This window comes from Pristiophorus japonicus, chromosome 23 (assembly GCF_044704955.1).
Source record: "Pristiophorus japonicus isolate sPriJap1 chromosome 23, sPriJap1.hap1, whole genome shotgun sequence".
NCBI classification, from domain to species: Eukaryota; Metazoa; Chordata; class Chondrichthyes; family Pristiophoridae; genus Pristiophorus; species Pristiophorus japonicus.
In genome coordinates, this window is record NC_091999.1 from 29,158,790 (window position 1) to 29,230,878 (window position 72,089).

The window sequence follows — 72,089 nt, forward strand, 5'->3', positions numbered from 1 at the left end:
GAGTGTCCGTAAATGGAGAAATGGGGACCGGTCAGGGAGCGTGTGCAAATGGAGGGAAAATGGGGATTGGTCAGGGAGCGTCTGTAAATTAATTAGACATTACTATTTTTAGTGAACAAATGTATCATTTCCCGTGTCCCAGCTCCTGTAAATACTGGCCGTAAAGGGATCGAATCCTCAGGAGGCTCCACACTGCTGGCTGTTCATGAGTCAGTGATCTCGCATCACATTCATGGGCTTCTGCTGTGTGTGTTTAATAAAGTGTCAGGAGCATTTCACAAACAGTGAGGAACCAGTGAGTGTAGAACTGACCCCAGCCAGAGTCAGTACCTTCAGGGGAGGGGAACCAGTGAGTGTAGAACTGAACCCAGCCAGATCCAGCACCTTCAGGGGAGGGGAACCAGTGAGTGTAGAACTGAACCCAGCCAGAGTCAGCACCATCAGGGGAAGGGAACTAGTGAGAGTAGAACTGAACCCAGCCAGAGTCAGTACCTTCAGGGGAAGGGAACCAGTGAGTGTAGAATTGAACCCAGCCAGAGTCAGTACATTCAGGGGAGGGGAGCCAGTGAGTGTAAAACTGAACCCAGCCAGAGTCAGCACCTTCAGGGGAAGGGAATTAGTGAGAGTAGAACTGAACCCAGCCAGAGTCAGTACCTTCAGGGGAGGGAAGCCAGTGAGTGTAGAACTGAACCCAGCCAGAGCCAGTACCTTCAGGGGAGGGGAACCAGTGAGTGTAGAACTGAACCCAGAAAGAGTCAGTACCTTCAGGTGGGAGGGGGCGAGCCCGAGTTGGGGGAGGGGGAGAGACGGGGTTGGGGGAGCCGGAGTTGGGGGAGAGGGGGAGGGAGAAAGAACGAGTTGGGGGAGAGGGGTGGAGAGGGAGAGCCTGAGTTGGGGAGGGGGGATGGGGAGAGCACAAGTTGGGGGAGAGGGGGAGGGGAAGAGCCCGAGTTGGGGTAGATGGTTAGAGCCCGATTGAGGGGGAGGGGGGGAGCCCGAACTGCGGGGGAGGGGGAGGAGGAAAGCCCGTGTTGGGGGAGAGAGGGACGGGGAGCCCGAGTTTGGGGAGAGGGGGAGGGGGAGCCCGAGTTGAGGGAGAGGTGGAGGGGGAGAGCCCGAGTTGGGGAAGAGGGGGAGAGCCAGAGTTGGGGGAGAGAGGGAGGGGGAGAGCCCGTGTTGGGGGAGAGGGTGAGGGAGGGGGAGAGCCCGAGTTGGGGGAGTGGGGGAGGGGGGAGCCCAAGTTATTTGGGGAGAGGGGGAAGGGGAGGAGCCTGAGTTGTGGGGAGGAGAGGAGCCCGAGTTGGGGGCTGGGGAGGAACCCCAATTGGGGGAGGTGAGAAGCGCCAGTTGTGGGGGAGAGGAGTAGCCTGAGTTGCGGGGGGGGTGTGGTGATAGCTCGAGTCGGGGGGGAGGGGAGGATGTAGGAGCCCGAGTCGGTAGGAGAGGGGAGGGTGAAGGAGCCCAAGTCGGGAGGGGAGGGAGCCCGAGCCAGAGTGTGGTGGGTGGGAGGGGAGGGAGCCCGAGTTGTGGGGGGAGGGTAGGGAGCCCGAGTTGAGCTGGGAGAGAGCCCGAGTTGGGGAGAGGAGGGGTGGGAGCCCGAGTTGGGGGAGGGGTGTGTTGTGCATCTGTAAAGCATGCACTCCCATGTTCTGCCAACAGGGAGCACATCCCCTGAAGTCCCAAGGGATCCCAGCATCCCTTGGGAGCACTGTACATAAGCCGGCCCCTAAGGCCTGTTCCTCATTCTGGAATGCCTTAATAAAGACTGAGGTCACTGTTACTTTAACCTCCCTGTGTGCAGTCTCATCTCTGTTAGGAACACAATAACTGGCGACGAGTATGCAAATCCAATGGAAAGATGCAGCAAACTGTTGGCGTCCTGGAGAAGGTCTTGGAGGATGGGAACTAGGAAGCCTATGTCGAACGGCTAAACCATTACTTTGTAGCCAATGAGCTGGACGGAGAAGGAGGCGCTGCGAAAAGGAGAGCAGACCTCCTCACGGTTTGCGGGGCACCGACCTACAGCCTCATGAAGAATCTTCTGGCTTCAGTCAAACTCACAGATAAGTCGTATGAGGAGCTGTGTACACTGGTTCGGGAGCATCTTAACCCGAGGGAGAGCGTGCTGATGGCGTGATATCGGTTCTACATGTGCCAGCGATCTGAAGGTCAGGAAGTGGCGAGCTACATCGCCGAGCTAAGGCGACTTGCAGGACAATGTGAATATGATGGCTACCTGGAGCAGCTGCTCGGAGACTTTTTTGTACTGGGCATTGGCCACGAGACCATCTGACGAAAACTTTTGACTTTAGAGACACCGACCCTCAGTAAGGCCATTGAAATAACACAGGCGTTTATGTCCGTCAGTGATAACACCAAACAAATCTCTCAGCACACAAGTGCTATCAATGTTCACAAATTAATTGGAACTGTGTTTGTGAGCAGAAATGTACAGGGCAGAAACCACGTGTTTGCAATTGCCAGAAGGCCTCAGGTGACCCAGATGACTCAGAGTCCGCAACAAAGGATCAATGCAAGGTAATTCACACCTTGTTGGCGTTGTGGAGGCTTCCATTCAGCCTATTCATGCCGCTCCAAAGGGTATGTTTGCAACAGCTGTGGAACAATGGGGCTGCTCCAACGAGCTTGCAGACGAGCTGCAAGCTCTGCAAAACCTGCTGACCACCACGTGGCAGAGGAAGATCGGTCCATGGTGGATAAAAGCAATTTCGAGCCTCAGAGAGAGGAGGCAGATGCTGAAGTACACGGGCTGTACATATTTTCGACAAAATGTCCACCTATAATGCTAAATGTAAAATTGAATGGGTTACCCGTAGCCATGGAACTGGACACTGGCGCTTGCCAATCCATCATGGGTAAAAAGATGTTTGAGAGACTGTGGTTCAACAAGGCACTCATACCAGCCCTGAGAACCATGCACACGAAACTGAGAACGTACACCAAAGAGCTCATCACTGTCCTGCGCAGCGCCATGGTCAAGGTCACCTATGAGGGCACGGTGCATGAACTGCCACTCTGGATTGTCCCGGGCGATGGCCCCACACTGCTTGGAAGGAGTTGGCTGGGCAAAATCCGCTGGAACTGGGATGACATCCGAGCGCTATCACATGTCGATGAGGCCTCATGTAGCCAGGTTCTTAAAAATATCCTTCCCTTTTTGAGCCAGGCATTAGACATTTTTACCGGGGCGAAGGTGCTCATCCACTTGGTCCCAGAGGTACGGCCCATTCACTACAAGCTGCGAGCGGTACCTCACATGATGAGGGAGAGAGTGGAAATCGAGTTGGACAGGCTGCAACGCGAGGACATCATCTCCCCAGTGGAATTCAGTGAGTGGGCCAGCCCGATTGTTCCAAAGTGATGGCACGGTCACGATTTGTGGCGATTATAAAGTAACTATTAATTATTTCTCGCTACAGGACCAATACCCACTATCTAAGGCAGACTACCTATTTGCGACGCTGACAGGAGGCAAGACGTACACCAAGCTCGACGTGACTTCGGCCTACATGACGCAGGAGTTGGAGGAGTCTTCGAAGGGCCTCACCTGCATCAACACGCACAAGGGACTGTTCATCTCCAACCGATGCCCGTTTGGAATTCGGTTGGCTGCAGCGATCTTCCAGAGAAACATGGAGAGCCTACTCAAGTCAGTACCATGCACAGTGGTCTTTCAGGACGACATATTGGTCATGGATCGGGACACTGTGGAGCACCTACAAACCTAGAGTGGGTCCTCCAGCGAATGGATCGCGTAGGGCTGCGGCTGAAGAGGTCGAAATGCGTTTTCATGGCAACAGAAGTGGAGTTTCTGGGGAGAAAGATCGCGGCGGACGGCATTCGGCCCACAGACGTCAAGACTGAGGCGATCAGGAACGCGCCCAGGCCACAGAACATCATGGAGCTGAGGTCGTTCCTGGGACTTCTCAACTATTTTGGCAACTTCCTACCGGGTTAAGCACCCTCTTAGAGCCCCTACATGTGTTATTGCGTAAAGGTGAGAACTGGGTATGGGGGAAAAAAACAAGTAATTGTTTTTGAGAAAGCCAGAAACATTTTATGCTCCAACAAGCTGCTTGTATTCTATAACCTGTGTAAAAGACTTGTGCGAGCATGTGTTTTGGATCGATAATAATAGATCCAGATTCGGGATCTGGATGAATGTTAAATAAGAGACAAGACAAATGAAGTAAAGATAAAACACCATTTACTGAGAGAAAGGAAACATCATAGAGTTTACGAAGAAAAGGGAAGTATGATAAGATGCAACAAAGGTCACGGCCTTCGGCCCGTCGGGAACTCCGCAACGACGGCTGGTCTGGAGCCTTAGGGGTCCCGGCACCACTCGCGAATCATGGTCTAAGGTGAAATTCAAAGAGCTACTGGTCAGTTCCGTTCCTTTATACTATTGAATAAACATGGGTGCATGTGGCTTATGGACAACTCCTAATCTGTAAGTCCCCAGCTTTTCTTCCACAAAGCATGAGGCCTCGAGGCGCTGATCGTCCCATAAACAAGATGGTGTGCGCATCAAGGTCTCTCTCTCTCTCTGGATCAACAACATTCCACGAGGCATGAAGCAGAATACACACTGTAAGTGTCGGAATATCATAATTAACCCTATGTGATTAACCCTATACAATACAATCCAAACTTGATATTTAGACATTCTAAGTAATATAATCGAGTTGAAAGCGTAGTGCATCAGTTACATATTGTGTATGCGCGAACAACGCCCACAATCTACATCAAAGAATACATACATATCAGAAATAACGCGATGAGTAAAACAACGATAGGATGTAGTAACAGCTTCAAAGCGGCAGATGTCTTTGGGGACCATCCGTAAAAGATATCCCACCAATGGTGTACCGTAAGGTCAATGACAGTTGTCGCAACTCTGACCAAGGCGCTTTCACTGTAACTCATAGCAACTTGCAGAGTATGAAGAGTACGCCCTCGTTTGTTCAATTCGTCAGTGACCTTTTGATTATCTTTTAGAAATTGAGCTTAACGAGTTAGGTCTACAGTGGGAGGAAGGTTAGTAATTGTCTTGCGTACGATCAGTGTTAGCTATCCGCCACCCCATGCTGTGTTTGAGGATGGAAGTAGCACAGTCACAGATAAGGAGACACAGAGGCTGGCCAGCACGAGTTGGTAAGTCGCCATTTTGTGCAGAATTCCTGTGGGAGGAATCATAATTATATTAATTCAGCCCCGTTTAGTCAATTTACCCTTGTCAACAGAGAGAGGAAAATCTTGACCCGTCAGGAGCACACAATAAGTGTTTCGTTCTCCTTTCACTAAGATTTCCCCTGCTTGTAAGCGTTTCTGGGGGTACTGCACCCACACTTTTCCTCCTTCACAAACTGTGTCCTGAGTCTGATTTTCTTTTTCAATAGTAGGGACACTAACTTTGCCTAACATGTGGCTTATGGGAGTTCCCCCCAACAATGGTCGGTGATTCAGATTGCGCACTGCTTGTGGTAAGATCTTTAACCACCCTTGCAATGTGTTAGTGGGAGTTAATATTTTAATCTGTTGTTTAAGTAATCCATTCCTGCGTTCCATTAAACCTGCAGCTTGCGGATAGTAAGGTTTGTGAAACATCCAATAGATCTCGTTGTCTACCGCCCACCGTTGCACTGTTTGACCTGTGAAGTGCGACCCATTATCGGACTGTACTTCTGCCGGCTCACTGTAGTATGTGATTAAATTCTCCAGTCCTTTAATTGTACTTGGTTGATTCGCTTTAGTCACTGGATAAGCGAACAAAAGTATAGAATAGGTATCAACAACAATGAGCAAATATTGGAACCGTTGTTGCAATGGTAAAGGTCCTACATCATCAACTTGCCATGTTTCTGCTGGTTGAGTCCCTCTCTTAATATGGCACCGTGTTGTCGTTGTTGGGGAAAATGCTTCACCTTTTGACAAATTTCACAGGTGTTTATGATCTGATTAACACCGTCCGTCGTCAAATGTAACCCCTTATCTCGTGCCCACTGTATCGTACCCTGAATGCCCAAATATCTAGATTTGTGGTGGACCCACTTGCCTATGCCATATTCTTCCTCTTCCGCCTCTTTGACAGCCCGTACCCGGGCTATATTATCAACGGTGTTATTATATTCAGAGGTCTTTGAAGTATTTTTCATGTGAGTGTCCACATGATATACAGTTATTTTCATCTTCTGGGCTTTGGACCATATTTGTTCCCATAGGTATTTTCCCCACAAGTCTTTCCCAGTTATTTGCCAGTTATGTTCATGCCAGTTTCGCATTCAGCCCGCCATGCCATTGGCTACTGCCCATGCGTCAGTATATATGTTTACTTGTTGCTGTTCCTCTTCTAACGCAAGGACTACAGCTGCTAGTTCTGCTTGCTGGCTGGAGCCTCCCACGCCCTCATCATGCACAATTGTCTGGGTTTTTGTATTGAAGGCAGCGGCTCGCCATCGCCGAAAGCCATTTCGCCAGACCGCTGAGCCACCTGTGAACCAGGCATGGCTACGTTCTTCGGGTGTTAACTGTTCAAAAGACACGCCCCAGGGGATCGGTGACTCTTTGGTTAAACTGACAGACGACTGCGTAAGTTCACTCTCAACTGTTTGTGGGTATTCAGCCACATGCTCATGTAGCCGGGTGATTCCTTCTTTCCCTTTACTTGCTCTGTCTGCGATATACCATTTCGAGCGCACTATGGAGCTTTGCTGCACTCGCCCGACCTTATGTGTCTCATTTTCTGACAGAACCCAGGATAATATGGGTAGGTCTGGTCTTAAACTGACTTTGGCGTCCCCTGTCTGTCCTTCTGATTCTGTAAGGGCCCAATAACATGCTAATAATTGTTTCTCAAATGGAGTGTAACGAGCAGCAGCATCTGTCAATGTTCTAGACCATAACCCTAACGATATACGAGTGCCATGTTGAACCTGCCACAAACTTCATACTGCAGTATCATTGGTAACGGATACCTGGAGCTCAAAAGGCTGTCCAGGCACTCGTGGGGCTAGGGGTAAAGCTTGAGCTACGGCTTCTTTGGCTGCATGTTGTTCCTTTCCCCACTCGAAGTGGGCCTTTTTTCGTGTTACGGCATACAACGGTTTTAAAAGCATCGTGAGGTGAGGGTTGTGTCTCCTCCAGTAACTCAATAGTCCCACGAACCGTTGTGTCTCAGTTTTATTCGTGGAGGTGGCCATTTCTTGAATGTTATTCTTCACAGGCTCGGGTATGACGCGCTCACCCCGAGACCATTGGATCCCCAGAAACTGGACAATCTGGCTCGGGCCCTGCATCTTCTTCGGATTTATCTCCCAGCCCCTGTCTCTCATGTGTTGGACTAAAGTAGCTAGGGCTTCTGACACCACAGCCTCGGTGGGATCCCTTATTAGTACATCATCGATGTAGTGTGCCAGTGAGGCATTAGGAGCCAACGTGCACATGTCCAGGTCCCGGGCCACCAATCCTTGGCATAGGGTAGCGCTATGTCGGTAACCTTGAGGTAGGCCTTTAAACGTGTATTGTCTCCCTTCCCAAGTGAATGCAAACTGGTCCTGGGATTCTTTCGCTATTGGAATGGAGAAGAAGGCATTGGCCAGGTCGGTTACCGCATACCACTCCGCACCTTCTTGAGACAGCCGCTCTGTTATAGTTACTACATCTGGGACAGCAGTTGCCAGGAGAGGGGCACATTTGTTCAGTTGTCGGTAATCCGCAGTCATCCTCCAACTTTTGTCGGATTTCTGCACACGCCAAACAGGGCTATTGTAGGGGGACACCACATGTCTAATGATTCCTGCCTCCAAGAGCCCTTGTATGGTTTCCCCTATTTCTTTGTGTCCCCCAGGTATGCGGTACTGTTTCATAGTCACTATACGCGATGGCCATGGTATTACCACTGGTTCCTACTTTGCTTCCCTGCAATCTCAGTGATCGCCCATATCCCGAATGAGAATCGCCCAAACGAGTTGTTGTGTGTGATTCCCTTTAAAAGGTCCATCCCAATAATATGTTCCTTTACTGCCGATATTAAGACCGTTATCCAGCGCGGAGGCCCATTTCCCAACGCCATTTTGATAGTTGTTCGGACAGCGGGCGTTTCTGCCCCTCCGAACCCATTAATCATCACACGGGTCCCTGTGTGTTTCCTAGGGTTTCCATGGATAATAGTAACTTCTGCCCCTGTGTCTAGTAAAGCAACATCTCTTTGTATGTTCGCCCCTGCTCCGCCACTGTATCGTAATCGGAATGTGTGGCCTCAGATCCCCGGGAACTTGGGTTGATGTGGTTCTAACGGGGAGTACTCCCGGATCCTGGCCACACCCCATTCGAGGGGATTACTAGCCTTCCACAGCTCTTCTACGCTGGGGTATAGGCTAGTGGGAGGTGGTTTCTCCGCATCCGCAGACTTGTCGCTATCCGACTTAGTCTCCCTTACCTCCCTCCTTTTTCCCTTCCCTGTTCCCGGGACGCAGCGTTGCTTCCACATAGAATACATTGCTCCTGTTGGGATTCCATCAATTTTTTCCTTGGGGACCCCTGCTTTCAGTAAAGCCGTGAACATGTCCCTCCGCAAAATTATTTTTTTTTCTTTCCTGACCCTATATCTTTCCCAGAGGTCGAACCTTGTCGCTGGTCCTGATCCCCCTCTACATTAGCCGTTCTCGACTCTCCCACACTATCTTCTACATCCTCTAACTGTCCTAACAACAGGAAAGCGTCCCCTACCCGCTGCCCTTGGGCTGGTCCCAATAATGCGAGTAGTGCACCCCTCATCATAGGAGGGTCACTCTTCATCAGCCTGCTCTGCATTCCTGCCGTAAAGAGCTCCTGGTCTGGCCCCCCATATTGTTGGTGATATATTCCTCCCTGTGTTGCCATGTTGCGCAATTGTATTGCACCCTCTCCCACAGTACTCCAAGGTTTTACCTCCACTTCCAAATCAACGGAGAGGGATATTTTTGCTGGACCCCTATAATAACCATGTCCCATAGCGACTTGTTCCCTGGACATTCCGTAGCACTGCTGTGATATAGTGGTCCGTAATCATAGTCCTCAGTTTTGTTAACTCTTCAGGGTTAAATATTACGCCTGATGCTCCCTGATCCCAAATCCGGGTTAGCCATTCTGACAATGGTTCCTCGGGTTTTTTGCGAAATCGAGACCCTATTTCTTGTAACTCACTAGTGGTCAAGTCACGCACCCCTCTAGTGGTTACCAGCTGTTCCCCATCTTGCTGTTTCGCCTTATTTGTCATAAGGGGTCTAGCTTTCGTGCTCGGAGCGTATGGGGGAGGATTTTTAGTTTCCTCCCGTTCCCCCCCTCTCCATCTGTCCACTCATATTCTGAGTCAGAGGAGTACCAGATGTCTCCTTCCCAATGAGCCGGATCCCAAGTGGGTCCAGCTACCAATGCACGTACCTTTGACCGATCTATCTGCAATTTCCATCGTCTGGCTTTTTAATAATTTTGTACTTTCACCAGATGGCATATTAAAGTTTCTGATTGTTCATTGAGCTTGTCCACCCGTTATTGTGCAGTGCGGACCGCTTCAGTGAGAGTCGAGTTTTGACTTTCAAAAACTTTAACAGCTGTTTTTAACTCTAGGTTTTCTGCCTCACTTTCCTTAAGTTGTTTACACATCGTCCTTAATGCTGTCAACAAAATCCATTCCATTTGTGAGGGGCTACTTTTCTCCTGTGGGCTACGGTTCTATCTTTGCTCTGTTCCAATAACTGCATATCCCAATGTTGCGGGGGTGCAAACTGGGCTAGCACATTGGCAAGAGAGCCAAAACCCTCATCACACGTGCTCCACCCTGGTATTCTATACTTCTCTCCCGCAGGAGGAGACTGCTCCTTGTCTTTTCTCTTAAACATTTTACCAGATCATGTTCGTGACGTCAACATTTTTTGGATCGATAATAATAGACCCAGGTTCGGGATCTGGATGAATGTTTAATAAGAGACAAGACAATTGAAGTAAAGATAAAACACCGTTTACTGAGGGAAAATAAACATAATACAGTTTAAGAAGAAAAGAGAAGTATTATAAGATGCAACAAAGCTCATAGCCTTCGGACCATCGGGAACTCCGCAACGACGGCTGGTCTGGAGCCTTAGGGGTCCCGGCACCACACGCGAATCACGGTCCAAGGTGAAGTTCAAAGAGCTACTGGACAGTTCCATTCCTTTATACTATTGAACAAACATGGGTGCATGTGGTTTATGGCCAACTCCAAATCAGTAAGGCCCCAGCTGTTCTTCCACAAAACATGAGACCTCGAGGCGCCGACCGTCCCATAAACAAGTTGGTGTGTGCATCAAGGTCTCTCTCTCTCTCTCTCTCTCTCTGCATCAACAACATTCCACGAGGCATGAAGCAGAAACAAACTGTAAATGTCGAAATATCATAATTAACCCTATGTGATTAACCCTACACAATACAGGGGCCACAAGCCGCACCCCTTGCACACGCTGATTGGTTGGAAGACTAACCGCCCACCCAGACCTCCAGCTCCACAACTGCTCTCCCTATTGGTCGGGAGCTGCCGTCAATCAGCCAGGCAGTGTGAGCTGAGCATGCGCGGTGCGTGAGACAGGGGGTCAGAGATGGGTGGAGGGAGGGAGCGATTTAATAAAGGACGTGCATATTTGTACTGCAAAAATGGCCGCCATGCTCCAACCTTTTTCCATGATTGGTTCCTTTGGAAGATAAGCCACAGCCTGAGGTGTCACTCGAATGTGTAACTGAAACCGCCCATCCCAACGTCTCATTTACTTTGCAAATTGTAACTTGATCCACTTTGACTTCCTGAAACAACAGAGGCAGAGCTCCCAGAAGACAGCGACTGCCAGCCAAAGTGTCTTGCCCCAGTCCCAGTGCATCCTTCCCCAGTCGAAGTGCCTTACTCCAGTACTAGTATATGCCTCCCCAAGCCAAAGTGCCTTATCCAGTCCCAGTGCATTCCTCCCCCAGCCAAAGTGCCTTACCCCAGTCCCAGTATATGCCTCCCCAGGCGAAGAACCTTACCCGAATATATGCCTCACCCAACCAAAGTGCCTTACCCCAGTCCCAGTATATGCCTCCCACAGGCGAAGAGCCTTACCCCAATATATGCCTCCCCCAATCAAAGTGCCTTACCCTAGTCGCAGTGCATGCTTCCCCCAGCCAACGTGCCTTACTCCAGTCGCAGTGGAAGTTTCCTCCAAACGAAGTGCCTTACCCCAGTCCCGGTGCATGCCTCCCCCAGCCGAAGTGCCTTACCCCAGTCCCAGTGCATGCATCTCCCAGCCGAAATGCCTTACCTCAGTCTCAGTGCATGCCCCCACCCCAGCTAAAGTGCCTTACCCCAGTCCCAGTGTACGCCTCCCCCAGCCAAAGTGCCTTACCCCTGTCCCAGTGTACGCCTCCCCAAGCCGAAGTGCCTTACCCCTGTCCCAGTGTACGCCTCCCCAAGCCGAAGTGCCTTACCCAAGTTTTATTTCTCTGCACCACATGCACAGAATGATTCGGGCCCAGATGGGGCGGGGCTTGTCTCCGGTCAGTCACAAAGTGCAGAACCAATAGTTCCCTGCGTTAATAAACCCCGGGCGGGACACGCAGCCCAAGCGCGGGCCCAGGCCCGAGAGACAACACTCGGCACCATCCGCTTCACATACACCCGGGCTCGTCCCCAATAACCGAATCACAGCCCGGTTCCAGGCCCAGTCAGTGAGCGTCCGGGGCAGCGGGCTCAGCGGCCGTCATCTTGGTCAGGTTTGGGGAGCGGGCTCAGTGGCCGCCATCTTGGTCAGAGCGGATCTCGCGGCGCATGCGCGGCCCTTTGGGCAGCGATAATGGATGGGCGGGGCTTCAGTCAGTTTGATTGGACACATGTTTGTGACCAGGTCAGTGGGCCCTGACAGGGAGCCTTGTTGTGCTGACTGTTGTCTGGTGACCCTGTGCCAGCCCGGCTCATCCTATTGGGCCAGCCCAAGCTCGGCCTATGGGTCCAGCCCGGCTCATCCTATTGGGCCAGCCCGGCTCACCCTATTGGGCCAGCCCGGGCTCACACTATTGGACAGACCCGTCTCACCCTATTGGGCCAGCGCGGGTTCACACTATTGGGCCAGCATGGCCTCAACCTATGGGGCCAGCATGGGCTAATCCTATAGGGCCAGCACAGACTCATCCTATTGGGCCAGCCTGGGCTCACCCGATTGAGCAAGCCTGGGCTCGCCATATTGAGCCAGCCCGGGCTCGCCCTATTGGACCAACCCGGCTCACCCTATTGGGCCAGCATGGGTTCACCCTATTGGGCCAGCATGTGCTCACCCTATTGGACCAGCCCGGGCTCACCCGATTCGGCCAGCTCGGGCTCACCATATTGGATCAGCATGGGCTCTCCCTATTGGGCCAGCCCGGCTCATCCTATTGGGCCAGCACAGGCTCACCCTTTTGCGCCAGCACAGGCTCACCCTATTGGGGGCCATTCTCCGGGGTTGTGCTAATTTGGGCGTTTGTGTCAGGTTTCTAACCCGTGCTGTACCTGCCCTGGGAGAGTGAAAGTACTCTGCCGTGTACTGAAGTGTGACAATCTGTGACGGAATGGAGTCCTGTTTTTTAATAGAACCTGCCATGTGACTGTGACAGACCATAATATTAGAGGAGACTGCATGGTGCACCTGGTCGTTGTGCCGTAATTCCGCCTCTGGGACCGATACAACAAGGCAGTGGTCGAGGTGTCTTTACTCCGATGGGACATTGGGTGGCGCCGTGGGTCATTCACCAATGGGACTTGGGTTCAATCACATCCCAGACAGAACGGGTGAAACATACCTGTCAGGCAAATAAAACACAGTGTGACAGGAAAAATGAAGCGGTGTACAGGAGCCATGGAGAAAATCCAAGTTACTTCAATTTGTCATTCCAGATTTATTAACAATTTCACAGAAAACAATTTACAGGGAAGTGTAAAAAAGTGAACACAAAGTGAATATAACTGAGCAATACATTGAGAACCGAATACAGGCGGATTGGGTCTGTACTCTCTGGAGTTTAGAATAATGAGAGGTGATCTGATTGAAACATAAGATTCTGAGGGCGCTTGACAAGTTAAATGCTGAAGGTTTGTTTCCCGCGGCTGGACACTCCAGGACCAGGGAGCACTCTCTCAGGATAAAGGATCGGCAATTTAAGACGGAGATGAGAAGGAATTTCTTCACTCAGAGGGTTTTGAATGTTTGGAATTCCCTACCCCAGACGGCTGTGGATGCTGAGTCTCTAAATATATTCAAGGCTCAAATAGTTAGATTTTTGGACCCTAGGAGAAGCAAGGGATATGCTATTGGGCGGGAAAGTGGAGTTGAGGTCGATGTTCAGCCGTGATCTTATTGAATGATGGAGCAGACTCGAGGAGCCATAGGGCCTACTCCTGCTCCTATTTCTTATGTTCTTATGTCGGAGCTGCCAGCTATCTGTACAGTTGTGACAAACATCAGAGCGAGTGAACAGGGGCTCAGCATAAAGGGAAGGGAACACTTGTGAATAAGAATGAGAAAAGTTATTTATTTACACATGAAATGTACAAAGCACAGTGAAACTCTCAGATACAGTTACATTACAGCCACAATTATCGCACACATTTCAAACAGAGAGACGGAAATCCCAGTTATATATTTCTCAGCGACTGATTCGGATCTAGTAACTGAGACATTTTACTCTGAGAATCACCAAGAGGACATATTTTATTTTTAGTGACAGAGAGATGATAAACAGATGAGGAACATCCACGGCGGCCGAAATTCAGACCATCACTTGAGCTGTAAAAGAGGGATAAAAGAATGAAGCGGAATTTTAGTGGTCCGGGTCATTTATCTCAGGGTTTTTATTAATGAAACATCCAGAGATTTGTCAAACGGCTTCAGTCAGATGGAAGTGTGAGCGGATTGAATCTTCCCACCTTCACCAGAGTGACGGCAGCGCTGTAGGAAATGCTCAGGAAGAACAGGATGATGAATGTGGAAGCTGTTGTCCAGATGTTGCCGCTCTCGTACTCATAGTCTTCATTCCAGATGTGGTCTGAGGAATCTACGGGGATGTAGGGGAGGAAATATATTCAGATCATTTATTAATCCCGGGTATCATACTATTATTTTATATTCTCTTTTCTTTCCCTTAAGGTATTAGTTTTTTCTTTAATTGGACTTTCAATGTATATTTTGTGTTAAGTTAATTACTCTCAGCAATCTCTCACTGTTCCTCACTCCACTGCCGCTCTTCCTTTATGATCCCCCTGTAGTCCGTTTTGGAAAATATGATAGTTGTTCTTCCATGTCAGAGGCTAATTGATTTTGGATGACTTTGCTACGATCTATCCTTCGGGAATAATACGATGAAACATCGAGGAAGGTTTACAGCAGGATATCGATTATTTTTCCGCTAGGTTAAGGTAGTTACTTAGTTGGAGGCTGCCAAGGAGTCTATGTAAGAGATCAGTTGTGAGTTGTACCTTGTTTTTTTATTTGTTACGGCAATGCTCTGAACATAAATAACGTGTCAGTTTGCAACAACTACATTGATCCAGTGTATGTGTAAGGCCAGAATAGTAAAATGTGATATATTATGGTATCAGGAATTATTTATTCAGGCCAAGCGTTGGATACTTTATCCGTCCAAAAACTGTATCTTAGTTCTACATTCTTCTATAGCCTGACGTTTTTGTTTGTGCTCTTTAGTGTCTCTATCACTGTATGACTATCTCTTGTTTTGGATTAGTCGGTGTTTGTGTTTCCCTGTGAGGGTGTTGATCTGTGGGGTTGTGCGTATGTATAGTTGTAAGATTGTGTATGTGTGTGGAAATATTTGTTTATGTTTTGTTTAAGAACGCTTGTGTTTATATGTAAGTGTGTGTGTTTATATTTAATTGTGAGTGTGCGATTTGGTGTAGGTGAGTGTGTGTACTTTTATGTGTAAACATGTTCATATCTAAGGGTTTGTGTGTGTGTGTGTATGTGTGTGTGTGTGCGTGTGCAAATGTGTTCATGTGTGTGCTTATGTGTAAGTGTATGTGTATCCTTGTGTATATGTATGTTTATGTGTATGTTTCCCTGTAAGTGTATGTGTAAGGTTATGTCTAAGCGTTTGTTTATGTTAAGGTGTAAATGTGTGTGTGTGAGTTTTCGTGTAACATTGTGTTTACCTGTAAGTTTGTGTGTGTGTGTTTTGTGTTAGTTTGTGTTTGGATTTATATGCGTGTTCATGCTTGTGTAAATGTGTTCAGGTGTGTGTTTCCCTGTAAGTGTATGGCTATGTCGCAGTGTTGTTCATGTTTAGGTGTAAGCGTGTGTGTGTTTATGTGTAACAATGGGTTTGCAGGTAAGTTTATGTGTTTGTGTGTGTGTGTTTTGTGTCAGTGTGTGTTTTGATTAATGTGTGTGTCTAAGTGCAATTGTGTATGTGCATGTAAGCGATTGTGTGTTTTGTGTAAATGTGTGTTTGGATTGATGCGTTTGTTTACGAGTGTGTGTGTGTTTTGTGTACGTGTGTGTGTGGATTGATGTGTGTATTTATGTATGTGTAAGTCTGTTTGTGTGTTTTGTGTAAGTGTGTGTGTTGATTGATGTGTATTTATGTGTGTGTAAATGTGTTTTGTGTAAATGTGTGTGTGGATTGATGTATGTGTTTATGTGTGTAAAAGTGTGTGTAAGTTTGTTTTGCAAGTGTGTGTGTATGGATTGATGCGTGTGTCTATGTGTGTGTAAGTGTGTTTTGCGTAAGTTTGTGTGTGGATTGATGTATGTGTTTATGTGTGTAGGTGTGTTTTGCGTAAGTATGTGTGTGGATTGAAGTGTGTGTCTATGTGTGTGTAAGTGTGTGTAAGTATCCGTTGTGTAAGTGTGCGTTTAGATTGCCGTGTATTATTGCTATTGTTCAAAGTTTTAGAGAGTACCAATAACTTGATTTGACAATGATGGTTTTCATGATATTCTAGTTATGTATAATATTATGTGCCAGAGTGTTAATGTATGTCTTTATATGTAAGTCTATGTGTGTTTGTGTGTAATTGTGCACTTACACAAAAACACACACACTTAGACAAAATCATCAGCACACTTACATATGAACACAGACAAACTCACCTCCACATGTATTCTCCCTGCTCTGTGTAAGTGTGTCCTGTGTGAGGCACAATGTGACGTCAGCCGAAGGAATGCAACAATTCAATCGATGGGCCTCAGAAACATCAGGGACACAACTGTGAGAAACCCGCAGAGGATACAATCACCAGTTTAGATATGGCCCATTGAATTCAGCATGTTAGGTTACAATTAACAGGGACTGTTGCACCCCCAACCCTATTTAAAAATATTACGTGGAATAAATAGTTATATCAGAATATAATACTCATGTGACAAGTTTAAAATCTTTAGACCATGAGTTAGAATGTGACATTGTACTGATGGCAACTTAGTGCATTTAAAAGAGAGTGGTTCACTGCCCATCTCCCTGCGGGAGGGGCAGTGGGGGTTACGTGAATTACGTATTTCCCGTTCCCCTCTCGCTGGTGGGTGTGAGAGGTACAGTGAGTTAAAATTACCCTTTACTCTCTCTCTGCTGAAGTTACTTTCAGGAATCCTGTAATGAGAGAACTTCACCCAGTCTCCAACGCATGGTGTATCTGAGCTGGGAGCGCTGGCTGTACAAGCCTTGGGAGCGAGACGCGCAAACACCCGACTTCAGATAAACAGCCCTGACATTGGCAAAAATAGGAAACATAGTTAATTGAGCGGCTGTGTGTTTAACTCATGATTGGAAAAAAAAGCCATTTATTGTTTTTTATTTAAGAACTGAAATGCAATCGAGAGATTCTCATTGACAAGAATTGACGGTGTCCATCAGAACAAGGGAAATGTTGACGAAACTGGGTTTACCGCTGGATTTATTGACGGTTCTGTTGGTGATCTTCAAGGGGATCGCTTCATGTCCCACCACACAGGAGTAAGAAGCGCCGCTGGACCACTCCTCGGCTGCAATGGATAGCAGGCTGTACATGAAGAAGGATCTGCTGCCGTTCTCCGCCATCACCTCGGTGTTCTTGTAGTTGCCCGAATCCACCGGCTTGTCATTGACGGTCCATTTGACGAAGATCTCTCGGGGGGAGAAACCTCTCACTAAGCAGGTGAGGCTGACCAACCTCTGAGCGGAGACTTCTTCTGCCGAGGGCAGGAGGACAGATACGGCTGGTTCCCGTGGAGCTTTCGCTATAGAAAAGTTACAATAAAGGCCAATGAACTGGACAGTTCCAGAGACAATGGGGAAACTTTAATTCAATACAGATGGCGGGCTTTGGTCGTGGAAATTTTTAAATTGATAAAATTCGGAATCCCGACCTCAACGCGCCCACTCCCGGTTGTAATATTATATTTGAGTAAAATATTTAAATGAGACTGGAATCTTCTATTTTAACCACCATTTGGTGTTTAACTGTCGCTGGTCCGGTTTGACACACTGTGTAAATCCCTGCAGTTATAGCGAGGCGGGGACCGCTGCACCCAGGTGGCAATTGCCCTTACCTCTACCCCCTGGATCCAGGGTCCCTGCCTAACCCAGCCCCCGCGATCTGAAACCTCCTCACTCGGCTTCCAATCTTCCCGTTCTCCCGTTTGGACTGTGAGACCACCGCGCCCACAACTCGCCTTCCTCATTTAAATTCTTCCAATTTCAGGTGGTTAGATGTGAGAGAAATGGACACTCCATTAAATTTTAACGCTTTTCCTTTTCCCCTCTGGGGCCTCTCTGGTGTTCCATCCCGCAGCAGAGGGAACACAATCCTTCTCTCTGAAATCTTGAAGGATTGGTCTGGAAAATTACATAGAATTTACTGCACAGAATGAGGAGATTTGGCCAACTGGTCTATGCCGGTGTGTATGTTCCACATCAGCCTCCTCTTAGCTCACTTAATCTAATCCTAATAACATACCCTTCTATTCCTTTCTCGCTCATGGACTTATCCAGTTTCCCCTAAAATACATAATGTCAGGTCCCAGAGTGCTGAGTTCGTGGAATTACCAAACTGAATGATCAGAGTAGCCCATTAAACACTTTATATAATGAATTGGCCCTTGAACATGCACTGGAAATAATCACAGTATCTCACTTATTGCAACAATCTCCCCGCTCACCCTTTTCCTTGTGAATGGAATCTCTGATAGGAGTCGGCATATCCTGATGGCTCACCACGCAATAGAACTTATCCCCACTCAGCCAGTCTTGTGTCGAGATGTTTAAGTTGCTGATCACACTGTTGGGATCCTCTCCAGGTTGGACAGCAATCTCTGATTTCAAAGCCTCCTTTTCTCGGGTCCAGGACACGGTGAGTCCATAAGGAGCGTCAGACACGATGCAGGTTAAGGTCACCGTCGCCTCCAGTAAGACCTGTTCCAGTGACGGTGGGCGAAGAGTGATTTTTGAATCGCTGCATGGGACATCCACTGCGAAATAGGAATGAAAGTCAGGAAAATCTGCAGCTTCAGAATCAGGGCACCAATATTTAGCCTTAACTCTTTCAAGGGGGATATATCACTTTTGAGATATCAACCTCTCGCTGTTGCTTTAAGACCGGCGGTATTGGAAGGACAATGAATTGGCAACGATTCCAGGAGATCTGTAACATTTCTTGTGTATTTGCAGCCAGAGCCACCTGTAATGGGCTGTGAAGCAAATACCCGGCGTAAAATGGGAATACATTGGGGCGCAATTGTGTTAGGCATTGAATAGTGCTCTTCCTGAAATCCCTTGCTCCTTTAAGCCCGTCTGTAGATCCTTGCACCCAAATTCATCTCCGCTGGTTATAATAGCTGAAGCCCGAATAGCCCGAAGTTCAAGAGATTTACACCAGCATTATACTGGTTCAAATCCAGTGTCAAATTAATTTCAGGATTTATGCGACACAGGAAACAAAGTTAAGTTTCTGGTCTCTTGTTGCAGTGAAAATGTGCAGGAACCAGTCACAGCCCCCGTCAGATGAGTCGTGCAAGGTCGGGAGAATGGAGTTCCAAGGGGTCTTTGTGGTGGGGCATCATTTGTAATGATGTGAGGTAGTTTGTTAACTTCTGTAATTACTGAACATTTATCATGTCTGGTGAGAGAGACTCAGAGTGAAATATGACCTCAGGGCATTAATAGCAACATAGGAACAGGAGGTGGCCATTCAGTCCATCCATCCTGTCCCGCCAACCAGTTAGATCATGGCTGATCAACAATCAACACCATCTTCACGCCTTGGTTACGTAACCCTTGATAACCTTGCCTAACAAAAATCTATCAATCTCAATTTTCAACTTTTCAATTGAAAGCAAGCTTCATCAGCTTTTGGGGAGGGAAATCCCGACTTGCACTATTCTTCCTGTGAAAACATCCTTTGTAACATCACCTCTGCACGGCCTAACTCTAATGTTAAGTTTCTGCTACTTGTTCTGGACTCTCCCATCAAACTAAATAAATGTTTCTATATCTACTCGATCAATTCCATTTATCAACTTAAACACCTCAATTGGATCATCTCTTAACGTTCTATACTCGTCTCCTGCTCATTTTACATTATTAGCCACGGTTTAATTCGGGTAAACCTGCAGTTTAGCGCCTCCATGTATATCCTTCCTGAGGTGCGGAGCCGAGAATTGGGCTCAGTGCTCTGAATAGGGTAGATGCCCATTCTAGCAGGATTCCTGGACAGTTGGCAGGAAAGGGTTCCAGACTCCTACTGCCACTCCGTATATGACCAGCCAACTCAGGATAAACCTGTGACTAAGGACATTTCACTCACTGCCTGACATCAGAGCAAGAGGAAAGCTTCTTCGGCGAGGTTAATAAATCCTGATCAATGAGGAATCCTGAACCAGAAGATCCTGGATTGAATTCCCACTCCAGATACTTGATCACAAAATGTAAGCTGAGTCTCCCAGTGCAGCACTGGGGGCATGGCACACGATCGGAGGTGCCGTCTGTCAGATCAGCTGTTAAACCGAGGATCCGTCTGTCCTCTCAGGTGGAGGTAAAAGATACCCTGGCATTACTTCAATGAAAAGCAGAGGAGTTCTCCCTGGTGGCATGGGAATATTTATCCGTCAAAAAATATCACTCAAAAAAAAATGGTCATTATCACACTGCTGTTTGTGGGAGCTTGCTGTGCACTAAATGACTGCTTACTTTGTAAATTACAACTGTGACCACATTTCACAACTTAATTCATTGGCTGACAAGCGCTTTGGTTCAGTCTGTGGTCGCTGAAAGCGCTGTATAAAGGCAAGTTTGTATCGCAAGAATACACAAACTGCATGATTGGAAATTAGGAACAGTCCTCTGCTTTTTACTAATTCCAATAAAAGTCATGACTGAGGTCAGCGCTCAGAATGGTCTGGAACCTCCCGGGATTGTGCCTCTTACCCTGAGATCTGCTGAAGTTACGGCTTTGCATGACCCCTTGATGAGTGACCTGGCAGGTGTAGACCGAGCTTGTGAACCATTCCTCGGCGGGGACCGTCAGCCGACTGGCCGTCGAGAAGTTCCCGTTCACCTTAAAGACGGGAGAGGTGATGAAGCCCGAATCCAGGAGTTGTCCACTTTTCAGCCAATTCACGGTCAGTGACTTTGGCCGGAAATCGATGATTGAACACACAGCGCTTGCATATCTGCTGCTGGTGATTTGTTCAGTGGAACTCAGCGTGAGGAGAACAGTTGGAGGAACGATGTCCCGTTCAGGATCTTCAAAAAAAAACATATTACTGACATTGCTCAGAAAATAAATGATTAAGAAATGCAAAGTGTCCTTATATTTTAACAGGTTATTTGCTGTCAGGCTAACATTAACCTGGCATTTACAGAGAGCAGAACTGTGCACATTATTCTCAGTGTAATAGGCAGACCAGAACTGTGCATAATATTCTAAGTGCGATGTGGGGACCAGAACCATGCACAGTATTCTAAGTGTGATATGGAGACCAGAATTATGCATAATATTCTAACTATGATATGGAGACCAGAACTTTACACCGTATTCTAAGTAGGTGATGGAAGCCAGAATTCAAACAATATTCTAAGTGTGATATGGAGAACAGAACTGTGTACAATATTCAAACTGTGATGTGGAGACCGGAACTGTGCATAATATTCTAAGTATGATATGGAGACCAGAACTTTAGACACTATTCTAAGTATGAGAGGGAAACCAGAATTGTGAGTAATATTCTAAATGTGATAAGGAGACTAGAACTGTGCACAGTATTTTAAGTATTATATGGAAATCAGAACTGTACACAATACTCTAAGTGTAATATGGAGATCAGAACTGTACACATTATTATAAGTATGATAGGGAGAGCAGAACTGTACACAGTACTCTAAGTGTGATTTGGAGGCCACAACTGTGCACAGTACTCCAAGTATGATATGGAGAGCAGAACTGTACACAGTACTCTAAGTGTGGTCTAACCAAATTTCTATACAAGTTGAATATAATTTCTCACCTTATCACAGTTTGCCCTGTATCCCACACCACTAACCTGTCATTGTGATGGCCCAGATCGACACACCACGTCGAACCTCGCAATAGATTGTGCTGCTCCCCACATCTGACTCGGTGATGGTTAACTGGCTGCTCTGGGTGTAGGTTCCCTTCTTGTTGAGCACTGGCGGGTAGGTCTTCAATCCAGTGGTGATCGGCACTTTATCTTTCTTCCAGGAAAGGCTGGTGATATCGGGGGAGTAGTCCATCGCCAAACAACCGTATGTGATGGAGCCATCGGTGCTTGGTTGTTCACAGGAGGAGAGCAGGGCGTAGAGGGTAGGGGGAGACGATGTTACTGGGAAAAAATGGCCCATTGAACAAGTTAGACTCTGTAATCCATGATTATAAAAGAAATAAACAACTCGAAATTTGACTGCAGAATAAAGTAATTCCACCATTTCCCCATCAAAGATTACACGGGCATTTGAGTTTCTGTCAGTTCCATGATAAGCACCTGTCAATGCGCTGGTCAGGAACACACCTTTCTATCCCCGAGCTCTATCATATTACACAACAAGAACCTTTACACAACTCGTCAATAAAGAATCCTTCATTGGACCATACAATAGAAGAACAGAGATGTGTTCCTGCTATTTCGGCCAGCATTTATTTCTCAATCAGCACCATTTCTGGTCCTTTATTTAATTGCAGTTTGGGGAAATTTGCTCTGTGCACATTGCCTGCGGCGTATCCCTAGAAAACAACAGTGACTGCACTTCAAAGTAACAGCGGAATTCCTGCTTCGGACGTTAGCAAAAAACCCTCTAAATTTGCCTACCACATAATTCAACAGGTAGCATTTCCATAGTCTAGTTTCTAAGATTCAAACTGTAGGTGAACCGCGATTGAGTCGAATTTCTCCCTTTCTTTCTCAGCTTTTGAGGGAGAGCGATGTCCCTCAGTGCACTGTGATCTGGGCTCTATTCCATCCTATTGATTGCATGTCCCTTGAGTTTCCTCCTCCCTCCCACTCAATTAATAATCCGAATAAAATACCACTCCAAAAACTGGTTAATTGGAAGTTTCTCCTTAAATGGCCCATTTCAATTCCTATTGTTGTTCTTGTTATATAACAATGATCTGGACTTGGTTATAGGGAATACAATTTCGAAGTTCGAAGGTGATGCAAAACCTGGCAACGTAGCCAATAGTGAGCATGATAGCAGCAGACTCCATGAGGGTGATAAATGAAATGGATCAGGACATGTCAATTGCAATTTAATGCGAATCATTGAGAAGCAATGCACATTGGGTGGAAGATGGAGATGCAGTATAATCTAAGTAGTATTGTTTGGAGGGGATGCACGAATAGAGAGATCTAGATGTACATATTCACAAATCTTTGAAGGGGGCAGGGCAAACTGGTAAGACAGTTATGAAAGCGTATGGGATAGATGACTTTGTAAATGGGCCATTGACTACAAAAACAAGGCGGTTATGCTAAACTTACAGATCACGTGTTAGACCTCAGCTGGCGTATTGTGCACAATTCTGTAACAACAATGTAGGAAGGATGTCAAGCCCTTGGGGAGTGTAGAGGGGAGGCTTTTACCAGGATGATGCCAGGGATGTGGTCTTCAGTTATGTGGAAAGATTGGAGAAGCTGGGCCGTTCTCCTTAGAGCAGAGGTTAAGAGGAGACCTAAGAGAGATATTCAACATTATGACAGGTTTTGATAGAGCAAGTAGGGAGAAACTGCTTCCGCTGGAAAGTAGGTGGGTAACTAAAGATCACAGATTTAAAATAATTGGCAAAAGATCAAAAGGGAAAATTGGGGTAATTTTTTCACACAGAGGGTTGGTAATTTCAGGAATGCTCCAGGCAGTTCCTCCTCTACTTCAGGAGGACTCATGTGCACGTTTACAAGGAAAACCCTGGTGAGTTTGGCTAAATTGGACAGCTCTTTCAGAACCGGCACAAGCACGATGCCTGAATGGCCTGTTTCAGTGCTGTGAGATACTATCATTCTACACGAGTCAGTGGGAATAGTTCTTCTACATTTAATGGAAGGAAACGCTTCATATTTTGGACACCTCTACCAGATCTATTTTTATTGTTCGTTAAAATGAAAGAGGATATTTAAAATAAAGGGATCTTATAAATCTGACGCAAATTAGTCAATCGCATGTTGTTAGAAAGGCTTAAATTCATTACGAATGATGACTTATTGCAGGTTGAGTCTATCTCTTTAAATGTTTCACAGAATTGCAGCTCAGTGACTGTGTGCCTTGTGTTGTGACCCAGGCCAATAGCTGCATCTCATCAAAGTTTCTCCCTGCCTTGAACATTACAGGAAAAATTGGACAAAATAATGTTTCTAAACATGAGGTCCCCATGACGGTTATTTGAAGCGGCAGTCCCTATATTCTCCATTTAAATTGTGAAAATAACTTACAGCCTCCCAACAGATCAGAACAGGCGCTGCTTTCTGGAGCGTTATTCACTTCCTGAAACGGTTTGTTCTGAAAGTGAGCTGAGGATCAGGCCAATCGTTTTCAATAGTAATCTAATGCTCAAAATGTTCAAACATTAATAACGCATTAAAAATTGGGCATTTTTTTCAGAAAGAATAGAAACATCAATGAATGTGCGTTGTTTAATCTGGGCAATGGGACGATTTATTGTTTATATCTGGCACGAGTAGTTTATCTGCTATCTGTTAGTCGCAGATAACGGTGCCTTGAACATTGCCTGACCAAGCACTCTCAGGTCAGATACAGCACGGATAAGAGAACAAAGCTCCCGCTGTGCTGCCGTGTGGGTCAGGACAGGTATAGCAAGTGTTGCACACAGAGTAATATGTTATCTATACTATCCCGTCAAACATTCCCAGCTCAAGAACTGCAGAGATGTGCTACGAAATATCTCCCCATAAAATGCGTTATCAAATTGATCGATTAATTAAGCACAATTATCACAAGTACAAAGAAAAGCTTCCCATACACTGATCCATTAAAGCGCACCCACTGATATATAGCTCTGATTAAATAGAAGATCAATCGATATTGAAGGACCCAATTAAGCTCCGCGTCCTTGTAAATAAAAGGTTAAATACTGAGTAAAGCTATCTCTGCAATGTCCCATCAAGCACTGCCAGATAAGTTAAAGCACGGGTCAGTTGCAAAGTAAAGCTCCCTCTTCACTGTCACATCAAACACTCCCAGGGCAGGTACGGCACGAGTTAGATAAAAAGTAAATTTCCCTCCACACTGCTAATTAAACACATTCACGGCAGGTACAGTAAGGCTTGGATAAAGAATAATGCTTTCTCTACACTGTCCCATCATACACTCCCAAGACAGGTACAGAATAATCTTCCTCTACAGTGTCCCATCAAACAGTCTCAGTGCAGGTACAATATTGGCAAAATAAATTGGAGCACCCATCAGATCGGACGAGGCGCTGCTTTCCTGAAACTGTTTGTTCGTAAAGTGAGCTTAGAAACATTGAAACATAGCAACATAGAAAATAGGTGCAGGAGCAGGCCATTCGGCCCTTCGAGCTTGCACCGCCATTCAATGAGTTCATGGCTGAACATGCAACTTCAGTAACCCATTCCTGCTTTCTCGCCATACCCCTTGATCCCCCGAGTAGTAAGGACGTCATCTAACTCGTTTTTGAATATATTTAGTGAATTGGCCTCAACAACTTTCTGTGGCTGAGAATTCCACACGTTCACCACTCTCTGGGTGAAGAAGTTTCTCATAATCTCGGTACTAAATGGTTTACCCCTTATTCTTAGACTGTGACCCCTGATTCTGGACTTTCCCAACATTGGGAACATTCTTCCTGCATCTAATCTGTCTAAACCCGTCAGAATTTAAAAGGTTTCTATGAGATCCCCTCTCATTCTTCTGAACTCCAGTGAATACAAGCCTAGTTGATCCAGTCTTTCTTGATATGTCATTCCCGCCAGCCTGGAAATCAGTCTGGTGAACCTTCGCTGCACTCCCTCAATAGCAAGAATGTCCTTCCTCAAGTTAGGAGACCAAAATTGTACACAATACTCCAGGTGTGGCCTCACCAAGACCCTGTACAACTGTAATAACACCTCCCTTCCCTGTACTCAAATCCTCTCGCTATGAAGGCCAACATGCCATTTGCTTTCTTAACCGCCTGCTGTACCTGCATGACAACGTTCAATAAATTATGTACCATGATACCCAGGTTTCGTTGCACCTCCCCTTTACCTAATCTGTCACCATTCAGATAATAGTCTGCCTCTCTGTTTTTACCACCAAAGTGGATAACCTTAGGTTCAGACCAATCTCATTCAATAATTATCTGATGCTCAAACTGCATAAACATTACTAATTAGTTACATGCAGATTGAAGTTTCTTCAATATTTTTAGAAAATCACTCAAATGAGATACAAGATAGATTCGATAGAGTAAATCTCCCTCTTCACTGATCTGTCTGGCGCTGTAAGGTCATGTAAAGCAAAGGATGAATGCATATTAAACTACACTACCCTGTAAGACGGGTCAAATATAACAAGGTTTAGATTCCGAGTAAAATTATTTCTGTACTGTGCCATCAATCCGCACAGGGCAGGTACAGCATGGGTCAAGATACAGAGTAAAGCTCCCTCTACATTGTCCCATCAAACATGCCCAGAGCAGGTACAGTATGGGTCAGATACAGAGTAACACTCCCTCTACACTGTCCCATCAAACACTCCCAGGGCACATACAGCATGGGCTAGATACAGAGTAAAGCTCCTTCTGCCCTGTCCCATCAAACACTCCCAGGGCAGGTACAACCGGGTTAGAAAATGATTAAAGCTCCTTCTACTGTCTCCCCGTGGTGTTTCGGAACTGCTCCTTCTGATTACCACAATCTGGGTTACCGATTTCATTTCTGCGGCGACTCATCAAACTTAAATTAAATCTTTCACGTTTCTCACATATACCAGTTCCTTAAATAACTGAGTTAAATTACACTCTCCGCAATACAGAATCACAACCCAGAAGGTTTACAACCAGTCAGAAGGACTCCTGATTCTCACACAGTGAGCAGGCGCACAGAAACAGAACAAACACAAACGGTGCAACAATGGTGCTCCAGGCAGAGAGTCCAGTTCAATCTCTTAATTTCAATTAAGCTGTTTGATTTCTAATTTATTTCTTGTCAATTTCCAACCACCTCAACTCTGCAAATTTTTTAAAATTAAACTGATATTAATTTGAGAGACTCTGCAACATCCAGCCATTTTCCCATCTCTGTCAGCTATCTTCTAAACCGTGCAAAAATTAACTCCCCTGAAAGCAAGTATCAGGAAATAATTCACATTCCACGGGAATTTGCTGCCTGTCGCATGGGACTCGGTGACAGAATAAGAATGTCACAATCCAGGAGACATCTACATTGAAACCTGATCACCCACTGATTTGATATATTTTCATCAGTAAATATAACGTGTAAAATCATCGAGGCAAAACAGGAAGTTAATTCACTAAAATCTGCAGCGGCACCTTATCGAACTCAGCACAGCCGAGTTATAAATGCATTGATTTATAAATTAATTTAGGAATTAATTAAACATTCTCTCCAACCATTGAGGTTTTGCAATAACTATAATACGAACCAGTATGCAACGCAATTGCAAGGGATCATTTATGTTTAATAAATGATCACTGATGTTACATTCTAATTAATGTTCATGTTCGCTGATTATTGAAAATAATCTGAGTGCCTGTCTGGCCCTTCCTCCTCAGAAGCACACTTACCTGAAACATTTGAAATTAACTTAATGTGCAGAATTTCAGCCTTACTAATACAGCCAAGATTTGTTATTGAGAGACAGCTTTTGGTCTTGCAAAGTGTTCAAGATTAGTTTAGTGATAATTCTATCAAACAACACACAATATCTATTCAATAACAAATTTCGGCTGCACAGTAAGAATGTCATACACCGGCAGATATATTAAATGGAAAAAATGCAATATAAAACACGGCTTTAAGTTACAAATAATTGTGCTCAGTCATGCATCTGTGTAAACAGGAGGTAGCAAGTAATTGAAAACCCTAATCAATCTGAACACAGCGCTGGAATCAGTCTGTTGTCAGTGAAATAATTGCAGGCATAATTAATAACTGTATCCAGCCTCTAAAAGTTTCCGCTCCCTTTAATGGTGCCCAGTGTACAGCAGGATTTTGGAAGGCGAATAATATTAAGTAAATGAGAATTGAACTTATAGCATATTTTAATAACACTGGGAGGTATCGCATTATAATCGGTTGGTTAATATTAATTTAATTCCACTACAACCTAAACACTTATTAATTATGTATATGGTAATTAGTTACATTTCACACAATAAAATATCAGCATCGTAAACATAGATTAATAGTTGAATATATAATTATCACTTCAATAATTGTTATGTTAAAATACATTTCAATGATTTATGATTTCTAACACCTTCCTGTTCTCTGCCTACAATCTGTTTCCAAACAGTTTCAAACATATATCATTATTGCATTCGAGCGTAAACCTGCTGCTGCTCGCTGACACCGATATTAAACATTGTAGAAACGCGAAACTGCTTCACAAATTCTCGGTATTCTGAGTAACACAGGCACAAACTCTCCTCAGCAGATCAACACTAAATCACATCACTGAGGGGCGGAATCCCTCGACAGAATCTTTCATGGAGCAGACCCTTCATTCTATAAACTCTTTCAGCAGAATCAAATGTATCCTTGCAAAAAATCTCATTACACAATCACCAAACCCGCCTAACAATGAAATAACTAATGATTGAATTCAACAGAAATGTAAAATACTGACAGCAGAATTGTGATTTGACAGATCATGCTGAATAAATTAATGTTCATATTATAGCATATTTAATAATAATTGGTGATATTACTACATTATAATAATGTTAGTAATATTAATTTAAATCTTCCGGCTGGAAATATTAATTTTTCAGTTCTTAATTACAGTAACACTTCACGTATTTAATCTGAGCGTTCGGGATCATTCGCTCAGTTGATGAGAATGTAATTTTAATTAAAAAACATTAAATTCCTTAAGATTATTTACTGATCGCTAAGCTTTCTGTTTTGTGCCTACAATGTTCCTTTAAATAGATTTAAACACAATGTTTGCATTCGATCAGAAGAACTTCAACAATCAGAGGTCACCGAGATTAAACATTGCAGAAACGTCAAACAGTGTAACAACCATAAAGTATTTAAAGTAACCCAGGCACACAGTCGTCAGCGAATAAACACCAAATCACATCAACAACATTTTCTGTGGAGAAACTGTTGAATTCTATAATCATTTTGCAGCAGAATCACATTGAGCATTGCAAAAAATCTCAAAACAAAATCCACCGAACCCAAGTTTCAGTGAACGAAATAATTATTAAAATAAACAAAAATATAAAATAAAGACACAAATACAAGAGTTACTGAATGAGTGAATGTTCCTTACCTGCAGTCACCGTCACCATGGTCCCTTGTCCCCAGTAGTCCATAGCGTCACAGTGAGACACGTTGTGTCAAATACTCCGGCGGACTGTTAACTGTAAAATACAGAGATTAATTTGCACGCAGCTTTGAAAGCCTGATTCTGACTCCCCTAAGAGTGAATCAGTGAGATACTTCAGTTTGTACCGTTCATTATATTTATAAAAAATGATTGGAATACTTCTGAAGCAGCTGTGCAGATTCAGCATGTCAATCAAGAGTAATAAAGCAGAAAAATGTGATACATTTAAATATATATATATCTTACTTCCACTTATTATTTTTACTTAAACCTCAGTTCCTTCGACGCTCCTGGCGTGGTAGCGATCGCATGTTTGTGCAAATTCCATGTCTGGGGTTTTTGTATGGTAAGCTCGCTCTGCATACCACCGTGGCCCACTGCTGTAGTCCCACAGTGACAGGAACCCGCACAAATACTGCCCTCACTCTCTGCTCAGTACTAACTCTCAACGTACACTTCAAATAGACATTCACTTCAAATACACATTCGCTTCTGATCAAGTTTAGAATTTAGCCAACAGTTTACACAACACAATAGAAAGTGAACACACTTCCAACCAGCTCCCTGCATGTACCAGGCACAGTGAATCGAGCATCATCTCCAGCTCTGCAATTGCTGACACTGTTCACATTAAACAGGAGCACAACCAAAACTACCCCTCAGTACATGGGTTAGTGTGTTAGATTTTCACCATTGAATTCTCAGTGTCTTAGTTTTGTAAGAAGCGGTTTATGGTCTTGTTCTGAACACTGTTGTTAACATTGCATTTGTCACACTTACTGACCGTCAGGTTATGATGAAAATTGTTGAATTCCCTCTCGATCTGTTCTTGTACGGGTCCAGCCCTGGTTCCTCTCGCTGTGGTACCTTGCACAGTAATAGATGGCGGTGTCTTCGCTCTTCAGGTTCTTCATGTCCAGCGCGAAGATGTTGTTTGAAGTGTCTTTGGACGCAGTAAATCGGCTCGCAATCCCTGCGGCATAATACTTGTTCGATGGACTGTAATACTGAAGCAGCCACTCCAGCCCCTGTCCGGGAATCTGGCGGATCCAGTACATGTAGCTGCCACCAAGATCGAAGCCGCTGGTTTTACAGGTCAGTCTCAGGGAGACCCCGGGAATCCTGGTCTCTGCCTCGGGCTGAGTCAACACCACATCCGACTGGACACCTGTGAAAATAATCAAAAACCCCTACGATCAATCCTGGTGAAATGATTCCTGACTCTGTAACATTCCAGAGAGAAACTAACACTGAGACAGTAACAGTGAGAGATTGGACAATAAAAACTACTCACGGGAAAAGAAAACCAGCAACACACTGAGAGAAATCGCCAACCTCATCCTCCTGGCAATGTGTGATGAATGGTTCCGGCAAGAACTCACTGAGCAAACCCACTTCCAGACTGTTGTATTGCGGTCGCAATGACCGGCAGTTAAATAGCCGGGAGATGGGGGCGAGGTCACAGGCGCCGCCCATTGATTCCCAGATAGGGGCGGTTTCTGGATCCACATCACACCTTCCGCATCATGAACAGAACGGACTCACATCTGGACTGTAAGTTAAATCCCTTTATTTTCTCACTGTTTCAAGGGGGTGTGAATCTCTGAGATTGAATTACATTATCAGGGTCTAAAGACACTGCCATTTTGTGTTTCTCCATCTCCCACTATCTATCCATGCATCTGTACCAATAAAGTATCGCTTATAATCTGAATTGTTATCACTCTATGTAACCAAATGCGGGAGATGGGTAATGTGATTCTTTTTACGGTGTACATGGCTAAAGCTACACACTTTTGGTCTGGAGATGAGATCATACTCCTCACATTATGCAATTGTCTCTCATTGCATTTCACTAACTGCCCCTGAGTCTGTGACCCTAAGACAGCCGTTTGTAAAATTAGCTGTAAAATAAGTCCGATTGACTGATGATAAAGGAGTGAGTTGACGGAGACACATAAGAAAATGGGTCCCGCCCGCTTCAGACCTGCGTTTTATGAGAGAATCTTGTGAATCAGAACCGATAATATGATCAGCAAACCTCGACATTCAAATCCTTGTAGCTAACTTTAATAGCGACCGACTGTGTAACAGACACGGGTAACAGGAACTCGGTGTATCAGGACATAGCGGTATGTTACAGAATATCACAGGAGTAAATGCTTCATCTCCAGCAGAAACAGATCACAATCTGGGCATTTCACCACCCAATGGTAGCCGGGCTATGAGAGGGTTTGTTCAGGGATCCAAATCAGCGCAAATTACACCGCACACTGCGCGGCTACTAATCTGGAATAATGGAGACATTAGTTTAGACCAGGCGCAAAATTCTGTGAGAATATTAAAGAAGTGCAGCTGGCACTTCTCTGTGAGAATATTCAAGGCAATTGAACCTGTTTTAGTTACGTTGCGAATCTCACTCATCTTATTACAGTGTGGGATGAGGCCATTAAACCTCTCTCCAGCACTTCATGCTGTACTGAATAAAGTGACTGAATGGTCTAGAATGGTCTTTATTTGGAAATAGTTTTCCTTAGATACCGTGTGGATCAATTCATTATTTTCCGATCTTATCTTATAATATGGCGAGCTAAGAATTTATGGAAAATCATTCTTGAGATGTTATACCAAGTAAAATGCTTCTTATTTTAAAAGTTCGACTGAATAATTTAATGTTCAAATAGTTAAATACCATCTTTCTCCCATTCTTGTTCACGCTAATCTGACCCACACAATATTTGGCAGTAACCTAACCGACTGACGTCAGCGAGCCTCGAACATCAGTGTAATTTACAGGAAGCATGTGGGGTTCTGTCCAGTCCATCAAAGGTCAGTTTTCTCACTACTGACCGCATGCCTGGAAGCCAACTTCAAAACCTTCACATGGTAAAAAGACCTATTTATAAACACATCTACCCAGTAACAGTACTGGAGTTAAGTTTAATTTTTTGCGTTGTGTAAATGTGTGTAACTGTTCCCATATCTCAGGAAAGGAAGTATATCCAATGTCTCAGAAACCATGTCAATAGCAGCAGTCAGCTGGAGTATCAGTACCGCACATAACCCTGTAATAGATAGATAAATAGATAGATAGATAGATAGATCGATAGAGAGATAGATTCGTAGCTAGCTAGCTAGATATATAGCTAGCTAGATAGATAGAGAGAGAGAGAGAGAGAGAGAGAGAGAGAGAGAGAGAGAAAGATAGAGAGAAAGAGATAGATAAATATATAGATATAAATATATATATCTATATATATAGATAGATAGATAGATAGACAGATAGATAGATAGATAGATAGATAGATAGATAGATAGATAGATAGATAGATAGATAGATAGATAGATAGATCGATAGATCCTACAAGGATCAGTGCTGGGTCCACTATTGTTCACAATTTATGTTGACAGTTTAGATTTTGGAGTCAAAAACACAACTTCTAAATTTCCGAATGCACGTGGGGCGGGCAGGTCGGGGTGTAAATACTATGGAACACTGCAACGAATTACAAGAATACATGAATTGACTAATTAATGTCAACACAGACAATTATGGGGTATTACATTTTGCTAAGAAAAATAAAGAGGTCACTTATCACGTTTAAAATAAGAATCTAAGTGGGATGGTGGAACAAAGGTCTCTGAGAGGGCAAATGCACACATCACTAAAAGTTGCGACGTAGGTTAATAATTCCATAAAAAGAAGAATACCTGAACTCGGGTTTATTTCGAGGGGGAAAGTATTGAAAAGTGCAAAAGTTATGCTAAACTTGGTTAGACCACACTTGAAGTACTTTGTATAATTGACCCAATTCCCCGCCCTTTCCCCGAAGCCCTGCATTTGTTTCCATTCAGATATGTGGATAGTGCAGGGAAGTGCAGTTGAGGTAGAAGATCAGCCATGATCCCGTTGAATGACAGAGCAGGCTCGAGGAACCGTATGGCCTAATCCTGCTCCCAATTCTAATGTTCTTATGTTCTGATTTTCTCGTAAATATGGACATTACATACTCAATCTCTCCTCACAGGACAGCACCACCCCCATCCCCGCACCCCCTCCACCCCCGCTGCCGTCCCTGGAATCAGGTCAGTCTGATGAACCTTAGATGCACTCTCTCCAAAGCAAGTGTATCCTTCCTTCGGTAAGGAGTACACAACTGTACACAATATACCAGGTGTAGTGTCAGCAGGGCCCTATATATGTGCATGAAGGCTTCTTTGCTCGAATACTCCAATCCCTTTGCAATAAAATGTTGCTTACCAGTTGCGTTCCGAATTGCTCACTTTGGCTCGATTTTAGCTTTCTGTGATTCGTGTACAAGGCCATCCAAGTCTTTCTGAATAACAACATTACCCAGTTTCTCAGCATTCAAAAAATATTCTGCGTTTCTATTTGTCCTACAAAGGTGCGTAACTTCACACTTCTCCACATTACACTCAAGCTGCCATGTTCTTGCCCACTCACTTAACCTGTCAATATCCCTTTGCAGCCTCCTTACTTCTTCCTCACTGTTTACTGTACCACCTATCTTTGTATTGTACAGTACGATAATTTAAGTCATTTTCTATACACGTGTAGAAGCTCTAACAATCTTTTTTTCGGTTTTTGATAGCTTATTTAATTTTATATTTTCTCCCATATTCTCAGTTGCATGTGCATCTTTTGCAGAATTCTAAAATCTTCCCAATTGTCGGGCTTACTACTCTTTTTGTCAACATTCTAAACCTGTTCATTTAATCCACTACTATCTTTAACTTCCCTTGTTAGCCATGGTTGCACCATTTCTCCTGTGAGGTTTTTATTTCATTATGGAAGTTTATCTAATCTGACGGCTCTGTGTGATGGGCTGAAGGTGAATTTGCAACAATAATTTTGATATTCCGCCCTTGATACTTCCTGATCATCTGCTCTAAAAAAAATCCTCTGGGTAAAGGTTCAAGCAAGTTGTTGTGGTTGGAATTATGAATCATGTTTAAATAAGCTCTGGGGCTTGCAGTAAATATCGTTTATCAGCAGGTGGCGACAGTGATCATATTGATACATCAGTCATGTGGAGACGGATGTTGCTGAGCATTTCAGTCACCGTCTGCATTGTCAAAACAAGTAAAACAATATAATTAATGCTTCTCATTCAGTCAAATTTGAAGGGAGCATGTATCCTTAGAAATAATCTGAAGGGCAAATAAAGATTGCATTTATTTCAATCCACATTTTCGGAAGATTGTCGGGCTCTTGCCGAAGATGCAGAGGAGATTGCTACAAGGCAGAGGGAGTTCAGTTATGTGGAGACGAGAGAGGATGGGATTATTCTTATTATAGCAGGGAATGCTTCGGGGGGAATTAAAATTGTGAAGGGGTTTCATAGAGTTGATATTAAGGTAGGGTTTCCATCGGCAGGTCTATCGGTAACCAGAGGACAAATATTGAGATGATTGATAAAATAAATAAAAGACGGGAGATAAGGAGATTTTTTATGCAGCGAGTTGTAATAACTGGAATGTCGTGCTTGAAAGGGTTATGGCAGCAGATTCAATCATAACTTTCAAATAGGGAAATCAATATATATTTGAAAAGGAAAGATGATCTGGTGTAATAAAATGAGAGACAGTGTCGAGGATAATATAAACAGAGACAGTGCCTGGCGTAATATAAAAAGAGACATGGTCTCGTGTAATATAAACTGAGACAGAATCTACTGTAATGTAAACAGAGACAGGGTCGAGTGTAATATAAACAGGGATAGTGTCTGGAAGAATATAAAGAGAGACAGGGTCTCGTGTAATATAAACAGAGACAGGGTCCAGTTTAATATAAACAGAGACAGGGTCTAGTGTAATATAAACAGGGATAGTGTCTGGAAGAATATAAACAGAGACAGGGTCTACTGTAATATAATAAGAGACAGTGTCTAGTTTAATATAAACAAAGACAGGATCTAATGTAATATAAACAGAGACAGGGTCTAGTTTAATATACACAGAGACAGGGTCGAGTAATGTAAACAGAGACAGGGTCTAGTGTAATATAAACAGAGATAGGTTATAATTTAATATAAACAGAGACACGGTGCAGTGTAATGTAAACAGAGACAGGGTCTCGTGCAATATAAACAGAGTCACGGTTTCGTGTAATATAAAGAGAGACAGGGTTTAGTGTAATATAAACTGGGACAGGGTCTAATGTAGTATAAACAGAGACAGGGTCTAGTGTAATATAAACTGGGACAGGATCTAGTGTAATATAAACAGGGACAGGGTCTAGTGTAATATAAAAAGAGACTGGGTCTAGTACAATATAAACAGAGACAGGGTCTTGTGTAATATAAAGAGAGACAGGGACTCGGGTAATATAAACAGAGACTGGCTCTAGAGTAATATAAACAGAGACAGGGTCTAGTGTAATATAAACTGGGACAGGGTCTAGTGTAATATAAACAGGGACAGGGTCTAGTGTAATATAAACAGAGACAGAGTCTAGTGTAATATAAACAGAGACAGGGTCTTGTGTAATATAAACAGAGACAGGGTCTCGGGTAATAAGTGTAATATAAAGAGGGACAGAGTCTCGTGTAATATAAAAAGAGACGGGGTCCAGTGTAATATTGGATAGAAGTACAGATAGATGGATAGAAGTAAGAATCGACGGACGGACGGACAGACGGATGGACCGACCAACCGAACGACAGACAGACAGACAGACAGATAGACAGTCAGACAGACATGAAGATTTGCATGGCTGGAATGTTGCTATCAAATTACTCTTGACATTCTATATGTTTAAATTACTCTAGACCCTATTTAATTATAACTGCACTCGACCATCTCTCTATTCAGATTGCCCAATGCCCTGTCTCAGCTATTACCGCACTTGTCTCAAGATCTATTTTATTACTGTAGATCCTGTCTCAGTTACACTGCACTAGACATGGTCTCTGTTTATATTATGCTAGGCTCTGTATCAGTTATCACATTTCTAGACCCTCCGTTATAATACATTAGAACCTGTCTCAGTTACTACTGAACTCGACGCTGTCTCTGTTTATATTACCGTACACCCTGTTTCTGTCAATATTTCACTAGTCCCTGTCTCTCCTTATTTTACATTAGACACTGTCTCAGTTTATATTGCACTATAATATGTAAATGTTTCTAATACAATAGATCATGTATTAGTTATTATTAGAGCACGATCTCCTTTATTATATTATGTTAGACATTGTCACTCTTTATATTATACTATCTCCTGTCTCTTTATAATAGATTGGTAGATTGGTCCTTTCTCTGTTTATATTACACTAGACCTTGTCTCTATTTATATTACACTGGACCCTGTCTCTATTTATATTGCACCCGACCCTGTCTCTATTTACTATTAAACTAGACCCTGTTTTTTTTATATTACATTAGACCCTGTCTCTGCTTATATTACACGAGACCCTGTATTTTCTGTATTACACTAGACACGGTCTCTGTTTATATTAGACTAATCCCTGTCTCTGTTTATGTTACGCTAGACACTGCCTCTATTTATATTACACAAGACGCTGTGTCTGTTTATTTTACACTAGACCTTGTCACTATATCCTCACTCTGTCTATGTTACAATTGGACCTGTCTCGGTTATTACTGCACTGGACCCTGGGGTATAGATGTGTCTATATAGGTCAAATCGACGAATCCGTGTTGCTGAGGGTCAGAGGTCGCACTGATTTAGCTATGGCGACAAAGTCACGTTGAAGACGCTGCATTGTTGTGAACAATGACGTCGCCCATTGTTTACGTGTTGCTGACGTGATGATGTCAAACAGGTAAAAACGAAATGCAATATACAGGAAGTTGCACTGATAATACAATTTTCCTGGGATAGTGATGTCACACTGTGCCATCAAACATTCGCAGGGCAGGTACAGCGCGGATCTATGCAGAGAAATGCTCCCTTGATGCTGTCCCATCAAACAGTCCCAGCTCAGGTACAGCACGATTCGAGAAACAGTAAACGTCCCTCAACACCGTCACATCAAACACTCCCAAGGCAGGTACAGCACGGTTTAGATAGAGAGTAAAGCTTGCTCTACACCGTCCCATCAAACTCTCCCACGGCAAGTACAACACTGGTCTATACAGAGTAAAGCTCCCTCCACACTGTCCCAGCAAACACTCCCAGGGCAGATATAGCACGGGTTTACTACAGAATAAAGCCCCCTCTACACCGTGCCCTGTTCTTAATTCTTATGTTCTTATGTACACTACACCCTGTCTCTGTTTATGTTACACTAGGCCCTGTCTCTGTTTACAGTACACTCGACCATGTTCCTGTTCATATTACACTCGAATCTGTCTCTGCTTATATTAAATTATACCCTGTCTTTGTTTAATGGCCTCTAGGCCCTGACTCAGTTATCATTCTGCTAAACCATGTTTCTCTTTACATTACATTCAACTGTATCTCTGTCTATATAAAGTAGGGCCCTGTCTTAGTTATTCCTGCACTAGATCCTGCCTTTTTTTATATATTACTCTCGCCCATGTCTCTGTTTATATTACACTAGACCCTGTCTCTGTTTATATATTAGACTAGACTTGTCTTTATTTATATTACACTAGGCCCTGCCTATATTTATATTACACAGACCCTGTCTCTGTTTATATTGCACTCGACCCTCTTGCTGTTTAAATTACACTGGACGTTGTCACTGTTTATATCATACCAGACGCTGACACTGTTTATATTGCACTAGATCCTGTCCCCATCTAAAAAAGGACGTAGACAAAAAGCAGTAAACTATAGACGAGTTTGTCTAAAATCTGTCGTTGGGAAAATGCTGGAGTCTAAGGATCAGTAACGGGACAATTACAAAAGCATAATTCAATCAGGCAGAGTCTGCATGGTTTTATGAAAGGGAAATCATGTTTGACAAATTTGATGGATTTCTTTAAGTAAGGATGTAACGAGCTGGGTGGATGAAGTAGATTGGTAGATTGGTCCTGTCTCTGTTTATATTACACTAGACCACGTCTCCATTTATATTACACTAAACCCTCTCTCTGTTTATATTTCACTAGATCCTGTCACTGTTTATATTACACTAGGCCATGTCCCTGTTTATATTACACTAGGCAATGTATCTGTTTATATTGCACTAGACACTGCCTCTGTTTATATTCCACTAGACCCTGTCTCTGTTTATATTACACTAGGCCCTGTTGCTGTTTATATTACAGTAGACCGTGTCTCGGTTTACATTACACTCGATCCTGTCTCGGTTTATAATACAATGGACCCTGTCTCAGTTTATTTTACACTAGGCTCTGTCCCTGTTTACGTTATGTTAGGCCTGTCTCTCTTTATGTTATACTAGACCTTGTCTAATTTCATATTACACTAGACCCTGTCTTTGTTTAAATTACACTAGACCCTGGCCCTGTTTATATTGCACTCGACCCTGTCTCTGTTTATATTACACACGGCCCTGTCCTTGTTTATATTACACTAGACCCTGCTGCTGTTTACATTAAACTAGGCTCTGTCCCTGCTTATATTACGTTATACCTTGGCTCTCTTTATACTGCACTAGACCCTGTCTATGTAATATTACACTCGACTCTGTGAGGATGCAATACATTTTTTGGTTTGAAGTATATGTTTAGTTTTGTTAACAGCTATCAAGAGCTGTCTGCAATTTCTGCTTGATTTGGTATTGTTTCGTTAATATTTGTGTTGAGAAGATGTGGTGAATTTTGTAACAATGTCCAAGAGGTGGACTGGGATTGAGGGACAGGAGTGAAGGTGTGCAATAGTGCACTGCACTTTGTACTACTTAGTGGCACTCTTTGTCTTAAAGGTTACTAATTTACACGTGTGTTGTCCTGTGCCAATTACTCCAAGTTCTTTAATATTAAGGATTGTTTTTCCTGCAGTATTTGCTAGTTCGCTGTCACGTGACCCACTGATTATGTCAGACAGAGCCTGGAAACTTGACCTAACAGCACTGCCGGATGGGCGGCCGCGTGGTCCTAATATCCACCTGAACGAATTCTCTCATCTCGTTAAGATGAACAACTGAAAAGAGCACACACAAAGTTTTTCCTATATGTGTATGTGTATGTGTATGTGTGTGTGTACAAAACACATCATTCATTATGTGTGCATTACACAAAGATAAATGATTAGCTTCAACCATTATTTTTCAGCATTTTATTGTATTCAAAATGCAATTGCATGTCGTTTAATAACTTTAAAATTTATTGATAACCCATTGTCCTGTATGCTCTTGTTTAGAAAGTGATGTCACACTGACCATTCCGTTACCAAGGTGACCATGTCTGTCGTTGTATTCAGTGGGAAAGGGGATTAAATCCCACCGAGTATAATCAGCAGCCCCCCGCTTTATTGTCTAGTGATAACCTCACCGTCACACAGAAGTTCCTGAGATTTACCTCTACTGTGGATGATTAGTGTAAGTTTTGGTAAAAATGAAAATGCACCTGTACCTGGCATGAGGTTAATAAATCTATAATTGTCTGATGAGTTGTTTCTCTCGTTACACCAGACCCCGTCGCAGTTTTTACTGCACCAATACCCAGTCTCAGTTTATATAGTTGATGTGGTCCACTTCCAAAAGGCGTTAGATAAAGTGTCTTGATAATATCCTTGCCGGCAAAGTTGAAGCCCATAAAATAAAAAGAACAGTGGCAGCATGGATATGAAATTGGCTGAGTGACAGGAATCAAAAAGTAGTGTTTTTATTTGGACTGTAGGAAGGTATACAGTGGTATTCCGCAGCGGTAGGTAATTGGAACTCTGCTTATATTGATTTATATTCATGGCGTAGATGTTGGTGTACGGGGCACAATTTAAAATGTTCATATCATTCATGGCTTGGAAGCATAGTGAACAGTGAGGAGGATAGTGCTGACTGCAAGAGGACATAGATATTCTGGTGGAATGGGTGGACACGTGGCAAATGAAACGGAGAAAATTTTCAAGTGATACATTTTTGTAGCATGAACGCGGAGAGGGAACATAAACGAAAGAGTACAATTCTAAAACGTGTGATGAACAGAGAAACCTGGGGGTATGTTTGCACAAATTATCGAGGATGGCAGGAAAGGTTGAGAAATTGTTTTAAAAGCATACGGAATCCTGGGCTTCATAAATAGAGGCATAGAATACAAAAGGAAGGAAATTATGATGAACGTGTATAAAACATTGGTTAGGCCTCAACTGGAGTATTGTGTCCAATTCTGGACACCACACTTTAGCAAGGATGTGAAGCTCTTCCAGAGGGGGCAGAAAAGATTGACGTGTTGTTCCAGGGATAAGACACTTCCGTTGTGTGGATAGACTGGAGAAGCTGGGATTGTTTGCCCTAGAGCAGAGAAGGTTGTGATCAGATTTGAGAGAGGTGTTCAGAATCATAAGGGGTCGAGACAGAGTAGCTGGAGAGAAACTGTTCCCATGAGGAAAACGTTTTTACACAGCTAGAGGTTAGGATCTGTAATGCACTGCCTGAAAGGGTGGCAGAGGGTGAGTCATTCATGGCATTACAAAGGGAATTCGATAAGTACCTCAATTAAGAAAATTCACAGGGCTATGGGAAAGGGCGGGCGAGTGGACTAGCTGAAATACTCTTGCAGAGAGCGGCACGGGCTATATGGGCCAAATGGCCATCTTCTGTGCTGTAACCATTCTATGATTCTATAATACAGTCTCAGTTTTTATTACACGAGACCATATTCCTGTTTACATTACTCCATTCACCACGTTAAATATTTACTACCTCCACCACTGGCGCACTATGTCTGCAGTGAGCACTATCTACAAGATGCATTGCAGCAACTCGCCAAGACTTCTTCGACAGCACTTTCTAAACCTATGACCTTTTCTAGCTAGAAGGACAAGGGCTCCGGGCTCATGGGAGCACCATCACCTCCACATAACCCTCCAAATCACACACCATCTTAACTTGGAAAGTGATTACCTATCTTTCATAATCGCTGGGTCAAGTTCGTGGAACACCCTCCCTAACACTGTGGGAGTACCTTCACCACACGGGCTGCAGCGGTTCAAGGTGACAGTTCACCACATGCTTTTCAAGGCCAATTAGGGCTAGACAATCAATGTTAGCCTTGCCAGCGACACCTACACCCACATGCCAGCGACCAATAAACAATGTCCCAGTATCATTACTTACAGCACGAGCCACTACTTCAGTTATTATTGCACTAGATACAATAATATTGTATTAGGCCCTGTTTCAGATATTACTGGAGTATGCCATGCCTTTGTTCCTATTACTGAAGACCCTGTCTCTGCTTATAGTAAACTAGACAAATACACTCTTTATATTACACGAGCCCAATTCTTTCATAATAATAAACTAGACCATGCCTCTGTTTCTATTAAACTAGACCCTGTCTCAGTTATTACTGCACTAAACTATGTAACTTACAGGGCAGGTACAGCATATATCAGATACAGAGTAAAGCTGTCTCTACACAGTCCCATCAAAAACGCCCAGAGCTGGTAAAGCACGGGTTAGATAGTGTTTAAAGATCCCTCCACATTGTCCCATCAAAAACTGCCAGATAATTAAATGCACATGTCACATTTTGGATGAAAGCTCCTTCTGCGCTTCTGATCAATTTGGTTCGAGGCATATGATTAGGGCTCAAGGAAAACGTTTGTTGGATGTTGACATCTAGTTCTGGGGGAAAGCCAATTATCCATTCTTGAGAGACAAGACGGAAAGTGGAAATAGGAGAGGGAGAGGATACAGGAAGTCTCCACTGACACATTTGTGATGTCACTATATACGGTGATTAGAATCTTTTCCCTTTCTGTCCGTGGGGATCATCTTTACTTTATTCACCTATAATTTAGAGAAATGTATCAAAAAACAGTTGTTGCTGGAATCTGTTGAGAGATTTGCATTTCTCCCTATCTTTATTTCTGTGCTGTGTTGGTGGGGAAACATTTATTGTCTTTCTGTCGCTCAATACTCTAATCTGAGACTGCTATTTCTGTGTTTATTTACATAAACGCCTCACTGGTTCCAATGAAATGTTCATGGCAGCAAAATAAGATCAACAGACTCACTTATTGATTCTTTTCAACTCACAACAAGGGCTTATTTTAAGAATCTTGACAGTTGGTAGACAAAATTATACATATCTCGAACAATGACGTTGGCTTTCGTTTTGTTCAATTAGAACAGATGTGATTTATATGAAAGGAAATAAATTTAAAAATGAATAATTCAGTTCTGAAAGTTCTGCTGCCAAACTCAGTGGAACATCTCTGAACAGGCTGCTATTCCACTGGATCTCCATTCAGTGGAATACTTAATCCATTGAAACTTAATACGTTAAAGCAGTGAGCAGAGGAGTGTCGGACAATCACAGTAATATCTGAGCTTTTCACATATCACAACATGTGTTTTCCAATGTTGACATTTAGAAACACCTTACATTTATATAGCACCTTTAATGACCTCAAGTTGTCCCAAAGTGCTTTACAGCCAATGATTTATTTCGGAAGTGTGGTCACCGTTGTAATGTAGGAAACGTGGCAGCTAATTTGTGCACAGCAAGATCCCATTAACAGCAATGGTATAATGATGAGATAATCAATTTTTCAGATGTTGGTTGAGGGATACATTTTTCTGCTGGAAACCCTGGTGAACTCCTCTGCTCTTTAAGATAGTGCCATGAGTCCTTTAAATCCACCTGAATGGGAAGACGGGGCCTCAGTTTAATATCTGCCCCGAAAGACAGCACCTCTGATCATTCAGCACTCCCACAGTACTGACATCAGGCGTGTCGGTTTAGATTATGGGCTCAGATGTCTCGAGCGGGGTTTAGTATCTGTGTCCTTCTGAGTCAGAGGCGAGAGTGATCCCGCTGAGCCGAGGCTTGAACATATCACAGCTTGTATTTTAAAATGCTGCCATTCAGCTCACCATGGCTGAGGTTCAAGGTCTGAGCCCAGTCTTACACCACTCTGTTTATCATCAGGCGCGAGTTCTCTTATCTTGCCTGAGATGTCATTACCACACTGGGATTTACACTGGGTCCGTAAACAAGTGTCAGTGATTCCGCAGCGAGCATCTGGAAGTGCTCGAGGCAGAAGGACTCATGGAACTTGAGATTTACATTGTGTGAGCTGCAGCATCGGAGCAGCTGGAAGCTGGAACTGTTCTCCTTAGAGCCGAGCAAGTTCTGGGCCACTTAATAGAGGTGTTCAAAATCATGGAAAGTTTTGATCGGGTAAATTGGAAGATACACCATCATTCCCTCCGACCATCCCTCCCATCCTCCACCCATCTCTCCTTCCCTCCATCCCTTCATCCCTCCCTCTCTCTATCCCTCCCGCCCGCCATACCTGCCTCCATCAATCGCTCCCTCCCTGGACCCACCTCTCCCTCCCTCCAGCCGGACTCCACCCGTCCAATACACTACATCTCCCTTGCTCCACTCCTCCCTCCCTCCATCGCTCCCTCGTGCACCCATTCCTACCTCCGTCCATCCCGCCACCCCTCCACCTCTCCATCCATCCCTTGTTCCCTTCCTAACTCCCTCCCTCCCTCTGCCAGCCCAAACCTGTCTTTTTTCCCCTTTGCAGTATTTCTGATTCCATTGATGAGGATTCCTCAGCTGGAATTTTCTGCAGCCAATTCCTTCAACGGGCTTTCATATATATTAACAAGGGAGAGAGAGAGCAATGGCAATTATATATATATTTAACCTCCCCACGCCCACCTAAAAAAGCTGACAAGAATTAAAATGTTGACCTTTCCGGAGAGGGAGTTGGTTGGTGAACTGTCACAGGGTAGAAATTCTAGTTGGCACAGTCAGGATATTTTTCCTTTTTATAAAAAAAAGTAAGCGTAACAATTTTAAAAATTGTTTTAAGTCATCGTCGACTTTCAGCTGCTGTTTTTTCCTTCCCTTTCTCGCTGTTGTGGACAGGCCAGTGCCCGCCTGGAGCTCGCTGTCAGTGTGTGTACGGGACGGTAGGACCTAAGCTCTCGCTGCGCGGACAGAGTTGGAGAAGTTGGGGCTGTTCTCCTTACAGCAGAGAAGGCTGAGAGGAGATTTACCAGATTAGTACCAAGGATGAATGATGAGAAACACTAGTTCTGCCCCAGCTGGAGTATTTTGTCCAATTCTGGGCACCACACTGTAGGAAGGACGTGAAGTCTTTCCAGAGGGTGCAGAATAAATTTACTGGAAACGCATCAGGTATGGGGGTTACAATTATGTGGAGAGACTTGGGAAGCTGGGGTTGCTCCCCATGGAGCAGAGAAGGTTAAAAGAAGATTTAGTTGATTGGTACCTAGATGAGGGATTTCAGTTAATGTGGAGAAACCGGAGAAGATGGTTTGTTCTTCGAGTAGAAAAGGTTAAGAGGAGATTTAGTAGATTAGTGTCAGGCATGTGATACTTCAGTTAACGTGGAGTTGAGGTCAGAGACCAGCCATGCTCTTATTAAAATGTGGAGCAGGCTTGAGGGGCCGAATGGCCTACTCTTGCTCCGAATTGTTATTTTCTTTTGTTCTTAAACAGAGACAGTGTGGATAACTCAGACAGGGCCGAGTGTAATATAAATCAGGTCCTGAGTTATGTAAACAGAGAAAAGATCTGTTTCAGTAATAAGTTATATAGGGACTTATGTAACATAAACAAAAATATGCTAAGATATAATTTAAATAAAATATGTTCTGGTGCAGAAATAACTGAGAATGGGTCATGTGTAATATAAACATGGATATGGTCGAGTATAATATAAACTGAGGCTAGCTTGAGTACACTAATAAATTTGAAAGCGGCATCCTGCTTCAGTTATACTGATCGAGACAATGTCTCTGTTTAAAGTACAGTAGGACATGTGTTGGTTTTTGCTGCAATCGACCTTGTCTCTCTTTATATTACACTAGACCCTGTCTCTGTTTATATTACACTAGACCCTGTCTCTGTTTACATTACACTAGACAATGTCTCAATTTATATTGCACTATACAATGTCTCTGTTTATATTACATTAGACAATGTCGCTGTTTACATTACACTAGCCAATGTGTCCGTTAATATTACACTTGACAATGTCCCTGTCTATTTTGAATGAAGAGAGTACTCGAGTAATTTTGACTTTGGAATGAATGAAAGCTTGTTTTAAGAAGGTATGGAGTTGGCTGCCTGTTTTAGCTCCACCCACTCTTTCCAAACAGAGTGAAATGTTTGTTTTTAACCCTTCGTAGTGTTGTCCTGTATGTGGGAAGTTTAAGAAACTGTGAACCTTATGGTATTACATTTTAAGTTGGAAACGAAGGTGTGGATATAAGTTACGGAGCTAGGAAATGCACAAAGGATAGGTTTGTTGAGTAAAAGATAACAATACATGGTCCCGGTAGTAAAGAAAAAAAAAGTTTGACACGCTCACTTACTTGTCGAAAGAAAACATGCAATTGGGTTGAAAGACATAAATTGAGTCTAAGAATGAGATAAAGAATGCCGTTCAAAACGCTCCCATTTTCCTTTGTGTAAAACCTTGACATGAAAGCTTCTAGCTCAGTATAAAAAAAAGAGTTTTAAATTTAGAAATACTTCAGGGATCAGGTCAAACCCCTGGGCGAGTGGTGAGCTATCTGTGAAGGTGTAAAAGGGACTTTTGAAAAAGGCTCAAACAGTAAGATTTAGCAGTTTACAAAAGAAAAAGATAAAACAGGAAAAGGTCTTTGCCACGGGAACAGGAGGAGGGCAGAAAAGGGGGACTTGCCACAATACCCTATAAGACCTGAAGCTAGAACAGCGGTTGTAGAAATAGTAAAAGGGCTAGTGGAAAAGGGTATCTTAAAAGAAAGAGTTAGCACCACTAACTCCCCAAAAAGGCCCAGGTAGGGAAATCCCAGGTCCTGTACCTAGGGTACTGCCTCTCAAGGGGCTGAAAGAAACGCCCTCGGATAGGAAAAAGGCTGTCAAGGACATGCCTAGACCAGTAACGGTAAGAGGGGTGAGGAAGGTACTGGGCCTCTTTAATTACAGCCGGAACTTTATCCCTGATAAAAGGAGACCTATAGCCTATTACTCTACCACCGAAAGCCCGGTGGTGACTGGGTTATCCAGATGTATAGCCGCGCTAGATTGCGCAGCTTGGGCGGTAAAAATTAAGCGAGCATGTGGTGATGACTGGAAACATCATTCTCCACACTAAACACAATTGGTAGAAATGTTAAACACAGGAAAACTGAGAACCGTATCTAATATGAGACGGGCAAAGTGGGAAGCAGTCCTCTGAACACCCAACAAAGCGGTAACCATAATTAGTGATGTAGGAAACAACCCCACAGAAGGTATGATGGGTGAAGGGGAACCCCGCTTTTGCGAAGAGCTATGTGAGGATATGGAAGAGGATAGAATAAAAGATGCCCCCCTTCAAACCGCAGAACAAACCTTGTTTGTGGACGGCTCACGAAAATACGTAGAGGGACTACCTCGTACCGGATGGGCCGTAGTTAACCAGGATCCAGAGACGGTTGAATCAGGGCGAATTAATGGGGGGTCGTCAGTTCAAGTGGCAGAACTGGTAGCCCTCACCCGGGCACTGGAATTATCGGAAAATATGATTGTTAATATCTATACGGACAGTAGATATGCATTCGGGGTAGTACACGATTATATGAAAGCATGGGGGAGAAGGGGTGTTTGCGATGGATAAATACCAGTTGATATCAGCTGTGAAAAAGATATTGGTTTAATTGAAAAAAAAATAATTTGAAGAGGTAAAAAACACTTTCCATTGATAATGATTTTAATTATTAAAATTAAGTCAGTGCTGCTGGGGCCCGAGACGAACAGATAAGTATTGAGAAACTACACCAGGACACTTCTGAGGAGGAAATAGGTATGAGGACAAAGCAGGGCGCAACGCAAGAGAAGGATAACGTTTGGAGACGAAACGACAAGGTAATGGCGCCTGAATGCATACAGAATACCTTATTGGAGTTGCATCATGGCCTGTCACATTCAGGATGAGAGGCCATGACCGGGAGTCTTGGAAGAGATTGGTGGTGGAAAGGGATGTGGAGAGATATCACCAAGCATTGCCATCGATGCGTTACGTGTGCACAATATAATCCAGGCAGGCCCATTAAAATTAAAATGGGACACAAGCCCCGTCCACGGGGCCCATGGGAACACGTACAAATTGATTTCACAGGTCCTTTGCCCCCATCCCATGGAAAAAGATATTGCCTAGTGATTATAGATCAATTTACCCGGTGGGTTGAAGCTTTCCCCACACGTGATTGCACTGCCTCAACAGTGGTAAGGATATTGACCGCGCAGGTGATTCCCCGATGGGGAGTGCCTCTTCAAATAGATTCCGACCAAGGCACCCACTTCACCGGAAAAATTGTAAAAACAATATGCCAGCTGATGGGCATAAAACAAAAAATCCACATCCCCTACCACCCGCAGAGTTCTGGGATGGTAGAGCGCATGAACCATACCCTTAAGAACGCCCTGGCAAAGGCCTTGCAAACGTCAGGAAAAACGTGGACAGAAGTATTACCCATTATATTGATGAAGTTAAGAGCCACGACAAACCGGACAACCGGATTAACCCCTTATAAACTAATGACAGGAAGGGCGATGCAATTACCAGAGAACATCATAACAGGGTGGGCCGATGTAGGCCCATTAAAAGACAAAATAAAACGGTGTGTTTTGGAACTAAGTACTCAATTAAAAGGGATGCATAAATTAGTTCGGGACAATCAGGAAGAAAGAGACTCGGAAGCAGAGCTTACAAAGCTCCCTGAAGTCCTGTAGGCAGGAAGTCGCATTATGGTCAGGGTCCTCCCGGGAAAAACCGGGGTTTGCCTCAAAAATGGATACGACCATATGAGGTTATGATCAGCAGGGACACTTGTGCCTGCATCGATGTTAAAGGGAACGGACAATGGAAGCATTGGACCCAGCTTAAAGTTTTTGAACCAGCCGTTTAGCACACATATTAGTTGTTGTTGTTTATCTATTTACAGATTGACAGCGAGAGATTCTTCAAGCAAGCCATATGGCCATTTTGCCTTTGACTATTTGTTAATTATAGAGTAATAAGATGAAACTATATATTGCGATCGGTGCGATTATCATAGTTCGTGTTTGGTCCGGCCTGCTAGCTAGACCGAAACGAGAGTTACTTGTGAATACCTTTTTGTACATGTCTTATGTTTATGCACAAAACGAGAACTTTTCTAGTTGCTGGGTATGTTCGCACATCCCCATACATAGCAAAGGCGGCATTCCTTTGAGGTAAATTTCCCTTAACATTTCAGAAGTAGCAGAGTGGGTAATGCGACAAATGGTACAGGGGAAGTAAATGATACTTGGAACCACAGTGGGAATAAAGAAACGTGGAGATCGGGGGGTTACCTTTTGGATGCATTGACAGATGGTACCAGCCGGAATATAATAGGTCGGTACGACCCCCGTTCCTGGTTTTGACCAACACCTCAGAAGTATGAGTCACACCGCTGATATTTGTTTCACTAGAGACCTCACCAGTGAGGAAACAGGTTTTGTAGCAGGATATACTTTAACCTCACCAGATGGAACATAATAGCCAGCGAAACAACAAACCAGGGCTTCTTCGAAATAGAGGGTTTAAAGAATCAGACAAGTAGCCAGGACTGGGACCCTAAGATTAGGTGGCGACAGGGGCTGAGAGAGAGATTGGGATCGAATCTAACAGCATACAATGGCACTTATTTTGTGTGCGGGCATAAGGCCTACACCTGGTTGCCTCAGAACTGGAGGGGGTCTTGTTATTTGGGATATGTGGTCACCTTTGTCAGACGGGTACATACTTTAGCAGAAGTACAGACACCAGGTCGACTAAGACGAGATCTTACCGCGGTAGAGAGGCTATTTGGGATCATGATGCTCCCATTCGGGATAGGACGCACCATGGATGAATTACATAACCTAGAGAGGGTACTGGAACAGATAGTTAACGGCACTGCTGAAGCAATGGAGGGCATAACGGCTGAAATGGTAGCCATATGCACAATGTGCCTTAATTGGAGCTGAATGTTGCACTTACATTCCTGATAATTCAGAAAACATAACCAACCTCGCTGATCACATAAGAAGGGAGGTAAAGAAGTTATACATAACAGCAGGAGGATCTGACTGGTTTGACTGGCTGTTAGGGGGATCCTGGGGGTCCTATCTTATGCATGGAGTAATTATTCTGGTTGTAATAATAATTACTTGCTGTCTGATTATCGGGTGTTTTAATATCTGCTGTAAAGTGATGCCAGTAGCCAGTGTAATCGCTGAAGAATAAGCACATCTGATGGAAATACCTGAAGACACCAAGAATGAAGAAACAGACGACAATGACACCGACCACTATCTTTGAAGGGTAGCCTAGAGCTACAGGCAAGGTGGACATACGGAACATCAGGGAAGTAACATACCCCAAAGGACGAATATATGCTACTATCATTGTGGTCATCTGGATTTCGTAAACATCATCCAGGACCAAAAGGGGGAATATTGTTGGAGCGGATTTTTGACATATACTGGACTAGTATACGGGTTCAAACATTTGTTTTATTTTCCCCTTTAAATGAATTTTGTAAGGGACAATACTGATGCATTATGCTCGATATAAAAATAACAGTTAGACTTTAAGGTATGCTGGCCTTGAGTTAATGCAGATAGGAAAGTGAGATAATGAACACTGGAGAGTTAAGTGCTGGATATGTTTGTTTATACCGGTGTCAAAAGCCTGCACTTGTTTATACTGCCCTGTCACAATGCAGGATGGGTTATATCAAAAGCTTAGCCTTCGATAGTCAAAGCTTTGTAGTGCTAAAGCATGTGTTGTAAAGTGACATAATTTGTAAGATTAAAGAGCTTCACTGCAGATACCAATTTTTGAGAAGATGGTTCAAAGACAGGGGCCTTTTACACTTCTCCCAAAGCTTTGACTCCAATTTAATAAACCTCTCTTTATATATATTATGCAGTCTCAGAAAAAATGTCCACAACATATTACACTAGACAATGTCTCATTTTATATTACACTAGACTCTTCCCCTGTTTATATTACACTAGACAGTGTCACTGTTTATATTACACTAGAAAATGTCGCTGTTTAAATTACACGAGCCAATGTCTCCGTTAATATTACACTTGACAATGTCCCTGTTTATAGTACACTAGCCAATGTCTCAGTTTATATTACACTAGACTCTTTCCCTGTTTATATTACACAAGACAGTGTCACTGTTTATATTACACGTGACAATGTATCTGCTTATATTACACAATAGCCTTTTTCTTTTTATATTACATCAGACAATGTCTCAATTTATATTACACTGGACTCTGTCTCAGTTATTACTGCACTAGACCATGTCGGTGGCATATTACATTAGGTTCTCTCTCCGTTAGTACTGTACTAGAGTCTGTTTATGTTAATATTGCACAATGCCCTGCCTCATTTATTATTGCACTAGATCCGGTGACTAGTTATATTACACTAGGCCCTGCATCTTTTCATATTACACTGGGCCATGCCTCAGTTATTACTGCACTAAGCCATGTCTCTATTTATATTACACAATGCTCCCTCTGTTATACTGCATGAGAACACGTCTCTCTTTATATTACACTAGGCCCTGTCTCAGTTATCACTGCACTAGACCATGCCTCTGATTAGATTTCACTCAGCCTTGTCTCAATTATTACTGCACTGGACCGTGCCCCTTTTCATATAGTCTTATCTTAAATACTGTCTCATTTATTGCTGCCCTCTGGTATGTATCTCTCATATTACACGAAACCTTGCCTCAGTTATAAAGCACTAAGCAATGTCTATGTTTATAATACACTGGGCACTCTCCGTTATTACAATCTATACCATGTCTCTATTTATATTACACTAGGCACTGTTGCAGTTATTACTACACTAGACGACGTCTCCTCTTTATATTGCTCTAGGTCTTGTCTCTGTTATTAATGGATTCGATCAGTCTTCTGTTTAAATTACACGATACGCTTTCTCAATTAGTACTGAACTGTATCATGCCTCTATTCAAATCGATGACGGATGAACGGCATCTTAACTCCATCGACCAGCTTTGGTTCCGTCGCCCGTAATCTCCTAACCGAACCAAAATCTACCAATCAATATCTGGCAGCAATCAGAAAATAATGCCTCTGCCTGTCATAGCCTTCCTTTTATGAAGGGATTTGATACGGTTAAAAGTGAGATAATGTTTACACTGAGAGTGTCGGTAACCAGAGGATACATATTTAAGATAATTTGCAAAAAAAAAACAAAAGGGAGATGTGGAGATGTTTTAATGTAACAAGTGGTTCTGATCTGGAATGCAAAAGGTATACACTATCTTTAGTTATCAGAAATAGAGATATAGGGTTCAAATGCGAGGAACTTATTGTTAAGCATCTGCAAAACATTGGTTATACTCCAGCTGGAGTATTGTGTTTAATTCTGAGCGCCACATTTAGTAAAGACTGGACGGCTTTGGAAAGTGTGCTTGGGGAATTTACTAGAATAGTACCTTGGATAAAAGACTTCAATTAAGTGAAGACACTCGGGGCATTGAGATTGTTGTCATTAGAGCAGAGAAGGTTAAAAGGAGCTTTTACAAACATGCTCAAGACCGTGAATGGTTCTGACACTTTAAATAAGAAGATAATTTTCCAGTGGCTGATGAGTCTGTCACCATATGACACACATTTAAGGAACTTGGCAAAAGAGCCCGAGGCGAAATGAGGAAAAAGAAATACACAACTAGCTGTTATGATCTGGAATACACTATCTGACAGGGTGTTGGAAGCAGTTCCAGTAATAAATTTCAAAAGTGAATTGGGTAAATAATTGAATTGGAAATAATGCAGGGTTATTGGGAAATAGCAGGGATAGTGGGACCAATTGGTTAGCTGTTTCAACTCAGTGCAGGCACAGGCACCAGAGGGCTGAATGTGCACGTTATGTGCTGTATCATTCTTCCATTCTGTGATTTTATATCGACATCATGTCTCGGTTCATATTACACTAAGACCCGTCTCGGTTTATAAAACACTAGTTCCTGCCGCAGCTATTATTGCACTGGTCACGGCATTTTTTTATATCACGCGAAGACCTTAGAACACAAGAACATAAGAATATATGAAATAGGAGCAGGAGTAGGCCATTTGGCCCCTCGAGCCTGCTCTGCCATTTAATAAGTTCAAGGCTGGTCTGATCATGGACTTAGCTCCAACGCCCTGCCCGCTCCCCCTAACCCTTTATTCCCTTATCGCTCAAAAATCTGCCCATCTCTGCCTTACATATATTCAATGACCCAGCCTCCACAGCTCTCTGTTTCAGAGACTTCCACAGATTTACAACCCTCTGAGAGAAGAAATTCCTCCTCATATCAGTTTTAAATAGCAGGCTCTTATTCTGAGATTAAGCCTCCTAGTTTTAGTTTCCCCTGTGAATGAAAATGTCCTCTCTGCATCCACTTTCTCGAGCCCCCTCATTATCTTATATGTTTCGATAAGATCATCTCACATTCTTCTGAACTCCAACATGTATAGGCCCAAACTACTCAACTTTTCTTCATACATCAACCCCCTCTTCTCCGGAATCAACCCAATGAACCTTCTCTGAAAAGTCGCCAATGCAAGTATAACCTTTCTTAAATCCGGAGAACAAAACTTTATGCAGTACTCCAGGTGTGGCCTCACCAATACCCTGTAGAGTTGTAGCAGGACTTCTCTGCTTTTGTACTCCATCCCCTTTGCAATAAATGGCAACATTCCATTTGCCTTCCTGATTACTTGCTGTACCTGCATAGTAACATTTTGTGTTTCATGCACAAGTACAACCAGGTCCCTCTGTACCGCAGCACTTTGCAATTTTTCTCCATTTAAATTATAACTTGCTTTATTTCTTTTCTGCCAAAGTGGATAATCTGAGATTTTCACCATTATAATTCATCTGTCAAAGTTTTGTCCACTCACTTAGCCTGTCTATATCTCCTTGGAGAATATTTTAGTGTCTTCCTCACAATTTGCTTTTGCACCCAAAATGTATTTTTACACAACCACTTGAATGTCCCCATTAACTCCGTGTTGTAGTCAGTTTACTAATCTTCTCAGCAGCCCTTCTCTTGTTTATCGATGCCCTGGACCCTGCCACAGTTATAACTGCACTAGACCCAGTCTCTGTTCATATTACATTGGACTCTGTCTCTGTTTAATTTACATTCGTCCCTGTCTCTATTTATATTACACTAGACCTTGTCTCTGTTTATATAACATTAGACCCTGTCCCTGTTTATATTACACTACACACTGTCTCTGCTTATATTACACTAGACCCAGTCACTGTTAATATTACACTAGACACTGTCTCTGTTTTTATTTCACTAGACCCAGTCACTGTTTATAATACACTAGCCCCTGTCTCTGTTTATGTTACACTAGATCCTGTCTCTATTTATATTACACTCGTCCCTGTCTCAGTGTATATTACACTATACTCGGTCCCTGTGTATATTATACTGGACCCTGTCTCAGTTTATATTACACAACACCATGTCTCTGTTTATATTACACTAGGCACTGTCTCAGTTATTCCTGCCATTGACCATGGCTGAAATATATTATAATAAATGCCTGCCTCTCTTCATCTTACACTAGATCTTGTCTAAACTGTTAGTGCGCTGGATCCTGTATATATTTCTTGTAGCATAGACCCTGCCTCAGTTATTTCTCCACTTGCACATGCGTCTATTACACAGGCAGACGATATAAAGAGAGATCGACAGATATTAATAAAAATAAAGATGTATATATGTGTGGCTGTGAGGATGCAATACTTTTTTGTTTGGAAGTATAGGTTTAGATTTGTTAACAGCTATCAACACGTGTGTGTAATCTTGAATTAATCTGGTATTATGAAGGTAATATTTGTGTTGAGAGGATGGGGTGAATCTTGTAACAATCTTCCAGTAATGGACTGGGATTGAAGGACAGGACGGAAGGTGAGCAATAGTGCACTGCACTTTGAACTACTGGCAAAATCTGTGTGTTTGAGTTTACTAAATCACACTTGTGTTGTCCTGTGCCTATTTCTCCAAGTTCTTTAACGTTAAGGATTGTTTTTCGTCCAGTATTTTCTATTTAGCTGTGACGTGGCCCACTGATTATGTAAGACAGAGCTTGGAACCGTGAGCTCAGAGCACCACCGGATGGGCGGCCGCAGGGTCCTAATATCGACCGGAATAAATATTCTCACCTTGTGAAATGAACAACTGAAAAGAGGACACAGAAAGTGTTTGCTATATGTGTATGTGTGTTTGTATGTATGTGCGTTTGTGTATTTATATATGTGTGTGTGTGTGTGTGAATGTATGTGTATGTGTACAAAACACTTGCTCACATTCATAATGTGTACTTGTGCATTCCAGAAAGATAAATGATTAGCTTCAGCCAATATTTTTCAGCGTTCTTCTTTATTCAAAATGCAATAACAGGTCGTTTAATAGCTTTAACATTTATTGATAACCCATTCTCTTGCGTGCTCTTGTTTAGAAAATGATGTCACTCTGACGATTCTGTTACCAGGTGACCATTTCTGTCCGCAGTTTCAGTGTGAAACTGGATTAAATCACACCGAGGATAATGAGCAGCCAGATGCCAGTCTCTGCGCTTTATCGTCTAGTGATCGCCTCAGCATCACCCAGAAAACACTGATAGACACCTTGAGGGAGTGCAGCCAAAGTTCACCAGACTGATTCGCGGGATGGCAGGACTGACATATGAAGAAAATTGGATTGACTAGCCTTATATACACTGGAATTTAGAAGAATGAGAGGGGATCTCATGGAATCATATGAAATTCTGACGGGATTGGACAGGTTAGATGTAGGAAGAATGTTCCCGATGTTGAGGAAGTCCATAACCAGGATTCACAATCTAAGGATAAGGGGTAAGCCATTTAGGACAGAGATGAGGAGAAACTTCTTCACCCAGAGAAATGTGAACCTATGGAATTCTCTACCACAGAAAGTTGTTGAGTCCAGTTCGTTGGATATATTCAAAAGGGAGTTAGATTTAGCCCTTACTACTAAAGGGATCATGGAGAGAAGACAGGAGTGGGGTATTTACGTTGTATGATCAGCCATGATCATATTGAATGGTGCTGCAGGCTCGGAGGGCCGAATGGCCTGCTCCTGCACATATTTTCTATGTTTCTATGTTTCTATGATTAGTGCCCATGATGGTAAAAATGAAACTGCACCTGTACCTGGCAGGAGGTTAATAAATCTGTAATTATCTGGCATTATTTCTCTCATTACACCAGACCCCGTCGCAGTTTTTACTGCGCTAGATCCAGTCTCAGTTTATAAGGTTGATGTGGTGGACTTCTAAAAGGTATTTGATAAAGTGCCTTAATAATATCCTTGCCAGAAAAATTTAACCACATAGAATAAAGAGGACAGTGGCAGCATGGATATGAAATTGGCTGAGTGACAGGAACCACAGAGTAGTGGTGACCAGTTATTTTTTGTTGGACTGGGGTAAGGTATATTGTGGTATTCTGCAGCGGTTGTTACTAGGAACACTGCGTTTCTTCATTTATATTCATGACTTAGACTTAGGAGTAGAGGGTAGAATTCGAAATTTGCAGATGATACAAAACTTGGAAGTAGAGGGAACAGTGAGGAGGATAGTGATGACTTCAAGAGGACATAGACATGCTGATGGAAGGGGTGCACTCGGGGCAAATGAAATGGAGAAAAGTGTGAAATGAATCATTTTTATAAGACGAATGAGGAGAGGAAAAATAAACTAAATGTACAATGCTAAAGGAGGTGCATTAACACAGTGACCTGAAGGTAAATGTGCACAAATCATTGAAGGTGGCAGGGCCGGTTGAGAAAATGGACAAAAAAGCTTACATGATCCTGGGCTTCATAAATACACGCATAGAGTACAAAAGAAAGGAAGTTATGATGAACTTCACCTGGAGTATTGTGTCCAATTTTTTAGGAAGGATGTAAGGCTTGAGAGAGGATTCAGAAAAGATTTACAATTGTGATACGGTACTTCGGTTACGTGGATAGTCTGGAGAAGCTGGAATTGTTCTCCTTAGAGCAGAAAGGTTGAGATGAGATTTCATAGAGGTGTTCAGAATCATAATGGGTCTAGACAGAGTAGATAGAGAGAAATTGTTCCGATTAGTGGAAAGATCGAGAACAGAGGACACAGATTTAAGGTGATTAACAGATTGGAAAACTGCAAATTTAATGCGCCTATTTACGAAAGGTTGCAGGCAAAAAGCAGGAAACTATAAACCAGTTAGTGTAACATCTGTGCTTGGGAAAATGTTGGAGCCCATTATTAAAGAAGCAGTGGCAGGATATTTGGAAAAGCAAAATTCGGTCAGGCAGAGTCAGCATGGATGTATGAAGGGGAAGACATGTTTGACGAATTTCTGGAATACTTTGAGGATGTAAAAAACAGGGTGGATACAGAGGAACCAGTGGATGTGATGTATTTGGGCTTCCAGAAGGCATGTGACAAGGTGCCACATAAAAGGTTACTGCACAAGATAAACATTCACGGGGTTGGGGCTGATATTTTAACATGGATAGAGGATTAGCTAACTAACAGAAAACAGAGAGTCAGGAGCAATGGATCATTCTATGGCTGGCAATCAGTAAATAGTGGGGTGCTGCAGGGATCAGTGCTGGGAACCCATCTATATACAATCTACCGACTTTAAAGAAGGGATCGAGAGTAACATAGCCAAGTTTTCTGATGAAACAAAGATGGGAGAAAAAGCAATGTGTGACGAGGAGAAAGAAATACTCCACTACACTACAGTAGACCATTCTCAAGTTTATTTTACCCCATCCACCGCGTTAAATATTCCCTCCCTCCCCCAACGGTGCACCATGCCTGCAGTGATTAACATTCCCAAGATGCTTTGCAGCAACTCCCCAAGACATCCTCGACAGCCCTTTCCAGACCTGCGACCTCTTCCACCTAGAAGGACAAGGGTTGCGTGCTCATGGGAACACCATCACCTCCATGTATCCCTCCAAATCACACATCATCCTGACTTGGAAACTTATTACCGTTCCTTCATAGTCGCTGGGTCAAATTCGTGGAACCCCTCCCGAACAATTTGGGGGTTCCATCACCACATGGACTGCAGCGGTTCAAGGGTGGCAGCTCGCCACCTGATTTTCAAGGCCAATTAGGGCTAGACCATCAATGTTTGCCTTGCCAGCGACACCCACACCCATATGCCAGGAGACAATAAAGAAATGTCCCTGCATCAGTAATTACTGCACGGTGTCCTATCTCAGTTATTACTGCACTAGAACTATTAATATTGTACTAGGCCCGGTATCAGATATTACTGGAATATGTCATGCCTTTGTTCCTATTGCACAAGACCCTGTCTCTGTTTATATTAAACTAGACCAGGACATAGATTATATTACACTAGCCCCAACCTTTTACATTACTGAACTAGAACATGTCTCTGTTTATATTCCACTGGACCCTGTCTCAGTTATTACTGCACTAAACTCTGTAACTTCCAGGCCAGGTTCAGCATGTGTTAGCTACAAAATAAAACGCCCTCTACACCGCACTATCAAACATTCCCAGGCCAGGTACAGCATGCGTCAGGTACAGAGTAAAGTGCCCTCTATACTACGACATCACATACTCCCAGGGCAGGTACATCATATGTCAGATACAGAGTAAAACTCCCTCTACAATGTCCCATCATACACTCACAGGGCAGGTACACCTTTAAGCATAATCCTCCACTAGCACATTCGTGATATTGCTGTACATGCTGACGAGAAGGAGTATTTCCTCATTCTGTCCGTGGGTATCATCTTTCCTTTATTCTAATAAAATTTAGTGAAATGTACCAAAAAACAAATGTTGCTGAAGTCTGTTGAGAGATTTGCATTTCTGTCTATCTTTATTTCTATGCTGTGTTGATGGGGAAACATTTATTGTGTCTCTGACGCTCAATACTCTAATCTGGGACATCTATTTCTGTGATTATTTACAAAAAGGCCTCAATGGTTCCTATGAAGTGTTCATGGCAGCAAAATCATAACAACAGAGTCACTTACATAGAAACATAGAAAATAGGTGCAGGGGCAGGCCATTCTGCCCTTCTAGCCTGCACCGCCATTCAATGAGTTCATGGCTGAACATGAAACTTCAGTACCCCCTTCCTGCTTTCTCGCCATAACCCTTGATCCCCCGAGTAGTAAGGACTTCATCTAACTCTCTTTTGAATATATTTAGTGAATTGGCCTCAACTACTTTCTGTGGTAGAGAATTCCACAGGTTCACCACTCTCTGGGTGAAGAAGTTTCTCATCATCTCGGTCCTAAATGGCTTACCCCTTATCCTCAGACTGTGACCCCTGCTTCTGGACTTCCCCAACATTGGGAACATTCTTCCTGCATCTAACCTGTCTAAACCCGTCAGAATTTTAAACGTTTCTATTCTAAACTCACAGCAAGGGCTTATTTTAAGAATATTGACAGTGGGTATACAGAAGTAGCAATATGTCGAACAGTGACGTTGGCTTCAGTTTTGTTTAATTAGAACAGATGTGATTTATATCAAAGGGAATAAATATTAAAAAAAATAATTCAGCTGTGAAAGTTCTGTATTTCACTGGATCCCCACTTCGTGGAAGATTTAACCCAGTGAAACTAAACAAGTTCAACCAGCGACCATCAGTAATATCTGAGCGTTTCACAAATCGCAACGTTTATTTTAAAATGTTGACATTTAGAAAAAACTAGCATTTATATAGCGCCCTTCATGACCTCATGATGTCCCAAATGCTTTAAAGCCAATGAATTACTTTGGAAGTGTTGCAACGTAGGAAATGTGGCAGCCAATTTGTGCAGAGTAAGATGCCATACACAGCAATGAAATAATGACCAGATAATCTGTATTTCAGATGTTGTTTGAGGGACAAATGTTTTCCGTGGAAACCCTGGAGAACTCCTCAGCTGTTTAAGATAGTGCAACGAATCCTTTAAATCCACCTGAGTGGGAAGATGGGGTCTCAGTTTAATGTTTGCCCCGAAAGATGGCAGTTCTGATCGTGCAGCACTCCCTCAGCACTGGCACCGTGCATGTCGGCATCGATTATGGGTTCAGGTCTCTGGAGTGGGGTTAATAACTGCGACCTTCTAAGTCAGAGGCGAGAGTGATCCCACTGAGCCGAGGCTTGAACATATCACAGCTTGTATTTTAAAATGTTGCCATTCAGTTCATCCTGCCTGAAGTTCAGGGCCTGAGCCCAGCCTTACTCCGATCCGTTTATTATCACGGGCGAGTTCTCTTATCTTGTCCGGGATGTCATTCCCACATGGGGTTTCCACTGGGTCTAGATAAAAGCGATTCCACAAGGAACGTCTGGAAGTGCCCGAGGCAGAAGGACTCACGGAACTTGAGTTTTACACTGTGTGAGGTGCACCATAAGAGCAGCTGGAACCTGGGATTGTTCTCCTTCGAGCCGAGCAGGTTATGGGGCACTTATTAGAGGTGCTCAAGAATATGAAGAGTTTTGATCGGGTAAAATGGGAGATACTCCATCACTCCCTCCAACTATCCTTCCCTCCGACCACACGTCTCTCCTTCCCTCCCACCATCAACCCTCCATCCCTCCATCCCTCCCACGTGCCACCCATCTCCCCGTCCCTCCCTCCCATCATCACTCCCTCCCACCATCACTCCCACCCTCCTTCCATTTCCAGCCCTCCATACCTCCATACCTCCCTCCATCAATCTCTCCCTTCCCGCACCCATCCCTCCCATCCTCCTACCATCCCTCCACCCCTCCATCACAGCATCCCTTCCTTGCTCCACTCCTCCCTACCTCCATCCCTCCCTCAGCTCAGCCGATTCTTATTTTCCCTTTGCAGTGTTTCTGCTTCCATCGATGAGGAATCCTCAGCTGGAATATTCTGCACACAATTCCTTCACCGGGCTTTCATATATATTAACAAATAAGAGAGTGAGCGACAGCAAATGTATATATTTAACCCCCCTGCCTAAAATAATACTGATGATAAATAAAATGGTGACCTTTCCAGACAGGGAGTTGGCTGGGCAACTGGCACTGGGTAGAAATTCTAGTTGGTACAGTCGGGATATTTTTCTTTTTCATGAATAAAAAAAAGAAGGGTAACATCTTTAAAAATTGTTTTAAGTCATCGTCAACTTTCAACTTCTTGCTTTCCCTCCCCATTCTGGCTGTTAAGGATGGGCCAATGCCCGCCTGGAGCTTGTTGCCATTGTATGTACGGTATGGTAGCTCACAAGCTCTCGCTACATGGACAGACTTGGAGAAGCTGGGGCTGTTCTCCATACAGCAGAGAATGGTGAGGGGAGATTCAGTACATTGGTACCTGCATGAGGGACTTCAGTTAAAGCGGAGACTGGAGAAGATGGGATTGCTCTCCTTGGAGGAGGCAAGGTTGAGGGCATGTCTAATAGAATGGTACCAGGGTTGGGGGACTTCAGTTAATGTGGAGAGACAGGAGAAGATGGGATTCTCCTCTTTAGAGAAGAGAAGTCAAAGAGAAGATTTGATGGACGTTTTTGAAAATATCAATTATTTGACAGTGTAAATAAACAGAAACTGTTGCAGATGGGTGGTGATTGACAAAAGAACAAGAAGCGATATGTAGATAAAATGTCTATGCAACCATTGGTTAGAATTTAGAGTGTACTGCATAATAGGGTGGTAGATACAGATTCAATAGTAGCCTTCAAAAGGAAATTGTGCAAGTATTTGAAGGAGAAAAAATGCAGGTATATAGGGAAGGAGCGGGGGATTGACATTAATGGGCTTGCTCTTCGAAAGAGCCGGCACAGACTCTATGGGCTGAATGGCTACCCTGTGTGCCGTACCAATCTATGAATGACCATAACATAGTTGAATTTCAAATTCAGTTGGGGGTGGGGGAGGTGGTGGGGTAGAGTTGGTTCACAATCCAGTATCCTAAGCTTAAATGAAGGATACTATGAGGGCAGAGTTGGCTGAAGTGGACTGGGAAATTAGATAAAAGGATGGGACAGCTGATGAGCAGTGGCCGACATTTACGGAGATATTTCATAACTCGAAACAAAAATATATCCCAATGAGAAGGCAACACTGCATGAGAAGGGATAACCATCCGGGGATAACTAAGGAAATAAGGGAAGGTATCAAATTGCAAACAAATGCATCCATTGTGGCCAAGACGAGTGGGAGGTCAGAGGATTGGGAAACTTTTAAAAGCTAGCAAAGAAACAATAAATGATAAAGAGAGGGAAGATAGATTATGAAAGTAAACTAGCACGAAATATAAAAACAGATAGTAAGAGTTTCTACAGGTGCCTAAAAAGGAAAAGTTTGGTTAAAGTAAATATTGGTCACCTAGAGGATGAGATTGGGCAATTAATAATGGAGACCAAGGAAATGGAATAATCGTTGAATAAATATTTTATATTTGTCTTCACGGTAGAATACATTAAAAAAATTCCAATAGTGGAACATCAAGGGGCTATAGGGAGGGAGGAACTTATTACAATCACGATCACTAATGAAGTAGTACTCGGTAAAATAATGGGAATCAAGACGGACAAGTCCCCTGGACCTGACAACTTACATCCTAGGGTCCTAAAATAAGTGGCTGCAGAGATCGTGGATGCGTTGGCTGTAATCTACCAAAATTCCCTGGATTCTGGGGCGGACCCAGCAGATTGGAAAACTGCAAATATAACGCCCCTATTTAGAAAAGAAGGCAGAAAAAAGCAAGAAACTATAGATCAATGAGCCGAACGTCAGCCATTGTAAAAAAGCTGGATTCCATTCAGGTAGCGGGACATTTGGAAAAGCATCATTCAATCAAGCAGAGTCAGCATGGTTTAATGAAAGGGAAATCATGTTTGACAAATTTGATGGAGTTCTTTGAAGATGTAACGAGCAGGGTGGATAGTGGGGTCCAGTGGATGTGGTGTATTTGGATTTCCAGAATGCATTCGATATCAAAGGTTATTGCACAAGATAAAAGTTCACGGGATTGGGGTTAATATACTAGCATGGGTAGCGTATTGGCTAACTAGCAGATCGGCGTATCGGGATATTTGGGTCATTTCCTGGTTGGCAAACAGTGACTAGTGGTGTGCCGCAGGGATCGGTGCTTGGTCCTCAACTATTTACAATTTATAGTCATTACTTTGGATGAAGGCACTGAGTGTAATGTAGCCAAGTTTGCTGATGATATAAAGATGGGTGAGGAAGCAAATTGTGAGGAGGACACAAAAAGTCTGCAAAGGGATATAGACAGGCTAAGTGAGTGGGCAGAACTGTACAGGATATTGTACTACAGTACTGCGTAAGGTTTTGGTCTCCGTATTTAAGGAAGGATATACTTACATTGAAGGTTATCCAGAGAAGATTTTCTAGGATGAGTACGGAGATGAGGTGGTTGACTTATGAAGATAGGTTGAGTAGGTTGGGACTTTACAGATTGGAGTTCAGAACAATGAGGTGATTTTACTGAAACATAGGATAACGAGAGAGCTCAACAAGGTGAATGCAGAGAGGATATTCCCACTCAAAGGGGAGAAAGAAACTAGGGGACATAGTCTCAGAATAAGGGGTAGCACATTTAAAACTGAAATGAGGAGGAATTTCTTCTCTGCGAGGATTGTATATCTATGGAACTCTATGCCCCAGAGAGCTGTGGAGGCTAGACATGCAATATATTTAAGGTGGAGACAGACAGATATTTGAGCGATAAGGGAATAAAGAATTGTGGCGAGCGGGCAGGGAAGTGAGGCTGAGTCCATGATCAGATCAGCCATGACATTCCTATATGACGGAGCAGGTTCGAGCGGCCAGTTGGCCTACTCCTGCTCCTATTTCATATGTACTTATGTTTTTATATTTATATTGCACTAGGCACTGTAGCTATTTCTATTACACTAGACCTTGTCTCTGTTTATAATACACTAAACCCTGCCTCTGTGTATATTACACTAGGCCCTGCCTCTGTTTATATTACTCTAGACCCGGTCTCCCTTTATGATGGACGAGGTCATGTATCATTGCACTTCACAAGAAGACCCAGCAGATTGGAAAACTGCAAATGTAAGACCCCTATTTAAAAAAGGAGGCAGCCAGAAAGCAGGAAATCATAGATCAGATAGCCGAAAATCTGTGTTTGGGAAATTGTTGGAGTTCATTATTAAGAAGCTATAGCAGGATATGAGGAAAAGCATATTTCGGTCAGGCAGAGTCAGCATAGATTTATGGAGAGGAAGTCATGTTTGCCAAATTTGCTGGAAATCTTTGAGGATGTAACGAACAGGGTGGATAAAGGGGAACCAGTTAATGTGGTGTACTTGGACTTCCAGAAGGCATTTGACATGGTGCCACATAAAAGGTTACATCACAAGATAAACCTTCAAGGGGTTGGAGGTAATATATTAGCATTGATAGAGGATTGTCTAATTAACAGAAAACAGAGAGTCGGGCTAAATTGTTCATTCTCAGTTTGGGAATCAGTAAATGGTGGCGTGTCACAGGGATGAGTGCTGGGGCCCCAGCTATTTACAATCGATACTAACGACTTGAATGAAGGGACCGAATATAACACAGAGAAGTTTGTTGACGATACAAAGATGTGAGGAAAAGCAATGTGTAAGGAGGACACAAATAATCTGCTAAAGGACAGACAGGCCATGTGAGTGGGAAAAAAATTGACAGCTGGAATATAATGTAAGAAAGTGTCAGATCATGCACTTTGGCAGAACAAATCAAAGAGCAACTTTTTAATTAAATGGAGAAAAATTGCAAAGTGCTGCAGTACAGCGGGACATGGGGGTATTTGTGCAGGTAAAGGATGTGATCAGGAAGGCCAATGGAATTTTGGCCTTTATTGCAAAGGGGATGGAGTATAAAAGCAGGTTGGTCTTGCTACAGGTATACAGAGTATTGGTGAGGCCACACCTGGAAAACTGCGTACTGCTTTGTTTTCCACATTTACGAAAGGTTATACTTGCTTTGTAGGCAGTACAGAGAATGTTCACTAGGTTGATTGCGGAAATGAGGGCCTTGACTTACGAGGAAGGGTTGAGGAGTTTGGGCATCTACTCAATGGAATTCAGAAGAATGAGTGGTGATCTTATCGTAAAGGTGGATACATAGACGATGTTTCCACTGATAGGGTAGACTAGAACTAGGGGCATAATCTTAGAATAAGAGCCGCCCATTTAACATTGAGATGAGGAGGAACTTCTTTTCTCAGAGGGTTGTAAATCTGTGGAGTTCACTGCCTCAGGGAGCTGTGGATGCCGGAAAATTGAATAAATGTAAGACAGAGATAGACAGTTTCTTATGCGATAAGGGATTAATGGGTTACGGCGAGCGCGCAAGGAAGTGGATCTGACTCCATGATCGGATCATTCATGATCATATTGAATGACGCAGCAGGCTCGAGGGGCCGTATGGCCTACTCATGCTTCTATTTCTTGTATCCTTACGGTCTTCTAATGTTACAATGTCTGTTTGTGTCAGCCGAGGCACAGTGTGTCTCACTTCGCCCCGTCTAAGGCAGTTTTGGGATAAACTCCCACTCCAAGGAATATGTCTCTAGTTATTGTACAATAGACCCTGTCTCCGTTATTTCTGCACTTGACCATGCGTCTGTTAGATTGACAGAATATATATAGACGATGGATAGATATTGATATAAATAAAGATATTTATATGTGTGGTTAGGAGGATTCAATATTTTTTTGGTTAGAACATACGTTTAGTTTCAATAATAGGTAACAAGAGTTGTGTGCAAAGTCTAATTGATCTGGTAATGTGTCGGTAATATTTGTGTTGAGGGGATGGGGTTAATCTTGTAACAATCTCCCAGAGATGGACTGGGATTGAGGGACAGGACTGAAGGTGAGCAATTCACTGCACTTTACACTACTTAGTGGCACTCTGTATGTTAAAGATTATTAACTCACACTGGTGTTGTCCTGCGCCAATTGCTCTCGGTTCTTTAATGTAAACGATTGTTTTTCTCGCAGTATTTTCTATTGAACTTTCACGCGTCCCACTGATTGTGTCAGTCAGAGCCTGGAACCGTGAACTCACAGCACCGCCGGATGGACGGCCGCAGGGTCCAAACATCCACCGGAATAATAACTCATCTGCTTAAGACGAACAACTGAAAAGAGCACACACACAGTGTTTGCTATCTTTGTGTGTGTGTGTGTGTGTGTGTGTGTGTGTGTGTTTGTGTGTTTGTGTGTATTGGTGTGTGTATGTGTTTGTGTGTATTTGTGTGTGTATGTGTGTGTGTATATGTGTGTGTGTATGTGTGTGCATGTATGTGTGTGTGTGTGTTTATTTGTGTGTGAGTGTGTGTGTGTGCATGTATGTGTGTGTATATGCGTATGTGTGTATGTGTGTGTGTTTGTGTGTGTGTGTATGTAAAAAGCACATCATTCATAAGGTGTGCAAATGCATTCCACAAAGATAAATTATTAGCTCCAAACATTATTTTTCAGCATTTTATTTTATTCAACAGCTAATTGCAGATCGTTTAATACCTTTAACATTTATTGATAACACATTGTCTTGCGTGCTCTTCTTTAGAAAGTTATGTCACACTGACCATTCCATTACCAAAGTGACCATGTCTGTCCGCAGTATTCAGTGGGAAAGTGGATTAAATCACTCCGAGAATAATGAGCAGCCAGTCACCAGTCTCTGCACTTTAGTGCCCAGTGATCACCTCACCATCACACAGAATCCACTGATATACACCTCAAGTGTATGATTATTGGTGCAAGTGAAGGTAAACATGAAACTGCACCTGTACCTGGCATGAGGTTAATAAATCTGTAAATATCTGACTTACTGTCTCTCTCATTACACCAGACCCCATCGCAGTTTTTGTTGCAGTAGACCCAGTTTCAGTTTATGATGGACTTCCAAAAGGCATTTGATAAAGTGCTTTGATAATATCCTTGCCAGCAAAGTTCAAGCCCATAGAATAAAAGGGACAGTGGCATCATGGATATGAAATTGGCTGAGTGACAGGAATCAGAGAGCTGTGTTTTATTTAGGACTGGAGGAAGGTATACATTGGTGTTTCGCAGCGGTTGGTAATAGGAAAGCTGCTTTTTTTGATTTATATTCATGACCTAGATTCGGGTGTACTGGGCACAATTTCAACATTTTCAAACGATTCAAAGCTTGGAAGTTTAGTGAACAGTGAGGAGAGGAGGATAGTGATGACTTCAAGAGGACAGCGACATGCTGGTGGAATAGGCGGACACTTGGCAAATGAAACGCAGAAAATTGTGAAGTTATACATTTTGGTCGGAAGAACGAGGAGAGGAAAAGTAACCAAAGGGTACAATACTAAAAGCTGTGATGCACGTAGGGACCTGAGGTTATATATGCAAAAGTCTTTGAAGGTGGCAGGGCAGGTTGAGAAAGTGTTTTAAAAAACATATGGGATACTGGGCTTCATAAATAAAGGCATAGAATATATAAGCAAGGAAATTATGATGAACCTGTATAAAACACGGTTTCGGCCTCAAGCTATTACTGTGTCCAATTCTGGGCACCGTACTTTAGGAAGGATGTAAACGCCTTCGAGAGGGTGCAGAAAAGATTTCCCTGTGGTTCCAGGGATAAGGTACTTCAGTTATGTGGATAGACTGGAGTAGCTGGGGATGTTCTCCTTAGAGCAGAGAAGGTTGAGATGAGACAAGATAGAGGTGTTCAGAATCATAAGGGGTCGAGACAGAGTAGCTGGAGAGAAACTGTTCCCATTGGCGGAAGGGTCGAGAAAAGAGGTTACAGATTTAGCGCAATTGGCAGAACAACCTAAATCGACACGAGGAAAAATTAGGATCTGGAATACACTGCCTGAAAGAGTGGTGGAGACAGATTCAATCATGGCATGGAATTGGATAAGTTCCTGAAGGAAGAACAATCATAGGGCTTCGGGAAATGGCAAGGGAGTGGACGAGCTGAAATACTCTTGCAGAGAGCGGCATGGTCTATATGGGCCGAATGACTCTTTTCTGTGCAGTAATTCTAAAATTCTATAATACACCAGGAACTGTCTCAGTTATTACTATGCTAGAACCTGTTCCAGTTTATATTACCGCAGCCACCACATTAAATATTCCCTCCCCTCACCACCAGCGCACCATGTCTGCAGTGATTACTATCCACAAGATGCATTGCAGCAACTCGCCAAGACATCTTCGACAGCACTTTCCAAACCTACGACTTCTTTCACCTAGAAGAAAAAAGGCAGCAGGCTCCTGGGAACACCATCACCTCCAAGTTCGCCTCCAAATCAAATACCATCCTGACTTAGAAAGTTATTACCACTGCTTCATAGTCGCTGGTTCAAATTCATGGAACCCGCTCCCTAACACTGTGGCAGTACCTTCACCACACGGTCTACAGCGGGTCAAAGGGGCAGCTCACCACCTGCTTCTCAAGATCAATTAGGGATAGACAATTAATTTTGGCCTTGATTGCACTGCCTGAATGAGTGGTGGAGACAGATTCAATCATGGCATGGAATTGGATAAGTTCCTGAAGGAAGAACAATCACAGGGCTACGGAAAAGGGCGGGGGAGTGGACTCGCTGAAATACTCTTGCAGAGAGCGGCATGGTCTATATGGGCCGAATGACTCTCACACCTGCATGACAGGAACGAATAAAACAATGTCCCAGTATCAGTAATTACTGCACTAGGTCCTGCCTCAGTTATTACAGTACTCGAACTATTAATATTGTACTAGGCCCTGTCTCATATATTACTGGAATAGTATGTGCCTTTATTCCTATTACACTAGTCCCTGTCTCTGTTTATATTAAACTAGACAAGGACGGTGTTTATATTACTCTAGCCCCATCATTTCACTTTACTAAACTAGGCAATGCCTCTGTTTATGTTAAATTAGACCCTGTCACGGTTATTAATGCACTAAACACTGTAAATCACAGGTCAGGTACAACATGTGTCAGATACAGAGTAAACCGACCTCTACATTGCCTAATCAAACATTCCCAGGACAGGTACAGTATGGGTTAGATACAGAAAAATGGACTCTATACACTGCCCCATCAAACACTTCCAAGGTAGGTACAGAACGGGTTAGATACAGTGTAAAGCTCCATCGACTCTGTCCCATCAAACACTCCCAGGACAGGTGCAGCATGTGTCAGATCCAGAGTAAAACGACCTCCACAGTGTCCCATCAAACACTCCCAGGGACACTGTAGAGCACACTTTAAATACAGAGTAAAGCTCTCCCTACACTGTCCAATCAAACGCTCCAAGATCGTTTAATGCACAGGTCATATCTTGGATTAAAGCTCCCTCTGCGCGTTCCAATGAAGTTGGTTCGGGGCGTATCATTAGGGTTCAAGAAAAACTTTTGTTAGATTTTAATATCTAGTTGTGGGAGATGGCCAATTATTCATTCTTGAGAGACAATACACAAAGTGGAAATAGGAGAGGGAGAGGGTACAGGAAATCTCCACTGACACGTTTGTGATGTTACTAAATACGGCGAATAGAATCTTTTCCCATTCTGTCCCTGGGTATCATCTTTACTTTATTCTCTTATAATTTCGAAAAATGTCCCGCAAAACAATTGCTACTGGAATCCGTTGGAAAATTTGCATTTCTTTCTCTGCTTATTTCAATGCTGTGTTGGTGGGGAAACATTTAAATTGTTTCTGTCACTCAATACTCTAATCGAGGACTTCTATTTCTGTGTTTATTTACATAACCGCCTCACCGGTTCCCATGAAGTATTCATGGCAGCAAAATCAGATCAACAGACTCACATATTGATTAGTCTCCTCTCACAACAAGTATCTATTGTAAAAATATTGACAGTTGGTACAACTTTAATAGAAAAATCTCCAACAGTGAGGTTTGCTTCAGTTTTGTCACTTAGAACAGATGTCATTTATATCAAAGGAATACATAGTAAAATGAATAATTCAGTTCTGAATGATCTACTGCCGAAATTGATGGAACATTTCTGAACAGGCTGCTATTCTACTGGATCTCCATTTCGTGGAAGATTTAACCCATTGGAACTAAACATTGAAAGTAAAACCAGTGACCAGAGAAGTGTCCTACAATCACATTAATATCTGAGATTTTCACATATCTCAACTTGTATTGACAAGTGTTGACGTTTAGAAACACCATGCATTTATGTAATGCCTTTCTTGACCTCATGATATCCCAAAGTGCTTTACAGCCAATGAATTACTTTGGAAGTGTGCTCACTGTTGTAATGTTGGAAACGTTGCAGACAATGTGTGCACAGCAAGCTCCCACAAAGAGCATGAAATATTGATCAGATAATTTTTTATTACTGATGTTGGTTGGAGAATAAATATTTGCGCTGGAAACCCTGGAGAACTCATCTGCTCTTCAGTATAGTGCCATGAATCCTTTAAAACCAACTGAGCAGAAAGATGGGGCCTCATCTTATTGTCTCCCCTGAAAGACGGTATCTCTGACCGTGCAGCACTCCCTCAGTACTGGCACCGGGCGTGTCGGCAGAGATTATTTGCTCAGGTCTCTGGAGTGTGGTTTAGTATCTGTGACCTTCTCAATCAGAGGCGAGAGTGATCCCACTGAGCCGAGGCTTGAACATACCACAACTTATATGTTAAAATGTTCACATTCAGCTCAACGTGTCTGACGTTCAGGGCCTGAGCCCAGTCTTAAACCTATCTATTTATTATCAGGGGCGAGTTCTCTTATCTTGCCCGGGATGTCATTCCCATACTGGTATTTCCACTGGGTCCATATAAAAGTGACACCGAATCCGCAAGGTACATCTGGATGTGCCCAAGGCAGAAGGACTCACGGAACTTGAGCTATAAACTGTGTGAGCTGCACCATCAAAGCAGCTGGAAGCTGGGATTATTCTCCTTCGTGCCGAGCGCGTTATGGGCCACTTAATAGAGGTGATCCAAATCATGAAGAGTTTTGATCGGGTAAATTGGGAGATACTCCATCACTCCCCCCAGCATCCCTCTCGCCCTACACCCGTCTCTCCTTCCTTCCCTCCCTTCATTCTTACCTCCGTTCATACCTCCATCCCTCCCTCCATCAATCGCTTCCTCCCTGCAGCCATCCCTCCCTCCCTCCTTCCATCCCTCTACCATTCCATCACTTCATCCCTCCCTTGCTCCACTCCACCCTCCACTGTTTCCTCCCTCAGCCCAAACGATTATTATTGTTCCCTTTGCAGTGTTTCTGCTTTTATCGATGACGATTCCTCAGCTGGAATTTTCTGCATCCAATTGACAAGACATGAAATGCTTACCTTTCAGGAGATGGAGTTGGCTGGGGAACTGGCACAGGGTAGAAATTCTGGTTGGGGCAGTTACGATATCTTTCCTTTTTTAAATAAAAAAAATAAGGTAACAATTTTGAAAAAATTTTCAAGACATCGTCGGCTTTCAGCTGCTCTTTTTTCCGCTTCCTTCTCGCGGTTGAGGACGGGGGAATGACCGCCTGGAGCTCACTGCCATTTTGTGTACGGGACGGAAGGATTCAAGCTCTCACTATGCGGACAAACTTGGAGAAGCTGGGGCTGTTCTCCTTATAGCAGAGAAGGGTGCGGGGTATTTACCAGACTGGTACCAGGAATTAATGACGTCAAACACTAGTTCAGCCCCAACTGGAGTATTGTGTCCAATTCTGGGCACCACACTTTAGGAAGGGCGTGAAAACTTCGAGAGGACGCAGAAGAAACTTACTGGAAACGCATCAGGGATGGGGGAATAACATTTTGTGGAGAGACTGGAGAAATTGGAGCTTTTGTACTTTGACCAGAAAAGGTTAAGACGAGATTTAGTAAATTATAAGAACATAAGAACATAATAAAAAGGAGCAGGAGTAAACCATACGGCCCCTCGAGCCTGCTGCGCCATTCAATACGATCATGGCTGATCTGACCATGGACTCAGCCCCTTATCCACTTATCGTTTAAGAAACTGTCTATCTCTGTCTTAAATGTATTCAATGTCCCAGCTTCCACAGCTCTCTGAGGCAGCGAATGCCACAGATTTACAACCCTCTGAGAGAAGACATTTCTCCTCATATCTGTTTTAAATGGGCGGCCCCCATTTTAAGATCGTGCCCGCTAGTTCTACTCTCCCCCATCAGTGGAAACATCCTCTCTGTATTCACTTTGTCAAGCTCCCTCATAATCTTATACGTTTCGATCAGATCACCCCTCATTCTTCTGAATTCCAATGAGTAGAGGCCCAACCTACTCAACCTTTCCTCATAAGTCAAACCACTCATCCCCGGAATCAACCTAATGAATCTTCTCTGAACTGCCTCCAAAGCAAGTATATCCTTTCGCAAATATGGAAACCAAAACTGCACGCAGTATTCCAGGTGTGACCTCAACAATAGCTTATATAGCTGTAGCAAGACTTCCCTGCTTTTATATTCCATCCCCTTTGCAATGAAGACCAAAATACCATTGGCCTTCCTGATCACTTGTTGTACCTGCATACTATCCTTTTGTGTTTCATGCACAAGTACCCTCAGGTCCCTCTGTACTGCGGCACTTGCAATCTTTCTCCATTTAAATAATAATGCTGTTCGATTTTTTTCGGCCAAAGTGCATGACCTCTCACTGTACAACATTATACTCCATCTAGCAATTTCTTTCTCACTTATTTAGCCTGTCTGTGTCTTTTTGCAGAATTCTTGCTTCCTCCTCACACATTACTTTTCCTCCCATCTTTTTTATCGCCAGCAAACTTGGCTATGTTACACTCAGTCCCTTCTTCCAAGTAGTTAATGTAGATTGTAATTAGTTGAGGTCGCAGCACTGATCCCTG

At 43.3% G+C, this 72,089-nt stretch overlaps 1 gene segment (V, D, J or C); it reads right to left on the reverse strand.

Annotated features, from left to right (window-relative positions):
- Nucleotides 1–16,875: 16,875 nt before the first annotated feature.
- LOC139235332 (Ig heavy chain C region-like) lies at nucleotides 16,876–30,416 on the reverse strand. The segment is given in 8 exon segments: nucleotides 16,876–17,267; nucleotides 18,189–18,497; nucleotides 20,452–20,769; nucleotides 21,567–21,866; nucleotides 29,020–29,061; nucleotides 29,624–29,640; nucleotides 29,944–30,244; nucleotides 30,371–30,416. Coding segments are annotated over 8 exon segments (1,725 nt in total).
- Between the last annotated feature and the right edge of the window lie 41,673 nt (nucleotides 30,417–72,089).